Source organism: Elgaria multicarinata, chromosome 1 (assembly GCF_023053635.1).
Source record: "Elgaria multicarinata webbii isolate HBS135686 ecotype San Diego chromosome 1, rElgMul1.1.pri, whole genome shotgun sequence".
Classification (NCBI taxonomy): domain Eukaryota; kingdom Metazoa; phylum Chordata; class Lepidosauria; order Squamata; family Anguidae; genus Elgaria; species Elgaria multicarinata.
The window spans coordinates 214,417,846-214,478,793 of record NC_086171.1 but is presented as its reverse complement, the minus strand read 5'-3'; the positions used below and the strand labels follow the sequence as shown (position 1 = coordinate 214,478,793).

General features: G+C 48.0%; 1 protein-coding gene across 1 annotated transcript; it reads right to left on the bottom strand.

Moving 5' to 3' along the window:
• Window positions 1-1,103: 1,103 nt before the first annotated feature.
• FAM110A (family with sequence similarity 110 member A) lies at window positions 1,104-36,330 on the bottom strand. The gene is made up of 2 exons (XM_063147420.1): window positions 36,300-36,330; window positions 1,104-4,917 (listed from the first exon to the last, which is right to left on the bottom strand). The coding sequence occupies exon 2, from the start codon at window positions 4,696-4,698 to the stop codon at window positions 3,604-3,606; it is 1,095 nt and encodes a 364-aa protein (XP_063003490.1). The 5' UTR covers window positions 4,699-4,917; window positions 36,300-36,330; the 3' UTR covers window positions 1,104-3,603.
• Between the last annotated feature and the right edge of the window lie 24,618 nt (window positions 36,331-60,948).

Below are 60,948 nucleotides of genomic sequence, written 5' to 3'. Positions count from 1 at the left end.
ACCTTTCAAGTCTTTGAAGAGTGCTATCATGTCTCCCCTCCATCTTCTCTTCTCCAGGCTAAACATGCCCAGTTCTTTCAGTCTCTCTTCATAGGGCTTTGTTTCCAGACCCCCGATCATCCTGGTTGCCCTCCTCCTTGACTGTATTAAGGATTCATCAGATGATCTGCACTATTGTGAATGTTTGTTGCAGGTTATTTCTTGATTCAGCGGGGGGGGGGGGGGCTGCTGCTGAATATTTACCCCCTTATTTGCTGAGCGCCTGCTCTATTTACCAGGAGCTAAGAGGGAAACATTTGACATGTCTCCACTTTGACATGGTTCGTTGGTATATTCAACCTCAACCAAGTTTCTGTTAGCAAATGGAGAGGAATATAACATCAAGCGTAACTACATTTGCTTTTGTCGTGGCCTACGCAGGTCAAAATCATTCTTGTGCGTTTGATTTGTTGCAGACCACAGTTTTGTTATGGCCTATGGTTCAAACACAGAAGAGGAAGAATTCAAGTGGGAGAACAGTTACGTGGTCCTCGGTTTATATGGACACAATAAATAGCAGCCTTCCCCTACCTAGTCCCCTCCAGATGGGTTCGACCACAACTCCCAGAATGCCCCAGCCAGCTGGCTGGGGCATTCTGGGAGTTGTGGTCGAACCCATCTGGAGGGGCTCAGGAGGGGGGAAGCTGCCATATAAAGATGTGCATAGGAGATGCAACAGATGCATGAATCAAACTAAAATCATTGACAAAACTGAAGGGTTAACTCTCATACCATCAATAAGACAGCATTGGAGCCCGAATATTTGGATTTTTAATGTCCTCCACTGCAGAATTAGGATTCTCCCCAAACTCTGCCTAGTCACCCATTTTATTTACAGGCTTCGATCCCAGCTATGGGATGAAATCGCCACTCTGCCTCCTACAAAGAGAGCTTATTTTTTAAAAAAACAAGCCCATCCTTTGCGAACAAGTTACTTCCAGTATAGCCTTTCCTGTTGGGGTTACAGGCGTTCAACCGCGTTTCTATCTGATTGAGAGAGACAGAGAGAGAGAGAGAGAGAGAGAGAGAGAGAGAGAGAGAGAGAGAGAGAGAGAGGCAAAAGGCATTCTTTAAAGAACAAGACTTTAATACAAATAAGACTTTAATACAAATAAGTTGCCAGATTTTTTTTCTCCCCTTCAGCACAAAATACTATACAAACTTAGAAAGAACAAATATGAAGAAACATTATAAATAATAGGGTTAGGGCATCTTCAGTGCAACAGGCATTACAAAGTGGGTGGGGCTCAGAGTTTTGGAACACAGAGGAAGGCGGCACACTCATACACAAACACACAAACACACACACTAAACACACTATAGAAACCTGGGTGACCCCACAGAGGTAGGTGGACGCCCACATGGCTAAACACCCTACCAAAATTCTGTTGCCAGCCTATCACAGTGGTCAAAGGGATTATGGCCCCCCACTCCTTAACAAGAAATCCCATGATGGAACAAGACTTGAGCGGCCAAACCCCATCCCGCCAGGGAACAGAGAATCAGGCAGTTTTCTAGAGTGCTCTGCTCAGTTCTGCCCCCCCCCAGAAGATCAAAAAGGGTCCCCCTAGAAAGGGTCCCCCCAGAAAGTCTCCCACTCCTGTCAAAGGATCAGTTGGCTAATCAAATAAATACATCAGCCTTCCCCAACCTGGTGCCCTCCAGATCTGTTGGACTGCAACTCCCAGCATTCCCAGTCAGCATAGCATTGGCCATCCTTGGCTGAACATTATGGGAGTTGCAGTCCAATACATCTGGAGAGCAACTATATTGGGGAAGGCTAAAAAAAACGAACATCACCAGGTAGCAAAAAGATAAACAGAGAAGGTTTGGGGCAAAAAAGTGCAATTGGAAGTGGATTTGAGTACCGGAATAGAATCAAAACTCCCGTACGGAAGCCAGCTGCGTCTTCCAAGGAACAGGCATGACAGCAAGTCCCCAGCAAACATGGGGAAGATGCACTGCACTGCCTCCCCTCCCTTCCCATTTACTGCCTGTCGAGTGACTGGTGGAGAAAATCCTTCTTCCGTTCCAGCCGTTATGCAAACCAACCGCCCCAAAGCAACTTTGATTTCCCTAAACGATTCAGAGGAATTGGCGTTTCGTTTTAATTGGCCGCTGCCTTCTAAACTGCCTTCCCATGTGAGGTTTTTGTTTTTCTCCAATGAAGGTTTTTAGCCAGACGTGGATGATCAAAGCTGCATCTGAAGAAGTTTGTCCTGTCCGAGGTCCTTGTTGTCAATAGCAGCCTGTTCATCCAGATTAACCATCCCAGCGCTGACAGTGCGCTGGAAACAAAAGGATGTAGGGATGAATGATAAGATCAGAGAGAGTGGGGTGGTGGGGTTTTTTTTATGAAGGACGCACCAAAATGTGCCCAGAACCACAAGCTTTTGCAAACAAGGTGTTTTCCCTAGAGGTGGAGGGGAGAGGGCAGACTGGAGAGGAAATTGGCAGCCGGCAACACTGACTGCCAACCCTTGAAGGAAAGGCACACTTTGCAGAAAGGTTACAAACACATCTCCGACACCCTCAAAGGAGGTTCTCAGCACCCCAGCATCGTATCCGGCAGCTCAGGATCAGACTCTGTTGAGCTGCCCAGTTTTGCCACTGCTGGAAAAATCCTTTGTGCAGGATGCTACCGCAGGTGCTCGGCTATTTGCCGGGCACCAGGCCAAGGAGGTGTTTCCGGGGTGCGTACAAAGACCGCTTGCATTCCTCTGCCTAACCCACAATAGGCCTGGGTGTGTGGTTTGTTTTTTTACAGCTCTCTCAGCCATAAGACTTCCATTGTTGCCTTTGCTAAAACTCATGCCTGCTACATCTATACGCGGGTTCTCGGGGCGGAGCACGCAAACAGGTGCGGATCGATTCCTTGGGAGCAAAAACTAATGCTTTGATTGCATTTGGAATCTGCTGCCCACAAGGCAAAAATAACCCCTGTTCCTAGGGGGTTTGTCCCCCATGGTAGCTTTGGAATATCCTTATATTTTTTGGTAGCTTCTTCCTTAGCCGGCTGCATTGTGCATCCCCCACAGGATTTGTCAAGGTTCTAGCAGTCTGCTCACCCCAGAACAGCCTTTCCCAACCTGTTGGTGGTTCCTCACAGGTGTTGGACTACAACTCCCAGCACCCCCAGCCAGTAGGGTGGGCATTGTAGTGCAACGTATCTGGAGGGCACCAGGTTGGATAAGGCTGGATGTAGACCGATCACTCCTATAAAAGAAAAGTGGGATAGAAATTCTAAAGCTGCTGTTTTTTATCTTTGTCTCTCTTGGTGTCAAATGTTATGTCTACATGCTCTTCTCGGCAGGTGAATGTTCTGGCCAATGTGACGGAAACGACCACAGCAATTCAGATCAGAACGACCCCACCACCACCACCACCACACACGGACCCGACACTTCTCAAGGGGACACAAACAGAAACCATGCAACAGCTGCAAAAGTTTTCCTCCAACTGTAAATAGCAACACACACACACACACACACACACACACACACACACACAAAGAGAAAAGTTCTGTTTTTCCTTCTCCTCCTGTCGGAGCCTGCAACTGGGCTGCTATACGTTGGATACCTTTTGGGACTCCCTGGCTTGCCGTAGTCCGTACAGCCACTTGATGACCCGGGCGTTGCGCTCAATGATGGAGATGCCGTAAGGCATGCGCTCGGCCTGCCTCTCCTCCAAGGTGATTGCGCTGCGCCGGGATCGGGTCCCCTCCGAGCTGGCCGTGCTGACGCTGTGGAACTTGACAGACACAATGTCCGAGCTGGCCCGGGTGAACCGCTCCACTTCCACGTCCCCCACGTCCTCGGGGTCCAGGCCGCAGTAGTTGAAGAAGCGCTCCAAGTCGGCCGTGGCGCGGGAGTACCGGTCGCTCAGGTCCGATTTGGATCGGTGCAACAAGGTCTGGCGCTTGGCGCTCTCTGGCCGCAGCCCGCCGCAGGGGCTGGGGGAGTTTAGGGGGCTGCCAGGCAGGATCTTGGGGTGGGCCGGCAAAGGGGGGACAGGGCTCAGCTGGATCGTGGGGGTGACCCTTGCCTTCAGCACCCCGCAGGGCCGGACGTCCACCCTGCGCACAGCAACGGTGCTGGGGGGCTTGGAGGAGGCCGAGCTCTGCGAGAGCTTGCTCATGCCATCTGTGGGGCTCTTCTTCCTCGGGGTAGGCGGGAGACTCCCGGGGCTCCGGCCGTGGGCCTCGGGCATCCATTTCTTCTCCATGGGGCTCTTCTCCGCTTTGGGGAAGGAGAGGGGGCTGTCGCAGAAGTTGATCAGGTTGTTGAGGATTTCCAGGTTCAGGGAGGTTTTGGCCCCGCAGACCTCGGCCCGGCGCCCCCCTTGCGGGGTCTTGCGACTCGGGGTGAGCATCACCCTTCTCACCCCAGGCGTGAAGAGCGGCTGCTTGAAGAAAAGCGGTCTCACCGGCTCCTGCCTGGTGCTGGCCACTTGCTGGCTTTTGACATATTTCGCCTTGTCCGCCTCCAGCCTCTCCACTGCGCTGAGCTTCTTGGCGGCGCTGTTGGCCGCTGCCGGCCGGCGGAAATACTCGGGGCCCTTGTTCAGGATTCGGAAGGGCATGGCCGAAGTGAACGGTGCGGTGGCCGCCGAGACGCCTTTCATGGCTGGGTGGCTGGCCTGGAGCGTCTCCACCGGCATGGCGCTCCTGCGGACGTCCGGTGGGCGGCACTCACCTGTTCCCACGATGCTTCTACCACAGCCGTGGCCGAGGGGAGTCACATGCCACGGGGCAGCGGGCCGTGGAAACGTCACCCCGGGTCGTCGCGCTCGAGCCTTCCGATCGCTAGACGCGGAGCTGGAGGAAGACGAGGAGAAGACCGCTCCACAGGACCCTCCGGCCTTCGGCTCGGCGCTTCGCTGCAAGGAAGGGAAAACGTACAGATCAGTGCCGAAGCCCTGGCACACCCCCTCGGCTTCTCCTGTGCCCGCCCGGCCTCTTGCCGACACGGCAGGGAGCAGACAAAGGCAGGTCTCCCTCGGCAGAGGAAGGCAAGAGCCTGGCTGCCTATTTCAAGGGACTGGCCCGGCCCACTCCTTTCAGACGGGGCTGCCCAAGCAGCCAATGGGCAACGGAGAGGCACTTCAAATGGGCACCTCGGCCTATCACGAGCAGGCGGGGGAAGGGACTGGCGAATGGCAACAAACTCATTGAATGAAAATAGCCCAGAAGAAAGAAAGCAGTTCCCGTCTGGACCTCCTGCCAGCTCCAGCCCCCCCCTCCACTCCCCCGCGCCACGGCTATTATGGTGCGGTTCCCCTCCGCCCCCTCCGGCCTCCTTCCTCCAGCATCACCTGTGCTCTTCCCACATAGGATCTAACGGGCTGGAGTGGGAGGTGGGGGTAGAGAGAGCCGAGGGGGCTGCGTGAAGCGAAAAAACCACACGCCTTCTTAGCCACAGGACTCGTTGGCGTTTCGAATCACTCCCACATGGGGTTTCCTCCACCCACCCACCCATACCCAACCTGCTCAAATCACTCAGCGCGAGGATCTCCCCAAAGACCAAACGAATGGACAGATGATCAGATGCATTTCTGGAGTGGGAGGGGGCGCAAAGGGGATAAATTTAAAAAAAAATACAGAGGGGAAGGGGAGAGAGGGGAGGGGGAGACGGACCCCAATCCCCCAAAATGTAAGATTCTCTGAATTTATTTCTGTTTCTATGATGTATAAGCAAACCTGCCCCCCCAAAGGGGCATGCAAAATTTAGAACTACAATACACATTAACAACATGGTGACAACAACAAAATGTAAGAAAGTCAAAAAATTAAATACTGAAACCGGAGAACCCCATGCATCCGACCGCACCCAGTTAGATCCCAATTCAGTTATGGGCCAAAGTAAATCAATAAGTCTCTAGGGCCCGCTTGGAGGCCCATAGTGATGGGATTGGGCAGACGTTAATTGGAAAATAGCCCCACAAGCTGGGGGCCACAACAGAGAAGGTCCTGTAATTCATGCCCACCACAGGCTTGATTTCTTTGCCAGGCAGGCACTCATGCAGGATATCTATTATTATTATTATTATTATTATTATTATTATTATTATTATTATTATTATTATTATTATTTGCACCAACAATGTACTTGGTGCTGTACAGAATATACAAATAAACAGCAATACCCTGCCAAGAGTCTTACAATCTAAAATCACATTAAAGGAATAATCATAGCAATGGGAACAGTAAATCAAGCTAAATTAGGTATATTCTGCTTAGGGGAGGTTTCCTCTGCTTAGATAGCATGAATAATGGCCATTGATAATCCTACATGAACGTTTACTTATTTATTTATTTTTATTTATTTGTTTATTACATTTCTATACCGTCCAATAGCCGGAGCTCTCTGGGCGGTTCACAAAAATTAAAAACAAAGTGTAAAACAACAGTATAAAACCATCATATAAAATACAATATAAAAGCTCAACCAGATAAAAACAGCAGCAATGCAAAATTACAAATTTAAAACACCAAGTTAAAATTTATTGTTAAAATGCTAGGAGAATAAAAAGGTCTTCAGCTGGCGATGGAAGGAATACAGTGTGTAGGCGCCAGGCAAACCTCTCTGGGGAGCTCATTCCACAGCCAGGGGGCCACAGCAGAGAAGGCCCTCCTCCTGGTAGCTACCTGCCTCACTTCCTTTGGCAGGGGCTCGCGGAGAAGGACCCCTGAGGATGACCTTAGGGTCCGGGCAGGTACATATGGGAGGAGGCGTTCCTTCAGATAGCCTGGCCCCAAGCCATTTAGAGCTTTAAATGTTAATACCAGCACTTTGAGAGAATGTTTCTCTCTCTCTCTCTCTCTCTCTTTGAAGGCCATCTCTAAACTAGTTCTTCTAGCCTCATCTGGTGGCAGTGAGTTCCACAAATTTGTTGTTGTGTGAAGAAATGTTTTCCTTGGTCATTTTTTAATCTGTTGCCCATTGTCCAGCTTTTCACACAAGTGGAATCACACATGTGCGCACGTACACACACTGCCCACTATGACCTAGTTTTCACGTCAGGTTCCCACTGCAATAAACAACCCAGGGTTGTTCCGGCCCTGTCTTGTTTATTGTGATATCCGAACCTGGAACTCTGGGTTGCTGACAGTTTAATTAAACCCGGGCTCAGACTCTGGGTTGTTCATACCCCCACAACCCAGAGTTCCAGGTTCGTCTCCTGCTCGTCTTCTCAACAACTGACTTATTTGTTCACCACGGATTGTTGAAACATGCAAACTGGGTCTATGTGTCACAAGCACAGAGCAAACACAAATGGTGCCTGCATATTTTGGAGGAGGGACACATAGGCCTGGATAGACTCAGGAGAAAGCAGCTTGGGTGTGCTGCAGGAGTCCCAGAACTCAAGCAAGTGAGCCATACCACCAGGGAAGGCAAAAGCAGAAGATCACAAGGTCTGTTGCTTAGCTGGTTTGGAGGAAAATTCCTCCCCGGCCCTAAATACAACGGTCAGTCAGACTTTAAAGGCAACCTTCCCCAACCTGTATGGTGGGCACTTACACCAAAAAAAACCCCAAAAGAGGAAATACGTCCTTAAAAAGGGGGTCAAAAGGGGGCACAAATCTGCATAAAATTTAAATATGCTAGTTTATATGCAGAGATGTGCATCTACAAATAATTATTATGCTTTCAATACATTACAGAGTGGGGAAACAGTCACCAACAAGGGATCTCTGTTCCCGCCTGATGGGCAACTTCAAGGCCCCCTTTACTACGGTGACCATATGAAAAGGAGGACCGGGCTCCCATATCTTTAACAGTTGTATTGAAAAGGAAATTTCAGCAGATGTCATTTGTATATATAGGGAACCTGGTGAAATTCCCTCTTCATTACAGCAGTTAAAGCTGCAGGAGCTATACTAGAGTGACCAGATTTATCCTGCAGCTTTAACTGTGGTGATGAAGAGGGAATTCCACCAGGTTCTCCATATATACAAATGACACCTGCTGAAATTCCCTTTTCATAGAATCATAGAACAGCAGAGCTGGAAGGGGCCTACAAGGCCATGGAGTCCAACCCCCTGCTCAATGCAGGAATCCACCCTAAAGCATCCCTGACAGATGGTTGTCCAGCTGCCTCTTGAGGGCCTCTAGTGTAGGAGAGCCCACAACCTCACCAGGCAACTGATTCCATTGTCGTACTGCTCTAACAGTCAGGAAGTTTTTCCTAATGTCCAGCTGGAATCTGGCTTCCTTTAACTTGAGCCCGTTATTCCGTGTCCTGCACTCTGGGAGGATCGAGAAGAGATCCTCCCAGAAAACAACTGTTAAAGATACAGAAGCCCTGTCCTCCTTTTCATATGGTCACCCTACCTTTACGATCATTAAACTCGACTAGGACTGAACAGCAGTTGACACTAAAGATGCTTGAGGACTGTCATTTCACAGCGCTTCAAATAGAGGGCTGTCCTTTGTAAAGGAGGCGACATGGCCACCTTATCAACCCACCAGGTGCCCTCCAGATGTGTTTTAGTCAGCAACTCCCATCATTCTGGGAATGATGGGAATTGCAGTTCAATGTATCTGGAGGGCGCCAGGTTGGGGAAGCCTGCTTTAATGAGTCTCGAGAAGCACACTGGGTTGGGGGAGTGGAAGGAGGGGGGAATGAAGGGGTGGAGAAAGGGTTAAATACCAGCACCTCTTTGACTTGCAGATCACCCCATCATCAAACTGCCTTTCTGTAGAAGAAGTGTCTTTTGGGGGTTCCTGGTTGTGTTTTTATATTTTATTTATTTATTTATTTATTGCATTTTTATACCGCCCAATAGCCGAAGCTCTCTGGGCAATTCACAAAAATTATATCATGTTTTTGCTGTTGTTTTATACTTTGAATGGTTTTAATTTTTGTGAACCGGCCAGAGAGCTCCGGCTATTGGACGGTATAGGTGGAATGAGCTCCCTAAGGAGGTTCGCCTGGCACCTACACTATGTATATTCCTTTCAGATGCCAGGTGAAGACCTTTTTATTCTCCTAGTATTTTAACAGTCTATAAATGTAATTTTAACTTTGCTGTTTTAAATTTGTATTTTTGCATTGCTGCTGATTTTATCTTGGTTGTGATTTTATATTATGGTTTTATACTGTTGTTTTATACTTTGAACGGTCTTAATTTTTGTGAACTGCCCAGAGAGCTTCGGCTATTGGGCGGTAATAAATAAATAAATACATAAATAGAGAAATGCAATAAATAAATAAATAAATTCTCCGACATGCATTCCACCTGAAGCATTCTCCCTCCATTGGCTCTGCCAAGGAAAATATGTTTGACTACTGCAATGCACTCTACGTGGGGCTGCCCTTGAAGACGACTTGGAAGTTGCAGCTAGTGCAAAATGCAGCAGCTAGACTGCTGGCGGGTACATCTCACAGAGACCACATAACACCGGTCTTAAAGGAGCTGCACTGGCTGCCTACATGCTTCCGGGCGGAATTCAAGGTGTCGGTAATGACGTTTAAAGTCCTAAATGGCTTGGGACCTCGATACTTGAGGAATCGCCTCTCCCTGTATCTGCCTGCCCGAGACCAGAGAGGAGCCCTTCTCTGTGCCCCACCAATGTGAGATATACGCTACGGTGGGACGTGTGTAGAGGGCTTCCTCCATGGTGGCACCGCGGCTGTGGAATGCCCTCCCCCTGGAGACCTGACTGGCACCAGTACTGGCTTCATTTTGGCACCAGGTTAAGACATGGCTTTTTAACAAAGCCTTTGATGGCTAAATCCACCAGCCTTGCACACTGTCTTGTTTTAACTGGATTTTACTATTTTAAAATTTCATATTGGTTTTAACGTATTAATGGTTTAATTTGTTTTAGAATTGTATATTTATCGTTCTATTTTATATGTATGTTTTTTTTCCCTGTACACCGCCCTGAGATCCTTGTGACATAGGGCGGGACATGAAATGTTTTCATAAATAAATAAATAAATAAATAAATGTCAAGAAGCACATGATCAAGAGGATGATCAGGGGTCTGGAAACAAAGCCCTATGAAGAGAGACTGAAAGAACTGGGCATGTTTAGCCTGGAGAAGAGAAGATGGAGGGGAGACATGATAGCACGCTTCAAATACTTGAAAGGTTGCCACACAGAGGAGGGCCAGGATCTCTTCTTGATCCTCCCAGAGTGCAGGACACGGCATAACGGGCTCAAGTTAAAGGAAGCCAGATTCCAGCTGGACATCAGGAAAAACTTCCTGGCTGTTAGAGCAGTACGACAATGGAATCAGTTGCCTGGTGAGGTTGTGGGCTCTCCCACACTAGAGGCCTTCAAGAGGCAGCTGGACAACCATCTGTCAGGGATGCTTTAGGGTGGATTCCTGCATTGAGCAGGGGGTTGGACTCGATGGCCTTGTAGGCCCCTTCCAACTCTGCTATTCTATGATTCTATGTGCGTGGCACCCCAAAATTTTGTCTCTCGTTGTTGCAATTCCCATTGCTGCAAAACAAAAGGCTGGGAGAGAGAGAGAGAGAGAGACAGACAGACAGACAAAGAGGGGAAGGGGAAAAGAACCCAAGACCACCTATTCTCTGTGTGATGCTAGACAATCCACTTTTGACGCTCATTGACGTCTCCCCTCTACCCTGAAAATATTTTAAAAACTCCGGATTAAAAGATGTGTGTGTGTGTGTGTGTGTGTGTGTTTTAAAGGTACACACAATTCTATTGCACTTGTCTTCTATTATTTTTAGTTGAAGCATCCTGAAAGATTTCCCTATCCCAGGTTGCTTTTCCATAAGAGAGACGCGCCAGCTCTAGCGATATTGATCCGCGGCTGACATGACTGAAAGGCCTGGCTGGTTTTAGATGGTACCAAGCTGTCCTGATAGTGCCCATTTGACTGCTACAGTTAGTGATATGGTTGGTATAGTTTATTGTTTTAATTAAGATTAAGATCAATGTATTGTTCGGGTTTTGACATTTGGATTTGTGACCGTGTTTTAACTCACACTGGTAGCCACTTTATGAGGACGGTTGCCTTAAAGGTGCCCTGTCTTAAATAAGTAAATAAATCCAGTATTTTTGGGGTGGGGTGGAGTAGAAGCTTATAGAAAAAATCAATAATAATTCTTGTAGCTGCAGATGCCCCAGCCTTTAGCAGCACTATGCAATTCCTTCTTGCTACATTACTACAGTGGAAATGCACATTTTTAAAAGCTGAGATTCAGAGAAAAGCTGGAGCATGTTCAGAGGAGGGCAACCAGGATGATCAGGGGTCTGGAAACAAAGCCCTATGAAGAGAGACTGAAAGAACTGGGCATGTTTAGCCTGGAGAAGAGAAGATTGAGGGGAGACATGAGAGCACTCTTCAAATACTTGAAAGGTTGTCACGCAGAGGAGGGCTAGGATCTCTTCTCGATCCTCCCAGAGTGCAGGACACCGAATAATGGGCTCAAGTTAAAGGAAGCCAGATTCCAGCTGGATATCAGGAAAAACGTCCTGACTGTTAGAGCGGTACGACAATGGAATCAGTTACCTAGGGAGGTTGTGGGCTCTCCCACACTAGAGGCCTTCAAGAGGCAGCTGGACAACCATCTGTCAGGGATGCTTTAGGGTGGATTCCTGCATTGAGCAGGGGGTTGGACTCGATGGCCTTGTAGGCCCCTTCCAACTCTGCTATTCTATGATTCTATGAAAAGGAGGGGGATTTGAATATGGATCAGACAGAAGAAAGAGAGGCTCCAGGTGCCTGCAGGGAGGAGAGAAGCCACAAAGGCGACCCCCAATTCTCACATATGTGACAGTGCTGTGCCCCCTCCCCCCTCTCCAAGCAACACATCAACAAGAACAGGGGCCTTTAACCCAAGAATATGATCTCTACCTCCTTCCCCCCAGACACACACACCCCTCCCTAATCCTAGCAAGAGGGATATTTTACACAGTTTGAAACGGTTCCCGTACCTCATTAGCCAGGAGGATTAGCAGCAGGGGTGGCTCAAATGGTTCAGCAAAGGGGGAGCACGTGGCCAGATTTCGCAAAAACACAACCAGTCCCTCCCTGGACGAGGAAGTGAAATTCTGCTCCTGGCGAGAACAGGAATCCAACCATAAATGGAAATTAAAGAGGGAGCTTTAATAAACCCTACAAAGGCCAGAGAGAGACCACAAATTCATCACAGGAGACATTAGGAGGCCACCTCCTCTGAAAACCCCGGAGGACTTGTCTTTTGTTTCGTTCCTAACCCGCAAGGTGCTTGTCCTCACGGTTCCATGGTATGGATGCAAGAATGCAGTCTTGAATTTAGCGTCAATCCGTAAAATGCTTTCTCCAGTTCTGTGCTCACCATCACTACTAAGGTTACAGTTCTCGTTCCAAATCAATAGCCCGGACGACCAAACAACGTCCTGCAGCACATGCCAGGGGGCATTTTGAATATTCAACCCACAGACGAGGCTTGTTGAATTGTCTGAACTTGGGAGACCATGGGTTATGTGAGGGTTAAACAACCCTCGTATAACCCATGGCTTGCTGCTGGGTTTTTTAACCCTTGCATAACCCACAGTCCCCAAGTTCAGATGATATGACAAGATGCAGCTTGAATATTAAAAAAAAAAAATCTACCCGGCCCATGAAAACCGTTTGACAAGGGGAAGGGAAAAGAACCTGCCATTGATTCGCCCTAACACACAGCCTTCCCCAACCTGATGCCCTCCATACTGGCAGTGAATGAATTAATGGTTTATTTGTTTGTAGCACAAAGACCATTACAAAATACAGAATTGCTCACATATAGCAACACACATTATTTAAAATATTCAAAATATTCGAGGTACAATCCTTTCTCAACCAAGGAGTTGAAAATGGAGAATGTAAAGAGAGGACAAAATTTGAGGAATTAATTGAACAAAAAGAAATAGATAAGGGACAAAACATAGGGATAAAGGGGTTAGTGAGTCAAATATATAATATATTAGTTGAGAAAGGAGGGCTGGATAGTGCTGGGAAAATGGTTTGGGAGACTGATTTGAAGATACAAATAGGACAACAGAGGTGGGATGGACTATGGAGACAGAGAGTGTTGAGAAATATGTCAGTAAGAATAAAGGAGAATTACTATAAACTTGTATGGAGGTGGTACTTAACTCCGGTTAGATTAAATAAGATTAATAAACAGCTTTCAGCAGATTGTTGGAGGGGTTGTGGAGAAAAGGGAACGTATTTACATATGTGGTGGGATTGTATACATGTGCAAAAGTTATGGAAGATGGTGTTTTATGAGATTGAACAGATTGTGGGATTTAAAGTAGAAGTTACACCAAGGATTGCATTACTCTCACTGCATGATGATCCTAAATGTAATAAAGAAATGAAAGAATTGATAACGAACCTACTGACAGCTGCGAGGTTGATAGTAACTAGGAATTGGAAAATTACAGGAGATTATTGTATTGAAGAATGGTATAAAGAAGTGTGGGACATTGCTATAAACGATAAATTGACATGTAATATAAAAATGCAAAGAGGCATAGTAAAAACGAATGATTTTGAGAGTATATGGAAAAAGTTCCTGGAGTTTGTATTTTCTAAAGGAAGGGGGGTTCCACCAACAGATGAAACTATGAGTTTTTGGAAACAAGAATGAGATCCCGAGGTGGGGGGAGCACTGTTATGTTTATTATATTATGTTTAATAGGTTAATATTGAATATATGATAGTAAGGTATGATAATATCTTGTATTAAGTGATTTTGATTTGTGTTTGTTGTTTCAATAATAAAAATATTCAAAAAAAAAAACAAAAAAAACAAGGCGTCAGTCAGTGGGTCACTCTAGGGGTGCTCCATTTATCTGCAGCGTCCACCCTTTGCTATCTCGATGGGGACATACATGCCAAAGTCACAAGGATGATTTCAGTGATTACATTATAACCTAAAATGCTAGCATCCAATATCTGGCACTGTCAGATAGGCGGGATCTCTGATGATAGTTTATACAAAACTATTAAATCAAATGGTCCCCCTTACAATCTACGCAGACTTTGTTTAGAAAGTTATTTCTGATTTTTTTGGGCTGCAGCCGCAAACTTTGCTACCTTAATTGTGATTACTTTACTATGATCCGCATACTGGCAGTGGCTGATGGGAGTTGTAGTCCAAAGCACCTGAAAGGCCCTAGGTTGAGGAAGGCAGCAGAACACTCCTTCCAGACTAGTTCAAGAGCCCATCAGGTCCAACAGCTTATTTCTCCCAGTAGTCAACATGACGCCAACCAGAAGACCACAGCCAGGGCGGAAAACAGAACAAGATTTCCATGTTTTTGGTACCCTGGCAACTGAAATCCAGAGGTAGCCTGTGTACAGAATCCAGAAGGTCCATTTAGCTACTGTTTATGCACCACATGGAGTCCTCCAATCAGTTCAAGACATCATCCCCACTCACCCACTTTTATCTTCACAAGAACCCTGGGAGGTAGGCAGCAACTGGCCCAAGGGCACCCAGTGAGCTTCATGGCATAGTAGAGATATGAACCCTCTTACCCAGGCTTCCCCAATCAGGTACTCTCCAGATGTTTTGGACTTCAACTCCCAACAGCACCACCCAGCAGGGTCAATGGGCAGGAATGCTGCAAATTGTAGTCCAAGACATCTGGAGGGTACCCAGATGGTGGACCATCTAGACCAGCCTTCCTCAACCTGGGGCGCTCCAGATGTGTTGGACTGCATCTCCTAGAATGCCCCAGCCAGCTGGCTGGGGCATTCTGGGAGATGCAGTCCAACACATCTGGAGCGCCCCAGGTTGAGGAAGGCTGGTCTAGAAGATGGACCATCGCTCCGACCCAGCAACTCACTCCTGACAGTCTCATGCTTTAAACAGAGCACCTCCTTCCCTCCCTCCCCCACTCTTATCACCCCTCTCGTATCTGATGTCCTGGAAAGGATCTAAACCTCATCATGCACGAGTAACACTTTTGACTGCACCCGGGCAGGGAGAAAACCCCGTTTTGTGTTTCCAAAGAAGAAAAGCAGGAAAGAATCCCAGGGTTCACCGTCATCATCTCGGCTTTTTGTTTAAAAATCCTCACGTATCCAAACATCGAACAAGAGAGAAGGCAGAAGGGCTAAGGACTTTTGCCAGAGTATCAGAGGCAGTAAGCCTATGGACATCAGTTGCTGGGGAACATGGGTGGGAGGGTGCTGTAGCACCATGTCCTGCTTTGTGGGTCCCTGGCCGACAGCTGGTTGGCCCCTGTGTGAACAGAGTGCTGGACTGGATGGACCCTTGGTCTGAACCAGCATCAAGGCTCCTCTGATGTTCTTATCTCAGTAGCAGTAAAAAGAATCCATGAGGCTGTGATTGCTAAAGATATCAGAGAATGGGGGGGAGGGGTTTCTAAAAAAAGGAGCCAGCTAGTTCTAGAAATATTTTCGATAAATTCAATTCAGTTATCTATCCAGATGATACACACACACACACTAATGCTATACTTGTGCTTGGCCTAATATAGTACCAGCAGTGCAACACCCCTCGCCCATGTCATCCAAGCGTACAGGGTGATAACTTTGCGATGGGGACAGGTCCCCGTTTAAGTCTAACCTCCGCCATAGCAAGTAATAAGCAAGCCTCTCTCTTTCAGTTCCCTACCTGTGGTATGGAGGTATAACATTAGCCTACCCTACTGGACTGTTGTAAGGATGCCTGAGATAATTATTATTATTATTATTATTATTTATTTATTTATTTATTTATTTATTTATTTATATAGCACCATCAGTGTACATGGTGCTGTACAGAGTAAAACAGTAAATAGCAAGACCCTGCCGCATAGGCTTACAATCTAATAAAATCAAAGTAAAACAATAAGGAGGGGAAGAGAATGCAAACAGGTACAGGGTAGGGTAAGCAGGCACAGGGTAGGGTAAAACTAACAGTAGAAAGTAACAGTAGAAGTCTGCACAACATCAAGTTTTAAAAGCTTTAGGAAAAAGAAAAGTTTTTAGTTGAGCTTTAAAAGCTGCGGTTGAACTTGTAGTTCTCAAATGTTCTGGAAGAGCGTTCCAGGCGTAAGGGGCAGCAGACGAAAATGGACGAAGCCGAGCAAGGGAAGTAGAGACCCTTGGACAGGTGAGAAACATGGCGTCAGAGGAGCGAAGAGCACGAGCGGGGCAATAGTGTGAGATGAGAGAGGAGAGATAGGAAGGAGCTAGACCGTGAAAAGCTTTGAAGGTCAGCAGGAGAAGTTTATATTGGATTCTGAAGTGAATTGGAAGCCAATGAAGAGATTTCAGAAGCGGAGTAACATGGTCGGAGCGGCGAGCCAAGAAGATGATCTTTGCGGCAGAGTGGTGAACAGAAACCAACGGACTGATGTGAGAAGAAGGAAGGCCAGAGAGAAGAAGGTTGCAGTAGTCCAACCGTGAAATAACCAGCGTGTGTGTGTGTGCTTTGAAAGGTTGAGATGTGCCGTATGAGGAAGAAGGAACTTTGGGGGATTTTGAAGAAAAGGCTGAGCTGAGAGATAATCAAGAGCAGCCTTCCGCAGCCTGGCGCCCTCCAACTGTGTTGGAAGACAAGTCCCGTCATCCCCCATGCTGGCCGGGAATGCTAGGAGTTGTAGGACTTCTTCCTGTGTAAATATGCATTGGATTTCAGGAAGAAGATCCCTGCAGAATCAGGCCCAGGGTCCATCCAGTTCAGCACCCTGGGACCTAACCGACCTTTCTGGTAAGACCCTAAGCCAGGTGTGATGCGAATCATAGAATCATAGAATAGCAGAGTTGGAAGGGGCCTACAAGGCCATCGAGTCCAACCCCCTGCTCAATGCAGGAATCCACATTAAAACATCCCTGACAGATGGCTGTCCAGCTCCCTCTTGAAGGCCTCTAGTGTGGGAGAGCCCACAACCTCCCTAGGTAACTGATTCCATTGTCGTACTGCTCTAACAATCAGGAGGTTTTTCCTGATGTCCAGCTGGAATCTAGCTTCCTTTAACTTGAATGGTTCCTTGTCAGTACTTATCCCCACTCCCCCCACATCTGATACTTGGAGGTACACTGCCCCTCTTCATGGAAGTTCCCTTTAGCTGTCACAGCTAATAGCCATGAAATTGCCTAATCCCCCTTTTGCAGAAGAGCTAGGGAAGAAAACCTGTTGGAAAACAAAAGAAGTGGAGGAAAAAGCTGAAGAGGAAGGAAGAAACAGGAAAGGCAAGGTGGAGAGAGCCTAGAAACAGAGGCAATATAGCTTGAGGGCTGTCCAAAAGTCACCTTCGCCCCACAGTGGCCTGCGAATCGGCGCTGCGTTGGTTATACGACACAGCCACCGATTCGGAACCACTCTGGGGCAACGAGCCGAAGACGTGCAGCAGAAAAGTCCTGGACTTACCCCAACTTTTTACGCTGGAGCGAGATGACCACGGCTCTTCTGCTGTCTGACCTCGCTCTGGTGTCGAGGCTGGGGTGTTCCCAGGCGGAAGGCTACCTTGGATTGGTCACCAGAAGCCAGGCAAAGGCATCCTAACTCAGGATTACCTGCCGCCACCCCACCACAAGTTATCAGGTAACTCAGGCAGGCCTTTTGCACATAAGTTGACCTGTGCTGAAGGGAGTTTTAATTGGTTGGCACTGTTTATTTCTTTTATTGTTGCGTTTCCCATTTATTTGTTTTTATGTTCTGTTTTAATTAAGATTTGGGGTTTTTTTACCTGGATTTTATTGTTCGTCACCTTGAATGCCATGTTTTGGGTAGAAAGGAAAGGAAAGGAACCTCTAGTGCAGCCTTCCTCAACCTGGGGCGCTCCAGATGTGTTGGACTGCATCTCCCAGAATGCCTCAGCCAGCTGGCTGGGGCATTCTGGGAGTTGTAGTCCAACACATCTGGACTACTCTGCTCTAGTGCAAGCACTGAGTCATTACTGACTCTTGGAGGGACACCAGCTTTCACTGACATTTTCTTGGCAGGCCTTATAGCGGGGTGGTTTGCCGTTGCCTTCCCCAGCCGTTATTACCTGTCCCCCAGCTAACTGGGTATTCCTTTTACCGACCTCGGGAGGATGGAAGGCTGAGTCAACCCGAGCCGGCTGCCTGAACTCAGCTTCCACTGGGATCGAACTCAGGCCATGGGGAGAGTTTCAGCTGCAGAAACTGCTGCTTTACCGCTCTGCGCCACACGAGGCTCATTTGGGTAGAAAGGTGGGATATCAATTCAATAAATACATAAATATCATTTTTAAAAGGCAACGTGGATGGGCTACCATGGAGGTGGGGGCGGATCAGCTGCTCCTGTCGAGAGCCAGAGAATCTCATCTGGAAAAGATTTCAGAGAGTCACGTAATAGGCGGCTTGAAGAGTAGAAGAAACGTGTAAACAGTAAGTGTTTGTTTTGTTATATAGTTATCCCTCTTTTCTCGAAATGGACTCACAGCAATGGAAATGCAAGATGAATGACAATTAAAGCACAATGCAAAAGGCCTGGAGAGGAAGGAACAGCTGATAGAAAGCTGCCTGGCATTATATAGGCCTCAGCGGTTGGATCCAGGCACGCTCTCAAGGCAAAGTGCCATTCTAGAGGCTAGAATGTGGGCCTTGGATAATGGACTGGTGGCTCCGAAGCCAGCGGGGCGGTGAATCCACTCTGGGTTTCAGTCAGAACCAGTCAGAACACTAAATACTACAAACGAGAAGGATCTTGGAATTGTTGTGAATCACAAGCTGAATATGAGCCAACAGTGCAATATGGCTGCAAGAAAGGCCAATGCTATTTTGGGCTGCATTAATAGAAATATAGCTCCCAAATCGCATGAGATACTGGTTCCTCTCTATTCAGCCCTGGGTAGGCCTCATCTAGAGTATTGTGTCCAGTTCTGGGCTCCACAATTCAAGCAGGACGCAGACAAACTGGAGCGTGTTCAGAGGAGGGCAACCAGGATGATCAGGGGTCTGGAAATAAAGCCCTATGAAGAGAGACTGAAGGAACTGGGCATGTTTAGCCTGGAGAAGAGAAGATTGAGGGGGAGACATGAGAGCACTCTTCAAATACTTAAAAGGTTGTCACACAGAGGAGGGCCAGGATCTCTTCTCGATCCTCCCAGAATGCAGGACACGGAATAACGGGCTCAAGTTAAGCCAGATTCCAGCTGGACATCAGGAAAAACTTCCTGACTGTTAGAGCAGTACGACAATGGAACCAGTGACCTAGGGAGGTTGTGGGCTCTCCCACACTGGAGGCCTTCAAGAGGCAGCTGGAAAACCATCTGTCAGGGATGCTTTAGGGTGGATTCCTGCATTGAGCAGGAGGTTGGACTTGATGGCCTTGTAGGCCCCTTCCAACTCTGCTATTCTATGATTCTAAAGAAGCTACCACCCCTTGGAGAGCTCCTTTAGAGTTCTGACTGGTTCTCACTAAAACCCGGAGCGGATTCACCACCCCATGATATCAGAGCCACCAGCCTTCACTGGTCTTATATTGTAGAGATCTGTGTTCCAGTCTCCCTCTCAGCCATAAAAGATCACTGGGGCCACAGCCAGACCTAAAGTTTATCCTGGGATCATCCAGGGTTCGCCCCTGCCTGAGCACTGGATCCCCTGTGTGTCACCTAGATGGACAAGTTTGACCCCTGGACGATCCAGGGATAAACCTTAGGTCTAGCTACGGCCTGGGTGACCTTGGGCCAATCACATTCCCTCTGCCCAAGCTACCTCACAGGGCTGTTGTGAATATTTTTTTTAAAAAAGGGTGGTGGCGTATGTGCTAGCCTGAATGCTTTGTAAGAGAGGGGGTATTAAAAATTGGATTATATAAAAATTGCTTAATAAAGTGACTATATTCCTTAGGCGTAGGTAATAATAGTATGAGTGGATTTGTTATGTTTTGTTTGTTTTCTTAATAAGTAATCTCGGAGGTGGTGGAAACACTGATTCCCCGTACTGCTCTTTGCATGCTTGATGAATGAGCGCACAGGCATCAGACAAGTCGCAAGGGAGGGGCAGTGGAAAAGATCCCTCCGAATCCAAAAGAAAGGATATATCCCCTCTATCTACTACACCAGCCTGCCCCAACCTGGTGCCCTGCAGTTGTGCTGAATTGCAATCCCCATCCAGCATGGCCAATGGCTGGGGAAGATGGGAGTTGCAGTCCAACACATCTGCGGGGCACCAGGTTAGAAGAGACTGTACTACGACTCATACTAAAACGCGTCAGCTCCTGCCAAGGAAGAGGTTAAATCCACGTCTCCTTTCAGCCTCGGATGGAGTCAGAAGATTGCAACAGGAAAAGAATGCAGAAGTGTCATCAATGGGGTGTTTGCAGCACCGGGAGGGTGGAACCCGCCTGCCCTTGGGGCTCTGGAAGAAACACGTAGGCGGGTCAGGATCTTCCAAGCCCCAACAGTAAAGTTGCCTATGGAAGCAATCCCAAGGTCACGCTACTGGAATCCAGTTTCGACCATTCTCACAACCCTTGATTGGAATCAGCCTGTCTCCCTCTGGTTTCTGACAACTCACAACATTTGAAAGCATTGTCAATATATGCTTTCAAACTTACAGGCAGGGCCGGTGCTACCATAGAGGCCACTCAGGTGGTCGCCTAGAGCGCCAAGCTAAGAGGGGCGCCGCGCAGAACAGCACTCACACGCTTTGTTGGCTGTGAGCCGGCCCAGCCCGGCCCGAGGATTCAGCTGGGCTTGGGCGGGCGAGATGGCGCCCTGCGCCCACCCAGCCGAAGTGAAGCCAGGGACGCTGGGGTGGGGGGGCAGCTCCACGTTTGGATTTCCGCCTGGAAGCCGCCCTCCCAGAGCCCCTCTAGCCACCCGGAAGCCACCCTCCCAGAGCCGGGAGGCCGCTGCCAGAAGAAGAAAAAGCACGTGGCGAGCTCGAACCTGGCCCAAGCCAGCCTCTGCCTTACTCCCGAGGAAAGGGCACCAGGTCGCCTCTCCTCTCTCCTCAAACAGGCCGCGATGTCCAGGCAGGCGGGCAAGCCGGACTCCCTCTCCCTTCCCCCAGGAAAGCTAGGGACTTGTGGATTCCTCACAAGGCAAACTCTCCTGCTTCTCGATCCTGCGCGCCTGGATCAACGGGACTTGCATCCGAGAAAGCGTTGCACCGGGAGGCACCAGTGCGGCCCGATCCGCCTATGCCTACTTACTCGGAAGCCTTATTCGCCCGAGTAAACGTGCAGAGGGGAACGGGACGCCAGGCTGCATAGCGGGTCGCGTTGACACGGAAGTAAGTCCCGGTGAATTCCAGACGGCTCGGTCCCAAATCGAAGTGAGCCAGTCCCAGCTCTCCGCTCGGCACACACGTTCAGACTTCTGCGCAATTTGGGGGTGTGTGCAAGTAGCTCGCCTTGCCTGGGGCGCAAAATAGTCTGGCACTGGCCCTGCTTACATGTAGGTTGCTCTTCCCAGAAAGCTGAAACACGCATTTCTACAGAAACATGGGAGCTTACACAGCTTTTGTTATCATTTGCCCATTGGTAGAAGAATGTCCCGGTGGCGCTTGAGAGCAGCATTATAGCATGGGCACCCTATGGTGTATAGGGATGCCCAATGCTTCTTCTTTTACAAAAGACAGTTCTCTATCTGAAGAGATAGTCCACTATTTTGAGGCATCCTCGGTTTAAAAGTCTGGTTCAGTTTAAAGATAAAGAACCGTAAGAACTGTGACCCACCCACCCCCATCAACAGTTATCACCTGGACCCAAGGCACACAGGACTCCTGGTCACAGCATTCCACACTACGTCGAGATAGACTAAATTTGGCTAAATTTGCATTATTCATATAAATTAGCCTAGACATATTTTATGCAAATGTAAGAACGTAAGAGCCCTGCTGGGTCAGACCAAGGGTCCATCTAATGCAGTTCACGCAGTGGCCAACCACTTGCCAACCAGGGACCTACAAGCAGGACACATGGGCAACAGCACCCTCCCACCCATGTTCCCCAGCAACTGGTACATATAGACTTACTGCCTCTGATACTGGAAGTAGCACACAACCATCACAACCAGTAGCCCTTGATAGCCTTCTCCTCCAGGAGTTTATCCAACCGCTTTTTAAAGCCATCCAAATTGGTGGCCATCACTACATCTTGTGGCAGCGAGTTCCATAGTTTAACTCCACGTTTTGTGAACGAGTCCATCCTTTTATCTGTCCTGAAACTCCCAACAATCATGACCCCACTGGGTTGTAGTATTTTGAGAGAGGGAGAAAAATGTCTCCCTATCCACATTTTCCACACCATGCATAATTTTACACACCTCTACACGTGTGTTCTCTTTCTTGTTTTTGCCAATTTGTAAGTGGCCACCCTGAATTTCAATCCTACAGGATTGGACGGTACCACTTCAGATTTGTCTGGTTTTATGTAGTCCTCTGACCGTCACAAAATGAACATTTAACAAAAAATACTAGGCGTCAGTATAAAACTAACATATTTACATAAATAAAATTAACTCAAAGCCAAATCATACGAAATAAAATTCTGTACATCCAGTTTAAAATAAGTAAAAATGTACACAAACCTGCATAACATTATATAAAATCACTCATGAACTCGTTCTGAATCTCCTTGACAAGGCCCAACGTTCTCTTTTTAATAATTTCCCCCTAACATCAGTTACTGAAGATCAAAAACACCCAGTCTTTGTAGTTAAGCTTTCTCTCTTGCCCGCAAAGCAGATACAGTTTCATGGACAGACCTCCCTGCAAATATATCGCTAAAATCTGACCTAAATATTGTTCCCCCCCCCCCAGCACATTATATTAATGACCATAGTGTATAATATGTACAAGATGTTCCACCTATTTTCATCCACAAGAAACAGGTTTGCACAGATTATGGCCTATTCCTAAAAGAGGACATAGACTTGCCTCAAATCTGGATAGGCTAATTAATACATATAGCTACAAATTTAGAAATAACGACTATAATTTACACTGCATCTCACCCGTCTGCTTCCGGGCACAATTCAAAGTGCTGGTTATCACCTATGAAGCCCTCGATGGCACTGGCTCAGGTCCAGGTTATCTCCCATATCTCATATTTCCCCATATGAGCCTGCCCGTGCTCTGAGATCTTCTGGGGAGGCCTTTCTCTCAGACCCACCAACATCCCAGCAACGCCTGATGGGTACACGGGGAAGGGCCTTCTTGGTGGCTGCTCCAAGGCTCTGGAACTCCCTTCCCAGGGAGGCTAGGCTGGCTCCCTCTGTGCTACAGTTTCGGAGGCAGGCAAAAACTTTTTTGTTTCAGCAGGCCTTTGAAACTATACTGGACCTGTCTTAATGCATTGGGTCCCCACCGCCTTTTTAACCTGTTACAGTTTTTTTTAAAAAAAAAATTAACATGTTTTTAATGTTACTGTAGGTTTAATTCTATTTTAACTTTTGTAATTTATATTTATATGTTTTAATTGTACATGTTTTAATCTTGTAAACCGCCTTGAGTCCCAGTACAGGGAAAAGAGCAGAATAATAATAATAATAATAATAATAATAATAATAATAATAATAATAATAGAGGGGGAAGATGGACTTGTGGGCCTGCTTCAAGGCCTAGCTCTTCTCTGTCATCACGGCTCTTTAACTTTAATTTGGACTGGGACAACCCTTCAAACAGAGAATGCTTGTCAATAAAGGCCTGTCCTTTGACGGCCCTGCAGATCATAGAATCATAGAATAGTAGACTTCGAAGGGGCCTACAAGGCCATCGAGTCCAACCTCCTGCTCAATGCAGGAATCCACCCTAAAGCATCCCTGACAGATGGTTGTCCAGCTGCCTCTTAAAGGCCTCTAGTGTGGGAGAGCCCACAACCTCCCTAGGTCACTGGTTCCATTGTCGTACTGCTCTAACAGTCAGGAAGTTTTTCCTGATGTCCAGCTGGAATCTGGCTTCCTTTAACTTGAGCCCGTTATTCCGTGTCCTGCACTCTGGGAGGATCGAGAAGAGATCGTGGCCCTCCTCTGTGTGACAACCTTTTAAGTATTTGAAGAGTGCTATCATGTCTCCCCTCAATCTTCTCTTTTCCAGGCTAAACATGCCCATTTCCTTCAGTCTCTCTTCATAGGTACAGGGCTGCCCTCTTTAAATTAGAACTCATGAGCCTTCCCTGCTCTCCGCCCGCCAGGTAGAACATAGAGGATACTGGAACAAACAGGTGTCATGGCCCAAATCTCAACAGAGACACGTTCTACGTTCCAAACACACTTTCATTTTGATAGAAGGGAATTTTTACGTTGCAACGGAGAGTCCACCTTAGCCAAAGTGCAAACTCTGCCTCTTGCTGGGCGTGCCAGCTTTCTATCCATTCAGTTGTTACGCAGGCATAAAGCAACTCGAGCATGCGCAAAGTGCTTTGTTGATTCAACAGGAAATTTAGTCTGGCTCGACACCGCAGGCTTTCTGCAGAGTGTGGGTTGTTATATATATTTTTATGACACGCAGCTATGAGACGCTATCTGACTTTTCTGTTCAGCCTGATCAAAGACGGCTTCTCTTATGTCAAGATACGCCATGGCTACCACACAGGGAAATGAAGGCGGAACTACACCTTATGCCAGCCATAAAAACACGGGACTCCAAACAATTGTCTTTCAGTTCACCCGGAAGTTCAAAAGGTGGCATTTGCAGGGGAGAATGTGGGGGGATTCTTGCATCGGCGAACCCACGGCGCTCCCTCTGCCTCCCAAGCAAATGCAGCCTGTCACTTGGATATGGGAGTCGCCCTTTGGGAATATATCGTATGGGTGTTGCAATTATTTATTAATGTAGCACCAGCCACACAGGTGGTACTTTAAAGAGTTTCGTATAGGGAAATAGACAGGTCCCCGCCCACAAGGTGCTCCCTGTCTAAATTAGCCACGGGGAAAGACAGTAGGAGGAAGGAACGGAGAGACAAGCGGAGTGTGGAATAGACAGTGAAAGTGAAGCCACACATGCTGGAGTTTGGTCACAGCTGTGGAGGAGGGGAAATGGAGGCGTATTGCACTTTTCCTTAAGCGCCCAAAGCATTTTCACCTACATCCTGCTGTTACAACGCCCCCCCCACCCCCGCAAGACAAGACAATATTATTCCCATCTCCATACAGAAGATGAGGAGTGGGAAAAGCTGCGGCTAAAACCACAGGGTCTTGCTCAAAGTCCCCTGAGAGTCCATACTTGAGATCACAGAATCATAGAATGGTAGAGTTGGAAGGGGCCTACAAGGCCATGGAGTCCAACCCCCTGCTCAATGCAGGAATCCACCTTGAAGCGTCCCTGACAGAGGGTTGTCCAGCTGCCTCTCAAAGGCCTCTAGTGTGGGAGAGCCCACAACCTCCCTAGGTAACTGGTTCCATTGTCGTACTGCTCTAACAGTCAGGAAGTTTTTCCTGATGTCCAGCTCGAATCTGGCTTCCTGTAACTTGAGCCCGTTATTCCGTGTCCTGCACTCTGGGAGGATCGAGAAGAGATCGTGGCCATCCTCTCTGTGACAACCTTTTAAGTATTTGAAGAGTGCTATCATGTCTCCCCTCCATCTTCTCTTCTCCAGGCTAAACATGCCCAGTTCTTTCAGTCTCTCTTCATAGGGCTTTGTTTCCAGACCCCTGATCATCCTCGTTGCCCTCCTCTGAACACGTTCCAGCTTGTCTGCATCCTTCTTGAAGTGTGGTGCCCAGAACTGGACAATACTCTAGATGAGGCCTAACCAGATCTGACCCAGGGGCATCCCACATCATGGATCCTGTCCTTAGCCTTAGCACAGAACAGCCAGATGCACGTTCAGCTCAGAATGGAACCAGACGTTTCACTATTAACACTATTTCTTCTTAAAGGTAAGTCTTCAGAAAGAGTTTTCAACCATCTTTGGATGGCATAAGAACATAAGAAGAACCATGCTGGATCAGACTAAGGGCCTATCCAGTCCAGCATTCTGTTCACACAGTGGCCAACCAGCTGCCCACAGGAAACCCATAATAGGTGCAATACCACCCTCCTGCCCATGTTTGCCAGCAACTGGTCTGTATAGGCTTATTGACTCTGATACTGGAGGTAGCATAAAGCCATCAGGACTAAGCCATTGATAGCCTTCTCCTCCAAGAATTTGTTTGACCCCCTTTTAGAGCCATCCAAATCAGCGGCCATCACTACATCTTGTGGTAGTGAGTTCCATAGTTTAACTCTATGCCGCGTGAAGAAGCCCTTCCTTTTATTAGTCCTGGATCTCCCACCAGTCAGCTTTATGGGATGACCCCTTTGGGTTCTAGTATTTTGCGAGGGGGAGAAAAATGTCTCCCTATCCATCCACTTTCTCTACACCAGCCATAATTTTGTGCACCTCTATCACATCTGTCCTTACCCTCCTTTTCTCCTACACAATCCCAGCTGTTGTAGCCTTCCCTCATAGGGGAGATGTTCCAGCCCCTTGATCATTTTAGTTGCCCTTTTCTGCACTTTTTCCAGCTCTGCAATATCTTTTTTCTTTTCTTTTTTAGTGTGGGTGTCCCTTTTGGGGCAAAGATGGGTGTCTGTCCCTCCCTCCCTCCCTCCCTCCCTCTCTCCCTCCCCCATCTCTCTCTCTCTCTCTCTCTCTCTCACACACACACACACACCACACACACACACACACACACACCCCAGTGCAGGTTTTCTGCACCAAAGCCACCCCAGAAGCAGCCAAGCCTGACTGATGGTCACCTCTTGTCTGCCAGTCTCTGGGTTTTCCTGTAAGAAAGCACAAGTTTGCACCAAGTCCAAGCCTATACATCTCCAGTTAAAAGGACAGGAAGTTGGGGGAACCCCTTTTGGAGAAATTGTGCAAGCCAAAATGGACAATATCAAGCCATATGGACCACTTAAGTGTCAATGCTGGCATCCTTTCAACCATCTATCTTTTTGAGGGGCGCTTCTTGGCACCCCAGTTTTTCTGACTAAAGTGGGCTGACCAATCTGTACCGGGGGAAATGCCATTGGTGTGTGTTTCTGGATGAGTTAACACAGCATGTATGGACATGATTGTGGAATAAAAACATTTGGCAGAAAGCCTGAGATTCCCCTCTTTAACAATGAGAACTAGTAACTTAATTCTGGGTTCTGAACCAACCTCTGTTTGTGTGGTCATGCCTTTTCTAAACCCCAGGTCTGTATTTAAATGGTATGTTGTTTTAATCATCCCATAACGTCAGGATTTATTTTAGCAGCTCGGCTCACCCGATCCGAAGACACAGTGCTTGCACACAAAAAGGTGGGGGGAGGAGGAGGAGGAGGAGGAAATTGGCCACACCCAAAGCAACCGAACGTGCAGAAAGTTTAGAGGTGTCTTGGAGTGGATAATTACCAACTCTCCTCCTGTGCCTCAGTAGATTAGATCTTTACACCCAGTTCCTGTCCCTCTGGTCTCAGCCTCTGCAAACATACCATGCGAGGCATTCCTGAAGGCAAGGAGGAGACAGGAAGAAAAAGCGGGGAACGCTCCTAAGAGAGCTATGTAGATGGCCTTCCTGGAGGGCAGGTCTGGGAGGAGAATGTCTGATGAGCATCGAGAGCAAGGCAACTTGAGAAGCAGGCCTAAACATTTATTTATATTCATAGGCCACCCTAACCCAAAGGCTCAAGGTGAACACCAAAACATCAATTATAAAAAGAAACCCCCTACGGTTAGGAAGCTACCATTGGGACCTGCAACAAAATACTGCAGTGTGAAGTGCGTCTGTTGTGTGCCAGCCAGCCAGCCAGGCCCTTTTTCACAATACTCTATTCCATTGCCCTTTCCCACTGATTTCCCACATCCCCAAACAGTAAGTCAGCATCCCATAGCCCCTGAGCATGTTCAGTCCTCATTCAGGTGTGTACAGGGGCGGTAGGGGGGATGAATGGCCATATACTGTATAGTATATTTCTTCTGCAAATCTAGAAATTTCCTTAAACCTGCAGTGATCTCTGTCGTGATGGAGACAATTGTCCACATAAAGAAAAGTTCAGTGTTAGTATAACTTGTGCCCATCCAGATGTTTTGGCCTACAGCTCCCATGATCCCTCACTGTCATAGAATAGCAGAGTTGGAAGGGGCCTACAAGGCCATCGAGTCCAACCCCCTGCTCAATGCAGGAATCCACCCTAAAGCATCCCTGACAGATGCTTGTCCAGCTGACTCTTGAAGACCTCTAGTGTGGGAGAGCCCACAACCTCCCTAGGTAACTGATTCGATTGTCGTACTGCTCTAACAGTCAGGAAGTTTTTCCTGATGTCCAGCTGGAATCTGGCTTCCTTTAACTTGAGCCCGTTATTCCGTGTCTTGCACTCTGGGAGGATCGAGAAGAGATCGTGGCCCTCCTCTGTGTGACAACCTTTTAAGTATTTGAAGAGTGCTCTCATGTCTCCCCTCCATCTTCTCTTCTCCAGGCTAAACATGCCCAGTTCTTTCAGTCTCTCTTCATAGGGCTTTGTTTCCAGACCCCTGATCATCCTGGTTGCCCTCTTCTGAACACGCTCCAGCTTGTCTGCGTCCTTCTTGAATTGTGGAGCCCAGAACTGGACGCAATACTCTAGATGAGGCCTAACCAGGGCTGAATAGAGAGGAACCAGTACCTCGCGCGATTTGGAAGCTATACTTCTATTAATGCAGCCCAAAATAGCATTTGTCTTTCTTGCAGCCACATCGCACTGCTGGCTCATATTCAGCCTATGATCTACAACAATTCCAAGATCCCTCTTGTTCGTAGCATTGCTGAGCCAAGTATCCCTCATCTTGTAACTGTGCATTTGGTTTCTATTTCCTAAATGTAGAACTTGGCATTTATCCCTATTAAATTTCATTCTGTTGTTTTCAGTCCATCAGTCTATCAAGTCTATCAAAGTCTATCAAGATCACTTTGAAGTTTGTTTCTGTCTTCCAGGGTATTAGCTATCCCACCCAATTTTGTGTCATCTGCAAATTTGATCAGCGTTCCCTGCACCTCCTCGTCCAAATCATTAATAAAAATGTTGGCTGTCCACTATGTTGGTTGGGGCTCATGGGACCTGTAGGCCAAAACATCTGGAGGGCCTCAACATGCCCATCCCAGGTATGCAGAATATGTGTCGAACCAGCATCACCTCCGCACGCAGCTACAGCCACGGAGAATAACTGGGCCTTTTCATATCTGCATCGAGATCCAGGGGCAACTGGCCATGATTCACAGCTGATAGCAGAGGAGGACAATGAATCCCACTTCCTTTCACAATCGATGTGTGATTAACTCACACACACAATGGCATTCCCACAAGCTTAAAAGCACAGAGGGCTGATCTCTGGAGAGTCCCTTCCCCCCCCCCCCTTCAGCATGATTCATTGTGGGTGTTCCAGTCCCACAAAGCCCCTATTGTGAGTCCAACCTGATTGAGAGTACGTAAGAGCATCAGAAGAGCTGGATCAGACAAAGGGTCCTTCTAGACCAGCACTCTGCTCACACAGTGTCCAACCAGCTGCCCACAAGCAAGAAATCTAGAGTATTGTGTCCAGTTCTGGGCTCCACAATTCAAGAAGGATGCAGACAAGCTGGAGCGTGTTCAGAGGAGGGCAACCAGGATGATCAGGGGTCTGGAAACAAAGCCCTATGAAGAGAGACTGAAAGAACTGGGCCTGTTTAGCCTGGAGAAGAGAAGATGGAGGGGAGACATGAGAGCCCTCTTCAAATACTTAAAAGATTGTCACACAGAGGAGGGCCAGGATCTCTTCTCGATCCTCCCAGAGTGCAGGACACGGAATAGAACAGGCTCAAGTTAAAGGAAGCCAGATTCCAGCTGGACATCAGGAAAAACTTCCTGGCTGTTAGAGCAGTACGACAATGAAATTAGTTACCTTGGGAGGTTGTGGGCTCTCCCACACTGGAGGCCTTCAAGAGGCAGCTGGACAACCCTCTGTCAGGGATGCTTTAGGGTGGATTCCTGCATTGAGCAGGGGGTTGGACTCAATGGCCTTGTAGGCCCCTTCCAACTCTGCTATTCTAAGATTCTGTGATTCTATGAAATGGTGCAACAGCACCCATGTTCCCCAGCAACTGGTGTAATAGGCAGTAAGCCAAGCTAAGGATATGTAACTTGCCATAGGGACGACCATGACGCCCCCAGCCATGATAAGCTCAGCTTCCTTGACGTCAGGAGCAAGTCGGACACAGGGCTCTCTCTGCTGTTGGCTGAACTGCTCTGATCCCAGGGAAAAGGCAGAAGGTCTCGAAAGGGAAGTTAGTAGAAGAATCCTGGGCCTCAGAAAGTGGGACAGTCGATCCAGGGAAGGAGATGGGCGGGCTGAGGGAAGGAGGGAATACTCCAAAGGAATGGGAAGGCCAGAAGCAGGAAACTGGGGCAGGAAAGCAGTTTAGAGGGGAGATTTGGGTGTTGCAGAAATGAAGGGACACAGGTAAGCCCCAGTGATGCAAAAGCTTTTGAAGACATGCCTTGTCGTTTTGCTTTTTTATGGATATTTTAATATTTGTTCCACCCTTATAATTATACTGCACATTTGGATTAACAGGATTATATTATATAAGATGTTCATTGTTCTGTGTGAAGTGCCCCTAAAGAAGCGGATTTCAAAACGCATTGGGCCAATAAAATCTTTTATTTTTGTGCACCCTTGAGAGTTCATCGCCCCACGCCCTTCCACCAACCGCCACTGTTATTTCTTTCCTGCCGTTGGTGCTTTCTAGGGCTGTGCTCCGCTCCGTTTCGGATCCCCGAATCCGAAGTGGAGCGGGCTGATCCGGACCTCTGAAGCCCGGTTCCGAAGCGGATCGGGGGAGGTCCGGATCAGCACGAAGCGGTTCGGAACGGTCCGAACCAATTCGGACCATTCCGAAGCTCCGGCCGTGGCCTGTTTCCGCCTTGAGGCCTGGGCCTTAGTTGAAGCTGCCGCCTGGGCCACAATGGACACAGGTAAGTTGGGGGGAGGGGGGCTTACCTGGCTCCACCACCACAATCCGTGCGGCGACAGAGCCAGGTAAAGGGGGAAGGGGCCTACCTGGCACCAGCGCACGCCGCTGCCGCGGTCCATGCGGCAGCGGACGGCGAAGCCAGGTAAGGGAGGAGGGGGACCTATTCAGCCCCCATTTTGTCCCCCGTTCCCCACTTACCTACCTCCGCCACCCGCCGCCCGGATCCGGTTCTGGAGTGGATCGGGGGAGGGTTGGATCGACCCAAACCGGTTCAGGCCTGATCCGGAAGGTCCGGATCGGGCCCCAAACCGGTTCAGGGTGGTGGTGCACAGCCCTACTGCTTCCCCTTCTGTTCATTTCTCAAAGTCTCACTCAGCCATGAAGTTTACGGACTGACTTTGGGCCAGTTACCCTCTCTCAGCTGTGTCCACCTCACAGGGTTGTTGTGAGGAAAGATCAGGGGATGGGAAGTGAGGGGGAGAGAACAGCGTACCGTGCCCAGAGTTCATTGAAACAAGTGTGGGATCAAAAGGTAATAAATAAATATTGATTACTCAGGTAAAACTTCTGGCTTCTTAATCCCAGCCACAAATCCCTGGCTGAACACTGAATTGGAAATAAATCTGTGTGGTGCAAACCTGGTAATATGATTAAAGGGCAGTATAATCATACTTATGAATAAATAGGTGGTTTTGAACCTCGACTGGCGTGTTCTGTTCGAAACCCTGCTCAGCCGTGAAATCCCTCGGCCCCGTTTCTCAGCCAGGCCCTACCTTACAAGGTTGTTGTGAAAATAAACTGGGACAGGGACATTTAACTCAGAAGCTGGTCGAGGGTCCTGAATTAAGAAGACAGAATGATAGAAAAGGTTCCATGAAAGAAAAAATACGTTTTGCCCATTCTGACAATTTTGGAAGGAGGGGCATTTCGGATGATCATAGAATCATAGAATAGCAGAGTTGGAAGGGGCCTACAAGGCCATCGAGTCCAACCCCCTGCTCAATGCAGAAATCCACCCTAAAGCATCCCTGACAGATGGTTGTCCAGCTGCCTCTTGAAGGCCTCTAGTGTGGGAGAGCCCACAACCTCCCTAGGTCACTGGTTCCACCGTCACACTGCTCTAACAGTCAGGAAGTTTTTCCTGATGTCCAGCCGGAATCTGGCTTCCTGTAACTTGAGCCCGTTATTCCGTGTCCTGCACTCTGGGAGGATCAAGAAGAGATCCTGGCCCTCCTTTGTGTGACAACCTTTTAAGTATTTGAAGAGTGCTCTCATGTCTCCCCTCAATCTCCTCTTCTCCAGGCTGATGAAATCAGCGTATGGGGAAAAGATTCACAAACACACCTGAGCCTCACTCGACAGCTCTTTTTACTCTTTAAAGGATAATCTTGTCCAGTTCTGCCCTTAAATTATGGTATTACAACTCTGGGTGCCAATTAAAAAAGAAAAAAAATCAATTCAATTCCTGCCTCTAAATGGTCACAAGAATCTTTCTCAGAGCTGTGAGGATGAAGGCAAAGCATTTTGCCAGTCAAGGACCCTAATAATAATAATGATTAAGGTCCTTCAGCTAGTAGCTATAAAGCATCACCCATATCCTGCCAGCAAAGCCCTCAAATTGTCCTATATCCTGTTTATTGTTATGCATTATGGGGTTTTTTTCCCTTTTCAATATTTGTATTGTACTTTATATATATATTTTAAACTGCATTTTAAAATGGCATTTTAATTTATTTATTTTAACTGGCTGTAAGTGGTGTTGGAGGAAAATTCTGAGAGTGTCGTGGACTGCAAGAAGATCAAACCAGTCCATACGCCAGGGAATGAAGCCAGACTGCTCACTTGAGGGAATGGTATTAAAGGCAAAACTGAAGTACTTTGGCCACATAATGAGAAGACAGGACACCCTGGAGAAGATGATGATGCTAGGGAAAGTGGAAGGCAATAGGAAGAGGGGCCGACCAAGGGCAAGATGGAGGGATGATATTCTGGAGGTGACAGACTTGACCTTGGGGGAGCTGGGGGTGGTGACGGCCGACAGAAAGCTCTGGCGTGGGCTGGTCCATGAAGTCACGAAGAGTCGGAAGCGACTGAACGAGTAAACAACAAAAATCTGCCCAGAGAAGATTAGCTATTGGGCAGATTACAAAGATACTAAATAAATAATTTTAAAAAACCACCCTTCAAATCTTCACCACTAAAGCCCTTCTGACTACACCCCATGCATCCCAACCCACCTTTTCCAAGGTGTCTGCAATTGTGGGAGATAACTATGAAAGTATCCCCAGGAGGTGAATTTGCCCAGAAAAAAAAAGAGAACAAAATCCCACCACATTTGACTGGCAAAAATGAGTTCTTTGGCCTTCAGTGCCGTTGAACACTTCCTAAATTGCCTGCCACCAGTGTCCTCCTATTCCTGCTCTGCTTGTGCAAACAGAGAGAAGTCGTTTGAATCTTGTGCCAGGAAATTGTCGGCCTTCAAAACAAAGCTTGTTAATCAGTAACACGTGCTGCTTTCTGCATCCAGAGAGCTTCGGCTATTGGGCGGTATTAAAAAAATGTAATAAATAAAATCCATCTGCTTGGTTCTAAGTGCTCCCTTCTGATCCTGATGGCGTGTGTGTGTGTGTGTGTGTGTGTGTGTGTATTTTTGCAGTTTGGAATGTCATGTGTGTAGGGGGTAAGAGTGTGGTTCTGAAAAGAGGAGATCCGAGCAAATTAACTGCCCCAAAGGGATTGTAGCTTAGATGATTTTTCAAAGGGATTAGAGAAATTCAGTGAGGACGTGTTCAGGGGGGATATCAAAGGATGTTAGTCATGATGGAGCATCCATATCCAGAAGCTGTCTACCTCTACAGACAAGATGCTGGAGGCAAACAAATGTGGGCGGCCGTGTTTTCATGGCGTGCTTGTGAGCCTGCCAGAGGCATCTAAATGTATGGGGGTGAGTTGACCCCCATACATTGTAGGGCAGGGAGGAAGGCACTCCCACTCCCGTCTTTGATATCAGAATGATGCCATTCAAAAGGAAGGTTGTCATCAAACCAAGGTGCAAAACACCCCGGATAGCTTCGTTAGAGACGTAAACCCGGACAGGATTCACCACTCCACTGACTTCAGAGCCACCAGCATCCACTGAATCCTGTGGTCCTACAGAGAGTATCCCAGGGACCACGAGATACGGCAGAGTTTGAAGCCATAGACACTGCTACAACTTCGGGAGGGGACACTTGAATACAGCTCTTCCCTTCCATCAGGGCACTCTTGGCTTCAGGGAATATCTGATCATGTTTGACTACAGCCAAAGAACAGCTACCCCCCAACCCGGTGCTCTCCAGATGAGTTGGCCAACACAGCGCAGGCAGCTGGCTGGGGATTATGGGAGTTGCAGTCCAACACATACAGAGGGCATCGGGTTGGGAAAGGCTGAAATAGGTGGGGGAAAGATGACAATATTTGATGTTTCAGCCCTAAAGAAGACCAAAAATATTGGCCCTGCCTGTTACCGGTTTCCGCTTAGCCTACGCCTCTGGGTTTGTAGGGGAAGGAGTAAAATCTCAGGGGAAGGGGGCAGGTTCAAAGTGGCGGGGAGGCTATTTTCTGCGTGGCTCTTTTGCCGTTTGCTCTGCCCCCTTAGCCTCCATCCTAAGGCTCCAGACACAAGCAAGCTCTCCTCTTGACCCCCGCCCCCGGTGAATCCTCTGCCATCTAGGTCCCATCAAACTCCATCCTCTGGTCTGCTAGGCTCCCCCCCCTTAAGCTCCCCGTCTTCACCCACTGCATCTCAGGAGACCCGGCAGTCCCGATCACGTCCACATCAGGGACTTTTGTGAGTGTGTGTGAGACAGATGCATGTATTGCGAAACACAACCCTGCGCGTTTATTTATGCAAAAGCAAGGGAGACAACATTCCAAATGCAATTCTTTCGAGGTGCATCTATAAACATCGTCCGGGATTTGCCTGTCTGCGCCAGCTGTTTGCACATGCTCTGCTCTCCCCTTCTCTTCTCAGGGCCGGTGCTACCATAGAGGCCACTCAGGCGGCCGCCTAGAGCGCCAAGCTAAGAGGGGCGCTGGGCACTTTAAAATAAATTTAGCCATTTCAAGTTTTGTGCTTCTTATTTTTTCCAGGAAACATATGTTCTTTAAAATCAAAGTTGGCATTTTGCGGGGCGGGGGGTGAAAGTAGCTCACCTTGCCTAGGGCGCAAAATAGCCTGGCACCGTGTCCGGCTGGTCTCGCCCTCTTCGAGAAAACTGCATGCGTAAACCCTCCATTTGGCTGCCCCATCTCCGTAAGCAATTCACAATGCAACCCCACACCTCCTGACCGAGAAGCAAGGCCCACGGCGTCCATTGAGGCTTCCTTGCTAAAAGTTTAGGATTACAGCCTTCGCGCTCCACAGAGTTCAGATAACAACAGGGTTATTTAGCAAATTTAAAAGAAAACACTTGTATAAATCATCCCCCCTCCCCCAGCCCGGCAACTTCTAAAGAGTGAGCCAATTTACAGGGTGAAAAAGAAGCAGCAATTCCGCCCTCTCTCAGAAAGTATCTGCTCCACCTCCCATTTTTCAGAAGCATACAAGATCTATGTTGGAAAAAGCCAACAAAAGTCAACAGGGTCCAGGCAAAAGGCAAAGAACTGCACACACCCCAGTATCTCTCAGGCAATGATTTGAACCCCGGATTTACTGAGGGAAGGAACAGTTTTGGGAGGTCCAGGCTAAGGAATTCTGCAACTTTTGTCACGACAAAGTATAATTCCTCACCATTTAGAAAACTCACTTCATACTTTTAAATACCACCACGCCTTACATGTCAAAGCATGTCACTAGTCCTCAATAACACCGTCTCCAGTGCTTCCAAAGTCAGCCAAGTTGGGTTTTTTGAGATCCGCCCACTGGGCTCCCTGCTGTGACAAGCTGAAAGTGACGAAAAAGAAGGACAGACATGGGCTTATATCAAGCCTGAATATTAGTCCAACCAGCTCAGTCGCCTTTTCCGACTGGCAACTCCTCTCCAGGGTCTCAAGCCAAGATCTTTCCACATCCCAGGGCTATCACCTAAGATCTCTTTTAACTGGAGATCAAAACTGGGACTGACCTGCAAAGCATACTCTCTACTACCCCTGAGCAACTCTGCTAAAACCCCTTGAGCCTCGAGGGGTAGGTGCTCGACCTGTTGAATGTCTGCCTGCAACACCACAGCTGAAGCTGTACTGGGCGCTGCGGGTTGGAAAGTAACAGCCTTGTGCTACTAAGATCTGTAAAAAAAAAAAAAAGAAGAAGAAGTACAGCTGGAAAGGACGCCTTGCTCTTGTGGTCTTCCGCTCCCCAGATTATCGCTTCTAAGAGAAATCTATAAACCGTCTGATCAGAGAGAAAGGGAGAAAGAGAGAAACTGCTGGCATTTTTTACCTGTTCCCAATAAATTTCGGAGAGCAGCAGGCAGGAGCGTTCCTCTCCCCAGTAATAGCCTGCTGGTTTCTGTGCAGGCGTGTGTTAAACTTACCAGCTGACCTGAGAGCTCAGGTAACCTGATTGCACAACTTCCTGTTTACACTCACCTGGGGAATTTCCCTTCCTGTCCTTTTGCCCCGGCAGCAGGGAGATCAGAGGGCAGGGAAAGAGCGAAGCACATGTGCCTTCAGTGCACCTGGGAACCAATTACAGGGAGGTGGGGAGGGGGCTGCCAAGAAATTCAGCAGGGAAGGGGCAACCCTAGATTTCGCAGCCAAGCATGATGCGCTCAGGCTTCGTGGAAAACCCACTTGCCCATGCTGCTCGTCCACAGCTCTTGCGTGGCTTGCCCCCACCCCCCAGGGATGGTCCTTTGTGTCTAGTGCCGGACTTGGGGGAGCCCCAGGGGGGAGGTGTTGCCAGCTGATCTGCCACATCGCACGCTTTTCAGCTCGTTCTCCGGCTGATGCGTTCAGACACACTGAACATTCAAAGACAGACAGCTGCCCCTCCTACGGTTCCTCTGTGCCCTTGGCGGATTGCGAAGCGTGACCTAGAAAGAGTAGAAAATGAGTGCAGGAGGAGAGAGGGGGGAGGAAGAGGGGGAGGGTTCGGTAGGGGGGCCTTCAGTGGCCGTGCATGGGGTAAGGTGCGCCCTCTGCGGATCACAGCCACTGGAAGGAATGGCCTTTGACATGTCCCCGCGGGGGACCGTAGAGAGACACAGACGATAAGGGATGGCTAATCGGAGCAAGAAACGCAGGCAGCAGGACGCCACATTTCATGCGCACCCAGCTTCGCTCTGCAACCTGTTCTTTGTGCCAAGGGTAGGCCCAGGAACATGTGCGCTGGGTGATGGTGTGCTGTGTGTGTGTGTGTGTGATCACCCGAGGAAGGGGCCACAGCTCAGTGGTGCTCCTTTGAGTGCAGAACCTTCCTGAGACCACTGGCTGTCAGAAGAGAGCAGTCTTCCCCAACCTGGTGACCTCCAAGGTGATGGACTACAAGCTCATGAACAATTGCAGTCCAGGACATCTGGTGGGCACCAGGATGGCGAAGGCTGGCCTAGACAAGGCTGGGCTAAACGGCCCAATGGTCTGAAGTAGGCAGCTTCGTAGGCTCATACGACTCCCAGGGTGTTAACGAGTCGCAGCAAAACCATCAAAGCAGCTCCCAAAAGATGAAGGGTGCAATCCTACGCACATTTAGGAATAGTGGCAGTTGTACGGCCTTTCTCCGTTTAGCATGCGTAGAATTGCATTCTAACTGGTTTATTATGGCTCAAGCATTCACGGGCGAGCATCCATTTCTGCAGACGCATAAAGTGTTACGCTCCACTTTGCAGGTATGCCCATATACATGGGTGTTGCGGGGAGGGGATGGAAAACACGAGGGTTCACACGGTAATTCATTACGTGCAAGAAGGACAGTCTGTGATCCATTTCAGTTCAATAGGTTCCTAATGGAAAGGGCTCGCTTCAAATCTTGCTCCTGCCAGGAATATGGCAGGGAAACTGAGGCCAGCTGCTTTTCTCACACATGCATGTCCACCCTCAGGGCCGGTGCTACCATAGAGGCCACTCAGTTGGCTGCCTAGAGTGCCAAGCTAAGAGGGGCGCAGCACAGCACTCATGCGCATTGTTGGCTGTGAGCTGGCCCAGCCCGGCCCGAGGATTCAGCTGGGCCTGGGTGGGCAAGATGGCGCCCCGCGCCCGCCCAGCTGAAGTGAAGCCAGGGACACTGGGGGGGGGGCGCTCCACGTTCGGACTTCCTCCTGGAAGCCCCGCTCTAGCCGCCCGGAAGCCACCCTCCCAGAGCCGGGAGGCCGCCGCCAGAAGAAGAAAAAGCACGTGGCGAGCTCGAACCTGGCTCAAGCCAGCCTCTGCCTTATTCCCGAGGAAAGGGCACCGGGTCGCCTCGCCTCTCTCCTCAAACAGGCCGCAATGTCCAGGCAGGCGGGCAAGCAGGACTCCCTCTCCCTTCCCCCAGGAAAGCTAGGGACTTGTGGACTCCTCGCAAGGCAAACTCTCCTGTAGGGGTGTGCACAGACCCCCCAATCCGCTTCGTGGCCCGATCCGGAAAATCCTCTTCGCGCCGCTCTGCCCGTCTCCCGCTCCGCGGAGCGAGATCCGGCTTCGCCGCCGTAACTATATGGACGGCGGCAGCGGCAGCAGCGCAAGATAAGCCAGCCAGCCACCCCGCCCCCTTACCTTCCTCCATCACGGGCTTCAATTGAGGCCCCGGTTGAAGCCGGAAGAGGCCTCGGCCTTCACTTCCGCCTTCAACCAGGGCCTCAATTGAAGCCCGCGATGGAGGAAGGTAAGCGTCCCTCCTCCCTGCTCCCTTACCTGGCGCTGCCACCGCATGGATGGCGGCGCCGGCAGCGACAAATTAGTCCCCCTCCCCCCCACTTACCTGCAGGCGAAGCTCCGGATTGAGGCAATCCTCTTCACCTCGATCCGCAGCCCCCCTGACTCTCTTCGCCTCCGCCTTTTCCAGAGGCGAGTTAGGCCGCCTCGCTCCTGCTTCTCTGAACCGAAGAGAAGCGGAGCACATCCCTACTCTCCTGCTTCCCGATCCTGCGCGCATGGATCAACGGGATTTGCCTCCGAGAAAGCATTGCACTGGGAGGCACCAGTGCGGCCCGATCCACCTATGCCTCCTTACTCGGAAGCCTTATTCCCCTGAGGAAATATGCGAAGGGGATCCGGACGCCAGGCTGCATAGCAGGTTGCGTTCGCACGGAAGTAAGTCCCGGTGAATTCCAGACAGCTCGGTCCCAAATCGAAATGAGCCAGTCCCAGCTCTCCACTCGGCGCACACGTTCGGACTTCTGCACAATTTGGATGTGTGTGTGTGTGTGTGTGTGTGTACAAGTAGCTCGCCTTGCCTGGGGCGCAAAATAGCCTGGCACCAGCCCTGTCCACCCTGTGCTGCAAGATGGTGGTCATAAAATGGGATAATAAGACGGGTTGTTGAAAAGATCACTTGGATATTCCCTGTGCAAGGTTTTGAGTTAATAGATCATGCAAACACAAAAAGCACTGTTGAGCAGCGTTATGGGGCCGGGGGCTGGCCACCAGGCAGTGGAGGCTGGTGCCTCTCATGGCAGTGGGGCAGTGAATCCAATCCTGGTTTCAGTCAGAAGAACCAGTCAGTACGCTAAAGAGACAATCCACAGTGTTTCACATTCACACTCTTTCACACCTGAGATCGCTCCTTTAGAGCAGGGGTCCCCAACCCCTGCTCAAAAGGAACCGGGCCACGCAGGTGAGCTGCTTTCTCCCACCCACCCCCACCCCCACCCCAGTGTACCTGGGTGTGGGGCGCCATCTCGCCTGCCTAGCCGAAGTGAAGCCAGGACGACTTCCGGGCACGCCGTTCCAAAGCCGCCCGCCCACCCCAGCCGAAGCGAAGCCAGGATGCTGGGGTGGGGGTGGGGGCTTCCCAAAACAATCCCCTCAACCCCCCACCCCCCCGGTCCCTGGAAAAATTGTCTTCCACCAAACCAGTCCATGGTGCCAAAAAGGTTGGGGACCACTGCTTTAGAGTTCTCACTAATTCTGACTAGAGATCTCCAGAAATATTGAAGCCATGAAGGGGGTGGGAAAACAGGTGCCCCCCCCCCATTTTCCTTTGGAAGTTTCACACTTTGCAGGACTGCCTGGTCCAGTACACCTCTATCATGACTCAAAATTATGGCTGGTATGGAGGATGTGGATAGGGAGACATTTTTCTCCATCTCTCCCATAATACTAGAACCCAAAAGGGTCATCATCCCATGAAGCCGATTAGTGAGAGATTCAGGACAAATAAAAGGACGGACGTTTTCGCACAGCACAGAGTTAACCTCTGGAATTCGCTACCACAAGATGGATAGCTTTATAAAGCAGTTGGATAGATTCCAGGAGAAGAAGTCCATCGTTGGTTACTAGTCCTGATGGCTATGTGCTACCTTCAGAGGCAGTAAGCTTGTGTGCACCAGTTGATGGGGAACATGGGTGGGAGGGTGCTGTTGCACCAGGTCCTGCTTGTTCATCCCTGGCCGATGGCTGGTTGGCCACTGTGTGAACAGAGTGTTAGCCTAAATGGACCCTTGGTCTGATCCAGCTGGGCTCTTCTAGTGTCCTTATTTTCTTTTGTTCTTAAGAATGCCCATGAAAATTATGGGGGAAATGTCTGTTTTGTGATGCTGAAATGGTAGAGTTTTTCTGTCACTTACTTCGTCAGCTGCTCCCCTTGCCAAATCTTTATGGTAATCTCCCTTCCTTCACTCCATTAATAAAAGGAGACCACATGGCTCCCAATTCACTCCAGAATCCAATATAAACTTCTCCTGTCGACCTTCAAAGCTTTTCACGGTCTAGCTCCTGCCTATCTCTCCTCTCTCATCTCACACTATTGCCCCGCTCGTGCTCTTCGCTCCTCTGATGCCATGTTTCTCACCTGCCCAAGGGCCTCTACTTCCCTTGCTCGGCTTCGTCCATTTTCCTCTGCTGCCCCTCATGCCTGGAACGCTCTTCCAGAACACTTGAGAACCACCAACTCAATCACAGCTTTTAAAACACAGCTAAAAACTTTTCTTTTCCCTATAGCTTTTAAACTTTGAGTTTGTTCTGACTCTATACTGTTAGCTTCACCCTACCCGGTGCCTGTTCACACTTCCCTGTGCCTGTTTGCATTCTCTCTCCCTCCTTATTGCTTACTACTACTTTATTAGATTGTAAGCCTATGCGGCAGGGTCTTGCTATTTACTGTGTTATCTGTACAGAACCATGTACATCGATGGTGCTATATAAATAAATAAATAATAATAATAATAATAAAGTTCTTTCAGAATATTTGTACGTATACAATGCACGTACAGTGTAGCTTCAAAAAGAGTTTGTTCAGTCTGTTGTCATAGAATCATAGAACAGCAGAGTTGGAAGGGGCCTACAAGGCCATCGAGTCCAGCCCGCTGCTCAATGCAGGAATCCACCCTAAAGCATCCCTGACAGAGGGTTGTCCAGCTGCCTCTTGAAGGCCTCTAGTGTGGGAGAGCCCACAACCTCCCTAGGGAACTGATTCCATTGTCGCACTGCTCTAACAGTCAGGAAGTTTTTCCTCATGTCCAGCTGGAATCTGGCTTCCTTTAACTTGAGCCCGTTATTCCGTGTCCTGCACTCTGGGAGGATCGAGAAGAGATCCTGGCCCTCCTCTGTGTGACAACCTTTTAAGTATTTGAAGAGTGCTATCATGTCTCCCCTCCATCTTCTCTTCTCCAGGCTAAACATGCCCAGTTCTTTCCGTCTCTCTTCATAGGGCTTTGTTTCCAGACCCCTGATCATCCTGGTTGCCCTCCTCTGAACACGCTCCTGCTTGTCTGCGTCCTTCTTGAATTGTGGAGCCCAGAACTGGACACAATACTAGATGAGGCCTAACCAGGGCCAAATAGAGAGGAACCAGTACCTCACACGATTTGGAAGCTATACTTTGTGTTCCATTACACTGTCAGGAGCAAGGGAGAAAACCCATGTTCTTCCAGCAATGGTGGAAATCAGAGAGAGAGAGAGAGAGAGAGAGAGAGAGAGAGAAAGAGAAAGAGAGAGGGGGGCTGGGGGAAGGAAAGGGAGGAACAAAAAGAAGACATCACGGGAAACCACACTGTAGGCAATAAAGATCCTAAGGCTAGTTGTATTTAAAATTACCATGCATGTAGTTGGAAGAAAACCACTGCCAACCTTCCCAGCACATGTGCATGGGGTGGAAAATATATGACTACTTCCTTCATGGAAGTGCGTTTAGAGATTGCAGAACCTATGAAGCGTCCTTGACTTTCATTTCATTCTGATGTTCTTTACAATTTATTATTTATTTATTGCATTTATACCCCAGCCATTTTTCCTCCAAGGAACCCAAGGCTGCGTACATAATCCTCCTCCTCGTTTTAGCCTCACAACAACAACCCTGTGAGGTAGGCTGGGCTGAGAGTCTGTGACTGGCCCAAAGTCACCCAGTGGGTTTCCATGGCTGAATGGGGACTAGTTCTCCTGACTCACAGTCCAACACTTTAGCCATTACACCACACTGGCTCTTTAGAAGTACTAATACAAAAATAAAATAACCCTCCCCTCCCTGCTAATCAATTATGGTCCCTCCAAAGTTGGAAAACATGGATTTCACCCTTGGTCATAGAAAGAGCCCAGTGGCCCAGCTTGCTGTCAGCTGTTTCTTAGAGTGGTCTGCTGGGTGCCTCTAGGAAACCTATAAGCAGCCCATGAAGGCACGAATCATCCTCCGTTGTTTGTCCCCCATCTCCTGGTATTTAGAGGTATACTACCCCTGAACATGGAGGTTCTAGTCACGTGTCACAGCTGTTGATAGACTAATATCAGATCTAGGTGATCAAAATCATAATAGTTAATGCATATAAGACAGCTCTTGATCACTCAAAACACTTTTGCAGACATCATTTCAGTGCTCCTTACAACAACCCTGTATGGTAGGCCAATATTATTATCACCATATTGCCAAGGAGAAGGACTGAGGCTTGCCCAAGAACACCCAGTGAGTTCATGGCTAGCTGTGTGTGTCCTCATCCATGGCTCACACTCTTCAGCACAACGCTGTGCCTTCTCTGTGAAATATGCAGATCTGGTGGTAGATTGGAACTACGGTTCAGCTATTAGTGAGGAGTCAGAAATACAAGGGAGTTTAAGAGACCGAGTGAAACAAATCAAGCAGAGAATGTTGAACTTCCTGCTGTAGCTCTTTGGCATGCAATGAATGGTGCTTTTCAAGAGGGGAATCCCACCCGGTCTTGCTAGTGTGTGTGTGCGTAGGGTTAGTTTCATTAAAACGACCCTCTCTTTCTTTTAAGTGCTCAGTAATCCATCCATGCAGGGATCCCAGGCACACGCATTCCTGCAGCTGGCAAGAATCCAGCCCTGGCACCAACTGCTGAACACACGTCTTGTTGCTTGGGCCGACAAAGCGTTGTACAAATAAGCCCTTTGTGCAGGGACACCAAGAGGACGTGACCGTTAACGCACCAGATACCGATGGGGGAACAAGGAGTGCCTCCAGGCAGGGAAGGACAATGTTCCATATCCCTCAAGACAAGCAGCCCTCACACTAATAATAATAATAATGTGTTTCTGTCTGTCTGTCCGCACCATAGCGTGAAGACTGCGAAACAGAAGACCTCTTAAACTTTGAATGCATGCTAACAGCTTCCTATGGGTGCGCACCTCAGAGTTGTTTTGTTTTTAAAATGCATTGCTTAATTTTAATTCATTTAAATGTGTCCATGTGGTTGAAGCCTGCAGTGACAGCCACTAGAGACAGACATCTCTAACTAGCACATGACTTTAGAATTGTGTCTAACTCCAACAACTGTGTAAGTTTGCTTGAAGGTTTCGTTGAATCAAACCAGGGGCTATTTTTAACCCTTGTGAAGCCATTTGTTTGTTTGTTTGTTTGTTTATTTATTTATTACATTTTTATACCGCCCAATAGCCGAAGCTCTCTGGGCGGTTCACAAAAATTAAAACCGCGAAGAACGTAGAAACAACCAACAATTTAAAAACACGAATACAAAATACAATATAAAAAGCACAACCAGGATTAAAACCTCACAGCGAAAATTGATACAGGTTAAAATATGGAATTAAAACAGCAAAGTTTAAATTTAAGAAAATAAAAAGGTCTTCAGCTGGCGACGAAAGGAGTACAGTGTAGGCGCCAGTCGGACCTCTCTGGGGAGCTCATTCCACAACCGGGGTGCCACAGCGGAGAAGGCCCTCCTCCTAGTAGCCACCTGCCTCACTTCCTTTGGCAGGGGCTCACGGAGAAGGGCCCCTGTCATAATAATGAAGTAGGCCACTCCAGTTGTGTTCACGTTAATGACAAAAAATAATGTTTGGGATTTCGATAGGGTTCTTCAGGAGGGCAGAAGTACATCCCCCACTTATTTCTTCACAAGGGGAAAGTCACACATTTTATCCATTGCTCTTCTTCCTGAAGAAGGGCCTGCTTCTTCTGGTGGACCTGGGATTCCATGACTGGAAACTCCGACATAATTTCCTTCTGGCAAAAGCAGTAGTGTGCAGTACTCAGGCTTGGCTCACCGCTGTGATCCGCCGCTCACATCTACGCACTTTTTTACTGTTTTAAATGTTTTATTATTCTCTAAAACACAAACAAAACAAACAAATTAACATCACAAAAAAACAAAATCAAGCATCTTCAGAGAGACTGAAGGAACTGGGCAGGTTTAGCCTGGAGAAGAGAAGATGGAGGGGAGACATGATAGCACTCTTCAAAGACTTAAAAGGTTGTCACACAGAGGAGGACCAGGATCTCTTCTCGATCCTCCCAGAGTGCAGGACACGGAATAACGGGCTCAAGTTACAGGAAGCCAGATTCCAGCTGGACATCAGGAAAAACTTCCTGACTGTTAGAGCAGTACAACAATGGAACCAGTGACCTAGGGAGGTTGTGGGCTCTCCCACACTAGAGGGCTTCAAGAGGCAGCTGGACAACCATCTGTCAGGGATGCTTTAGGGTGGATTCCTGCATTGAGCAGGGGGTTGGACTCGATGGCCTTGTAGGCCCCTTCCAACTCTGCTATTCTATGATTCTATGATCAACATAAAAACATACACAATTAAGATGGACGTCTGATTCCCCCCACAGCAAAAAAATATGTAATAATATTTTCTCTCACTCTATAATTAAAAAAAGAGTTTCCCTCTTTCTTTCATTTTAACATTTTCTTCTCATTCATTGAATCCAGATAAACACATTATTTTTTCTAGTCCCTGCAAAAAGTCTATGAAAGGTTTCCATTCAGTTATAAACCTAGATGTTGACTTTTCTCTGAATATTGATGTAAGTTTTGCCGTCTATGCCATCATCAACACCTTCAACAGCCATTCATCCATAGTAGGTAATATTGAGCCTTTCCAATTTTTTGCATATAGTAGTCTCACTGCCGTAGTCATATACAAAAACAAGATCCCAAAGTTCTTTTTCATCTGGTTATCCATTAAAGCAGCCTTCCTCAACCTGGGGCGCTCCAGATGTGTTGGACTGCATCTCCCAGAATGCCCCAGCCAGCTGGCTGGGGCATTCTGGGAGTTGTAGTCCAACACATCTGGAGCGCCCCAGGTTGAGGGAGGCTGCATTAAAGAATGCATCCAAAAAGTTTTGGCTTTTTTTACAAGTCCACCACATATGATAAAATGTTCCTTCTTGCTCTTCACATTTCCAACAGGTTCCCAATACAATTTTATACATTTTGGACAATTTCGAAGAGGGGATATATATATATATATATATATATATATATATATATATATATATACGCACTTTTTCTGGGAAACCCATTTCACATCGAGACTTTTGGCCTTCCGGTTCAAATCCATCATACGATCTGAAAATGCCAGTAGAGTTCTCAACACGCAGCATAAACAGTTCACTGTAATGGATGTTGGGGCTTGAATGCGGGCCATTCCTGCGCCGTTCTTTGCCTTTGCACACAACATCTCCTGTCCAACGCGGACTCTCCCCGGAGATCTCAGGTCACTGACTCAAATAATCTTTCCCAATCAAACAAACATCAATGTCAGTCGCTTTTAGGAGCGCTGAAATTTCAAAGCTGAAACCGGTCATTAGGTGAACGATAACAATTGAGCAATAGCGAAGAACTCCAACATATTTTTTTTGGTTTTTTTCCCCCTGGGGCAGGGTTGTCCACCTGTATTCTACCTAGGCCAGTTATCAACAAGGGCGGATTCCTCTGTTGTATACTTTTCAGTTCATCTGTTCTTTATAAGCATCATAAACTGTAGAACAGTTGCTATTTCAGACCCGCAATGGCACAGTATGCATTCAAAGTACACAGCGTGTATTCTACAACTCCACTGTGTTCTGGGATAGTTGCAGAACCCATAATCTGGAGCAGAATTCTGCTTTCCTTATATTATAGTGGACTGGCAAGTTTCTGGACCACATGACTGCCATGCGCAGGAATGTCAAGGTTCTTCTGGCCATTTCAACTGGCTATTACGGGGTGGTTTAACCCCAGCCATGTACGCGAGGAACTTCTGTTTATTCCAATGAAGGGTGCGCAGGAGATTATCCTGAGGAATTGGGTCTCATGTCAATTGGTAGCAATTTCAGCCAGGCTGATATGACTCCTCTATTTTGTGGCTGATGATCACATGGTAGAAACGCACGAACTCACACATGGTGCCGCTTCACTCCACAGAGAGAGCTGAAGAGCAGATGCCCCCAGAGCCGTAGTGATGCCGGCCCCATTGACAGCTGATGAGGACACCTTCCCTGGTTTTGCAAGAGATGGCAGTCAAGGCAACCCGGGAAGGAAGCAGAGGGCAGGGCGAGATCTAATGGGATCTAGGATACATTAGGAGAAACCTCTTGGTGGTACCATGAGTTCAACAATGGAACCAATTACCTATGTGGGTAGCTGGCTTCCCCTCACTTAAGGATGGTTGTCGCAGGGAAATCCAGGTTTTCTTAGGCTTGCTGGATTTCCCCAGAACAACTCCCCCGCCGGCTCAGCTTGCCCTTGTGAGCTGAGCCCCCCACCCAAAATCCGCAGGGAGAGGGGGTATTCGTTCCTAAATCGACATTTTAATTTGCACAATTTCCAACTGCAATAAGCTTACTTTGTGCAAATTGCACCTGCAGTTTCTGCCAATTAGGATGAAATTTGAATAAATTACACAAATTGTGTCCAACGTTTGTGCAATTTGCATAAATGTCATTTTTATAAACGGAACCCGAAAACTGGACTAACTTGATCGGCATTGAGTCATGCCAGCTCGCAGGCTGAAGTCGGTGGGGGTGGGGGGAGCTGATGAAGGCTTGGTGAACCTCACCCCTCCCTAGATGGTCTCCTCGTACGTCCCTCCCCTCATTGGAGGTTGTCTACCGGAGGGCTTGTCTAGTTCAGCTATTGAACCAGATGTCCTCCAGCTCTAGGGTTCGACCTGAAGAAACAGGCGGAGTTTATAGCTTTGATCCAGCCCATTCACAAGCTGCAAGCCAATCACCTTGGAGAGCTCCTTTGGAGTTCTAACTGGAACCCGGAGCGGATTGACTACGCCACTGGCCTTGGAGCCACCAGCCTCCACTATCCATAGCCCCTCTTCCCCTGGCCTCAGCCCCTTCCCCACCCCCACCCTCCAATGGTTTGGTGGCCAAGGCGTAGTTGCTGGCAATAAGCTTTAAGCTGAAAATTGCTCTCATTTGGGGATCCACCCACCCATGGAATGCAGCCCTAGAGAACTGCTCTGCAATGGCATTTGGCTCTCAGGAAGACAGAGGTTCGACACCCCTGCTTTAGAGGAATCTCTGAAACAGAGAAATTTGCAGTGAAACAGGGAACGGTCACATCCTGCTTGTGGGTTTCCTGCGGGCAGCTCGTTGGCCACTGGGTGAACAGAGTGCTGAACGTGATGGACCCTTGGTCTGATGCAGCATCAGGGCTTTTCTTATGTTTTTATGTACTGGGCCGAACTAAACATGAAATTAAAAGAATCTTTGCATGTGGAATTATTTTATGGAACGGAGGCCTGGACACGTAAAAAGAAATTTTTTTGGAAAATTAAATCTTTTGGTGTGAGGACATACAGACACATGCTGAAGATATCATGGACTTACTGAGTAACAAATAATAATAATAATAATAATAATAATAATAATAATAATAATTTTATTTCTTGCCCGCCTCTCCATTTTGATCGAGGCGGGGAACAACAATGGAGAAGAGAAGATTGAGGGGAGACATGAGAGCACTCTTCAAATACTTAAAAGGTTGTCACACAGAGGAGGGCCAGGATCTCCTCTCGATCCTCCCAGAGTGCAGGACACGGAATAACGGGCTCAAGTGACAGGATTCCAGCTGGACATCAGGAAAAGCTTCCTGACTGTTAGAGCAGTACAACGATGGAATCAGTTACCTAGGGAGGTGGTGGGCTCTCCCACACTAGAGGCCTTCAAGAGGCAGCTGGACAACCATCTGTCAGGGATGCTTTAGGGTGGATTCCTGCATTGAGCAGGGGGTTGGACTCGATGGCCTTGTAGGCCCCTTCCAACTCTGCTATTCTATGATTCTATTATTCGATGAAACGATAAAATACATAATACTCAATTAAAACATAATATACATTGTTAAAAACATCCCAAAAAACATCCTAAAAACATTTTAAAAACATCTTAAAATTCCACTGGATAGGCCCTTTATAGCTTTCTTGAATGCTAGCAGAATGTTAAGTTGATGAGTCTCCTCTGACAAACCGTTCCACAGTCTGGGAGCAGCAGAAGAGAAGGTCCGCTGGGTAACAGTTGTTAATCGAGTTTTTGCTAGTTGCAGTAGATTTTTCCCAGAGGACCTGAGTGTGCGGGGCGGATTGTACGGGAGAAGGCGATCCCGCAGGTAGCCTGGACCCAACCCATGTAGGGCTTTAAAGGTGATAACCAGCACTTTATACTTCGCCCGGAAACTAATTGGCAGCCAGTGAAGAGATTTCAAAACTGGTGTTTTAAAACCAGATGAGGACGTACTACATAGGGTAGTAAGCAAGCAAACGGAATTAATATCATCAAAAGAAGAAAATTACAATACCTTGGACATATTATCCAAGGAGAAAAATACACCATTCTCCAACTTATTATACGAGGGACAATTGAAGGGGAGGGGAAATCATAGAATCATAGAATATCAGAGTTGGAAGGGGCCTACAAGGCCATCGAGTCCAAGAAGACGAACAGCACAGTTATAGAACTTTTGGGAATGGTATAGCTGTACTTCTATATACAATTATTCCGAACCGCAGAGTCAAAAACAGAAATAGCTGGAATGATAGCTAACCTCTGACAGGAGAAGGCACCTTAAAAAGAAGCATGTGGAATGCAGGTTTTTTAAAAAATGCAAATTGCAGCTGATGACGGTCAGAATTACCAACAGGGGATTTCCCTGAGAAACAAATACCAGCTGCAAAACCGGGATTTTCCTCAGCATTGCAGCAGCAGAGAAGAAAAAGCTTACATTTCCAGCTGTGGTCCTGACAATTATTTCACTCACTCACCCACACACACACACACACACACACACACGACTCAGCTGATGTTTTTGCATATGTACAAATCTGCACTCTAAATGCAAAGATGCATGTGGAATTTGGCCCACGGCGCTGTGCGTCCCAAGAAAGAATGTTTCAAAACATGCTTGAGCACTAGTGTTTTGAAAAATTCCTCCTTGGGACACACAGCGCCGTGGGCCAAATTGCATATGCATCTTTGCATTTAGAGTGCAGATTTATACATATGCAAAAAGCATCAACTTGTAATGTCAACAGCCGCTTGACAGGCAAAAGTTGATCAAGTGTATCTTTTCCCAACACAGAGGTGCAGGAATGCCAGGTAGCTGCACCCAGTGGATTTCTGCCTGTCATTGCAAAAAACACAGGAATCGCGTTTTTCGAAACAGCCAGGACATCAGGGGCAGTCCTCTGATGAACTCCTCTCCTGCAACAAAACAAAAACAGGGAAAACACACCCTGGTGTTGTATATACTCATCCTTGACAAGGCTTAAGGCCAAATGGAAAACAGAGACTCCAATAGGCGTGCACAGCTCTTGATCCACATGACGTGAGCTACGAAAGCCAAGTTTAGTTGGCTAAAAGCGTGCCTGGATCTGTCGTTCCAAAATAGCTGGGCCTGCTCTTAATCCTGGGCACATTTCCACCTGTCTCTAAGCTGGCTGGCGGAAGACACAGCTGTCCTCGCAGTGGGCCGCCCCGGCTGGGGCTCCGGCTTGTCGGCCGCCCACTTCCTCCGAGGCCTGCCATGACATGCTCTGGGAACGCACTGGTTCTGAGTTGCCCTTTTTGAGCCAGAAGCTGTGTGGTCGGGAGCTAGAAGGCCTCACCCAGGCTGGGAATAACCCTGGGATGATTTAGAGGTGGATAGAACCCAGCCCTTCCTGTCAGATTCACAGGAACACACCCAGACAACAGGCCAATGACAATATTGGTAGCAGGGCAGGAACCACACACACACACACACACACACACACACACACACACACACATCCTGAAATCTTAGAACTGCTCCCTGCTTAGGGAAAAACAGGAATGCTGGAGCGTGTTCAGAGGAGGGCAACGAGGATGATCAGGGGTCTGGAAACAAAGCCCTATGTTTTAAATTTGTATTTTTGCATTGCTGCTGTTTTTATCTTGGTTGTGCTTTTATATTGTATTTTATATTATGGCTTTATACTGTTGTTTTATACTTTGAATTGTCTTAATTCTGTAAACTGCCCAGAGAGCTTCAGCTATTGGGTGGTATAGAAATGCAATCAATCAATCAATCAATCAATCAATCAATCAATCAGAGAGACTGAAACAACTGGGCATGTTTAGCCTGGAGAAGAGAAGATTGAGGGGAGACGTGAGAGCACTCTTCAAGTCCTTGAAAGGTTGTCACACAGAGGACAGCCAGGATCTCTTCTTGATCCTCCCAGAGTGCAGGACACGGAATAACGGGCTCAAGTTAAAGGAAGCCAGATTCTGGAAAATCTTCCTGACTGTTAGAGCAGTACGACAATGGAACCAGTGGGAGGTTGTTGGCTCTCCCACCCTAGAGGCCTTCAAGAGGCAGCTGGACAACCACCTGTCAGGGATGCTGTAGGGTGGATTCCTGCACTGAGCAGGGGGTTGGACTCGATGGCCTTATAGGCTCCTTCCAACTCTACTATTCAATGCTTCTATGATTTAACGTAGGTGGCATTAAATGCATCTTTGCATAGGTGTGACTGAGAATTGATGGGATCAGAGCAGGCATGGAGGGGATTGAACGCTTTCCTCCAGTCCCTTAAGCACAGCACAATCCTACTGAAAAGCAAGGGCCCACTAAGTTCAAAGGGCTTGTTTCCAGGATCTTGGATACAAGATTATAGCCCAAAGCTGGTATTTCCTTTGGTGGGAAGGCTTCTCTCCACCAACACCACCCCACTTGCACCCGTGTGGTTTTTTTTGCTCCCTACTAGCAAATACTACCTTCAGAGCAGAGATTTCCCTCAGGACTTCAGCAGGGGAAGACCGGGTTTAATTCCTCCTCAAACCCTGCTTTGATCCCATTAATTCTTCTCTCCACCCTTCGCTCTCTCACACAAATAGAGTTAATGCAATGTGCTTTTCTTTTCTTTTTTAAATGCAGGTTAGATGCAAAGACATATTTAAAATCTCTCCTCCAGTTTGGCCCTTAGCGGGGCTAGGGTTACCAACTGACCAGAAGAAATCATCCCAGTCTGCTTCTATGCAGCTAATAACACTTTGCTCTACAGACATCAGCAGGTGAAGCTCTTCACAATATGGAGATTATATCCGCTGAACTGCCGGCTGCTGGTAAAAGCTTAGGAGCAGGAGCTGATGAGAGGAACCATCTTATAGAAGGCGGACCTCTCTTTGAACAGCTGTCAGAGAACAGTCCTTTGAAGGGCCACCCATTCCAAGTCAGTGAGGGTCTCTCCCCACCACTATGGGGTGAAGGCATATTCTATTTAAATTATAGCAATCCTTTCTGAATGTGAAACTGGACATACAAATTAGCTCATGCTAATTTGGGGGCGATGCCTAGGGTGACCCTATGGAAAGGAGGACTGGGCTCCTGTATCTTTAACAGGGGAATTTCAGCAGGGATCATTTGTAGGCATGCAGCACCTGGTGTAATCCCCACTTCATCACAACAGTGAAAGCTGCAGGAGTCCTGCCCTCTTTTGTATCTGGTCACTCTAGCTAAAGAGGACAGGGCTCCTGCAGCTTTCACTGTTGTGAGGAAGAGGGAATTTCACCTGGAGCTTCATGTATACAAACGGAGCCTGCTGAATTTCCCTTTTCAATGCAGCTGTTAAAGATGCAGGAGCCCTGTCCTCCTTTCCATAGGGTCACCTAGATAGCCACCCTTAGGGAGACCCTATGAAAAGGAGGACAGGGCTCCTGAATCTTTAACAGTTGCATAGAAAAGGGAATTTCACAAGGTGTCATTTGTATATATGGGGAACCTGGTGAAATTCCCTCTTCCTCACAACAGTGAAAGCTGCAGGAGCTATACTAGAGTGACCAGATTTAAAAGAGGGCAGGGCTCCTGCAGCTTTCACAAATGATACCTGCTGAAATCCCCTTTTCTATGCAACTGTTAAAGCTACAGGAGCCCTGTCCTCCTCTTCATAGGGTCACCCTAAAAATTTAGACGTATGTTGTCTTTCTGTATAGTGTTTGTTGTGTGTTTTTATGTTTTGGGGTTGGTCTAGAGATGATGACAACGACATCAAAAAACCGATACAGAACTGGCATCACATCAAAAAATTATCCAGAAAACCTCCAGAAACTGGGCCTACGAAAATACATCTACACCAACATCCAGAAAGCAGTCATAATTAAAACAAAACATGCTCAATTGTCAGGAAATTCCTGAATCTGTAAAAGACAGCATGACTTGGCAATGCCCGTCATGTTCATCTAGAAAAACCTCCACAAGTGATAAAGAGAAATAATAATAATAATAATAATAATAATAATAATAATAATAATGTGGGAGGAGGCAAATCAGCTGGAGAGCAGGGAGGGGCTGTGAGCCATACGTGGCCACTGAGTTGCCCATATGATATGTGCCGTACATGATCAGAGGTGCTCCCCTTTCTCTCATGGCCAGCCGCACTCCTCAGGCAGCCTGAATTGGAGTGAGAGTCAAAATCTAGATCCGGTGAGTCAAGATGACTCAAATTCGCGGAGGGAGAGAATAGGAGTGATGTATTGTTGAGAGAGAGAGACAGGGTGAGGTTCATTTCGACTAACTCAGCACCCAGTTGTTGGACTACAACTCCCATGTCGTGCTGGATGGGGATGATGGGAGTTGTAGTCCCGCATGTCTGGAGGGCACCTGGTTGGGGAAGGCTGAGAAAGACCGTTGGCTCTGGAGCCACTGAAGGTGGGTGGTGCCAACTGACGGACTAGCTCCGTGGTGAGCAGCGACTTGCAGTTCTGGGCCTAGTTTCAGGGAGAAGCAAGTCCTTCACACAGTGGGCAATTTGTGGTCCTCCAGATGTTTTGGCCTACAGCTTCCGTGATCACTTAACCTTGGCTAAGCAGGCTAGGGCTAATGGGAGTTATAGGCCCAAACATTTGGAGAGTTTCTAGTGGTCTGCTCCTGCCTTAACAGCACAGAAGACCCTTGAAAACAGCATTTTCTGGCCCACCAGATGGAGCTGGATTTCTCTTAGGTAGATTATGGAAAAGAGGTGGCAGCTGCCAGGGAGTGGGGATTTCCTCAAGTGACTTTAGGGTGACCCTATGGAAAGGAGGACAGGGCTTCTGTCACTTTAACAGTTGTAGAGAAAAGGGAATTTCATTTGTATGCATGTAGTACCTGGTGAAATGCCCTCTTCATCACAATAGTTAAAGCTGCGGGAGCCCTGCCCTCTTTTGTCTCTGGTCACTCTAGTATAGCTCCTGCAGCTTGAACTGTTGTGATGAAGAGGGGATTTCACCAGGTGCTGCATGCACGACACCGGCTCAAATTCCCTTTTCTCTGCAACTGTTAAAGTGACAGGAGCCCTGTCCTCCTTTCCATAGGTATGCCGATGTAGGGTCACCCATAGGGCCACCCTACTCCAGGAGCCCTGTCCTCCTTTCCATAGGGCCACCCTATTCCAGGAGCCATGAGTCACCATTGCCATCCCATTACCCCTAGGCGAGCCTCACATTTTGGGCTTGGTAGGGACACGGGGCTCTCCTTGGACCCGAGTCTGTGATTGGGTAAGAGCTAAACCCTTTGTATTTTCTTGGATTCTTGAGACGTTCTGTTTGCTGACTTTATCCCCTTTGGCCCTTTGAAGGTCTCCCTCCCACCCAACCCAGCTCCGGTTTTAAAACCCGGCTTCTTTTTCTTCTCAGAACTGTGGCCATAAAAGAGGGTTGCTCAGAATTATCAGCAGGGGCTATAGAAACTACCAATTGTGGTGTGTTTTAAAATGGTTCGCAAGGGAGAGAGTTGGGGGTGGGGTGGGGATTTATGGCCCTATTTGAGGCCGGCTTGAACCAGTGTCACCTTGGCAGGCTGAACTTCACCGTTGCCCCCTTCCATTCATCTTATCTGGGTGTTAATACCTGACACCTAATTGCAGATAGGGCAGTTTCTATGGGCAGCACCAGATGGTTAACCCTTTCCCTGTATTTCTATTATACAATATTGCAGCCAGAGGAGGGTGCCGGTTCCCACGTCAGTGGAGCAGTGAATCCGCTCCGGGTTTCCATCAGAACCAATCAGAACTCTAAAAGAGCTGTCCAAGGAGCTTCTCATTCATACTGCTTCGCACCTTGGATGGTTCTGACTGAAACCTGGAGCGGAATCACCATCCCACTGACATTAGAGCCACCAGCCTCCACTGACTGCAGCCTTTCTCATCCTGGGGCCTTCCAGATGTTGCTCACTTCAACTCCCATCAGTTCCAGCCAGTATGGCCAGCAGTCAGGAAACCTGAGAATGTAGTGCAAAACATCTGGAGGGCACTAGGCTGGGGAAGGCTGAGCAGCACTTGGGCAAGCAAGTTTTTCCCGATGAGATGAATATACATACAGCATATTTACTAGGGCTGTGCATGGACCCCCCGATCCTCTTCGTGGCCTGATCCGGAAGTTGCGGATCTGCCGATCCGCCCCGCCACGATTCGCCTGTGGCCCGGTCCGCTTCATTACGGAGCCCCAGATCCGAATCGGAGCTCCGTTTCCCCACCCACCCATAGACTTACCTGGCTGTGCCACCGTTGCCACACAAACTGCGGCAGCGGTGGCAGGGCCAGGTAAGCCCCCCCCCCTGCGCACATGACTTACCTGCTCCGTCGCAGCCCGTCGCTGGCTTCACTTGAGCCTGTGGCTCAACCCGGAACTGTAGGCCCCGCTTGGGGCCTACACTTCCAGGTTGAGCTGCGAGCTCAAGTGAAGCCAGCAATGGGCTGCGACGGAGCAGATAAGACTCCCCCTGCCCCCTTACCTGGCTCTGCCGCCATCGCCACACGGGCGGCGGTGGCGACAGGGGCAGGTAACACCCCCCCCCCGCACACCACTTACCTGGTCCGTCGCAGCCCGTCACCAGCTTCACTTGAGTCCGCGGCTCAACCCAGAACTGTAGGCCCTGAGCCGCGAGCTCAAGTGAAGCTGGCAATGGGCTGTGACGGACCAGGTAAGACCCACCCTCCCCCCTGCTCCTTTACCTGGCTCAGCCACCGTCGCTGCATGGACGGCGGCAGCACTAGGTAAGGTCCCCTTACCTTTTCTTCGGAGCTCCGGATCGAGACGAAGGATCCGCCTTCATCTCCATCTGCTCCATGACCCTCCTCTGCCCCCCCGATCCTCTTCACCTCCGCCTTAAGTGGAGGCGAAGCACCCCGATCCGCTACTGCTTCTCCGACCCGAAGAGAAGCGGAGCACAGCCCTAATATTTACATAATAAGCGAAGCACAAGTGGTTACATAAACCCTAAAAGTTGCAAAAGAGCAAGCAAGTTTCACCCAAGCCTTCTACTAGCTCCCTCTAGTTCTTATAGCCATGTGTCTATAAGAGAGTGATCCAGTAGACATTGTTTACTTTGACTTCCAAAAGGCTATTGACAAAGTCCGTGACCACAGACTCCTGCATAAACTTAGCAGTCATGGAATAAGGGGAGAGGTCCTCTTATGGATCAGTAACTGGTTAAAGAACAGAAAGCAGAAAGTAGGAATAAATGGTCAATTCTCCCGATGGAGGGAAGTAAATAGTGGGGTCCCACAGGCATCGGTATTGGGACCATTCTTTTCAAATTATTCATAAATGTTCTGGAATTAGGAGTGAGCAGTGAAGTGGCCCAGTTTTCTGATGACACCAACAATTAGGGTGGCTAAAAGAAAAGGGGATTGTTAGGAGCTCCAAAAGGATCTCTCCAAACTGAGAGAGTGGGCATCTAAATGACAGAAGTGATTCAACATAAACAAGTGTAAAGTGATGGGGGGAAGAAAAAAAAAACCAAACCCAACTTCAAAGCCTCCCATGAAGCTGATTGGTGGGGGATTCAGGACAGATAAAAGGAAGGCCTTCTTCACACAGTGCATAGCTAAACTATGGAACTCACTACTAGGGGTGTGCACGGACCCCCCGCTCCACTTCACTTGCAGATCCGCCATTTTCCGGATCGGGCTGCTCCGCCCCGCCCCCACTCCGCCCACTTCCGCTCCGCTCGGAGCTCCGGATCCGGAGCTCCGTTTCCCCCCCCCCATAGGCTTGCATTGAAAGCTAAAAAATTATACAACTTTTTTTCTGTTCAAGTTAGAAACCTCACGTTTGGCACCATGACACCTCATGGGGGTATACACACGCACGCCAAGTTTCAAAGCAATCCCATCATCCCCTGATTTTTGGGGAATTTTTGAAAATCGGGCACCCCATTCACACCCCTTTCCATAGCTCCGTCAATTTGCACGTTAGAAACCTCAAACTCGCCACCATGAAAGCTTATCCAGGGATACATATGCACGCCGAGACTCAAGGCAGTCCCATCATCCCCTGATTTTTGGGGAATTTATGAAAATCCAACACCCCTTTCCATAGCTCCGTCAATTTTGCACGTTAAAAAAAACCCTCAAACTCACCACCATGACAGCTTATATCCAGGGATACATACGCCGCACGCCGAGACTCAAGGCAGTCCCATCATCCCCTGTTTTTTGGCGGGGCTTAAACCTGCAAAATTTGGAACTTCCAAAACTCCAAGTGAGCGCAGGAAGGACTTCTCCCCTGAGTCAAAGCCACACACACACAACATCCCTGCGAGGTGGGCAGGGGAGGAGGGAGGGAAGGCAGGCAGGCATGCAGCTGGCATTTCTGGGGGCATAAGGAAGTGAGCCAAGGATAAGCCAGTAATGCATATAAAATGGAATAAATCAATAAATAAACAAAGGAGGGGTGGAATTAAAAGCAACAGTGTTGCTCAATAAACAGCAAGAAGAATTTTTTTTAAAAGGCTATATCTGTCTTTTACCAGCAATAGGGGGACGTGCCCGGGGGAGGGGGAAGCAGCTGCCAGTTCAACTCAAGACAGCCACCAACAGCTCTGAGATTAAGAAGTAAACGCTCACTTCAACTCATAACAGGCATCGCTCCACCACTAAAAAGTGAACATTCACTTCAACTCATGATAGGCATTGCTCCACCGTTTTACTCTCTTTGGAAGGCTCTAATGGCCTTCCAGTGCAGGAGAGAGTGGGGGCACGTCCACGATGAGATGCCCTAGGGAAGCTCATCCCCTTGCACCACATCTTTTCAGTTGTTCCCCAAAGTTAGGGTGGGGAGCAGTGCTGTGTTTCTATCTCTTATTCTTGGCTTAGTATATGATTTCAGGTTGTGTTTGTGCATTTGGTGGGGCTACTGTGTTAAAAAACACGGGGAAAAGCCCGTTCAGATGAAGAAAGAGAAGTTTCCCAGAATCCCAAGTTACCTGCTTTGCCTATGCCCTCCTCTAACTTTGGGATCATCATGACCGGGAGCTGACTCTGACCCTCAGCCCTTTGAAAAAGGTATTTTTCCCGCCGATTTTTTAAAAACTTCTAGCGCGCGACCCGTACGACGCAGAAAGTTGAGAGTAGTCTCAAAATGACCCCCATCCACGACTCTCTGTGCACAAGAATTTTCAGAACGATAGCTTAAAACCCCCCCAGTTATCCCCGATTCTTTCCCTCAATGCAATCCTATGGAAAGCCGAAAACGCCGTTTGAGCCGCGCGGTTGACCCGATTTTCAAACAAATATAGCACGCGACCCACACGACGCAGAGAGGTGAGAGTGGTCTCAAAATGACCCCCATCCACGACTCTCTGAGCACAAGAATTTCCAGAACGATAGCTTCAAAAACAACCTAGTTATGCGTGATTATTTGCTGCAATGCAATCCTATGGCGAAATGTTTTCAAGATGGCGACCGGAGCGCTCCGGCTGAACTAGGAGCTCCGAAAAATGGTCGCTTCTCTTCGCCTTGCTTCTAGGGGTCCGCGGTCCGCTCCTACTCCGCCTCTGGGTAAGGCAGAGCAGGCCAATCCGCTACTGCTTCTACGCTCCTAATCGGAGCGGATCACACCCCTACTCACTACCACAAGATGTAGTGATGGCCACCAATTTGGATGGTTTGAAAAGGGGTTAGACAAATTCCTGGAGGAAAGGCTATCAATGGCTAATAGTTCTGATGCCTCTATGCTACCTCCTGTATCAGAGGAAGTATGCCTACGTACACCAGCTGCTGGGGAACATGGGTGGGAGGGTACTGTTGCACATGTGGCCTGCTTGTGGGTTTATGGTCAACAGCTGGTGGACCACTGTGTGAACAGAATACTGGGCATAATGGACCCTTGGTCTGATCCAGCATGGCACTTTTTATGTCTTATGTGTAGCAGAAGAAAAATAAACAATAAAGAGAAATGTCTTTAAACCGGTGGGGTGAAAAGAGTGTTGGGGACAGAGGGTTTGATGAAGACCACTTGCCTGCACTATGTGACATCCTTAAGATTGTGACTCAGTCAGGACACTCTTTGCAAACCAAGAAGATTGGTCTGGGTGCTAAGTGAAAATAATAGTGTCAAATAAAAATGTCCCCCCATTTCACTGCCCCGTTTGAGGGCTGCAAAGTGGTGGAGACACCCCCCCCCATTCGGACCCTACCTACCCATCCACCGTCCATGCACAAGTCTCTAGAGTCTAGAACAGAGCTTTCCAAACTTTTCATGTTGGTGACACACTTTTTAGACATGCATCATTTCGCGACACAGTAATTCAGTTTTACTAGCAAACCGGAAGTTAAACTAACCCCTTATAAGAGATACGGACACATACATAAATTGTAATAACAAAATGTATGGGGACACAACATATCTCATGAAAACCTTTCATTTCTATTTTTAAAAATATATGATTTGTAAGGTAATAACATACATTTCCAAGATTGTTGTCATTTATGAGTAACAATATGTAAATAAGTGCAAGAATTAAAAAAAAATGAATAACACCAATAACTACTTACCATTTTAATGAGACGTCTGAGGTTGATGTGATGAACACAGCTTTTGAATGTTGGGTGGAATTTTAGATGAAGACACTCACATTTTGTCATCAAGCATTTTTAAGCTTCTACGTTTCAGTGTCTTTAAGTTTGTCATCATTGAAAAGGATACTTCACAAATGTATGTAGTAGAAAACTGCAGAAGAATTTTTAATGCTTTTTTACCCATGTTTGGATGCATTTTTGAAACGCGAATCCAAAAGCTGTCTAAGGGCCTTGCTAGACCTACCTTAAAATCTGGGCGTGTGGAGGGGCAAAGAGCTCGGGCTGTCGCTCCTATCCACACGTCGACACAACGGGGTAAAGGAAAGCCCCGTGGCGTCAGCCATTTTGTTTTATATCGTAAAGGGGCCATGTGCGCAGGAGCGCACCAACGATCAAGGTAGTGCGCCATACTAATCGGCACCTTTGCTGCGTAAAAATGCGTGCAAGTTGGAATTGCTTATTTCACATAGACTCAGAGGTTTCTCGTTACGTTCGCGCGACACACCTACACACTGCAGCCGGCACACTAATGTGTCACAACACACAGTTTGGAAAGCTCTGGTCTAGAACATCCTTCAACAACCCCATGAGAATGATAGGAATGGTGATCCAATACATTTGTAGGGTACCAGGTTGGGAAAGGCTGCTATAGATTATATGTCTGGGTACCAGACAGATCATCTCTACTCTCAATGCACGTGATGCTGCTGGACAGGTGTCATGCAGTGCACATGCGCACGCAGACAAGCATTGTGCTCACTGCAGCTGCTGGAGGTGTGTTTTGAATTGCTGCTGATAGCCTATTCTTAGGACAATTTTGTTTATTTCCTGCTCTGCCTCTAACCAAAAGAGGGGGGGGACACCCTCCTGGCTTTTAAACTGCAGGTAGCTTGGTCCCAAGGAGGAGTACAGCTTAGAAAAGGTGGAGCAGGGCCTCTGGCAATGTCACAGCGTGATTGTAGGGAGCAAAGGCGCGCAGCATGACACAAGCCTGCCCTTGTTTTGGGTTTGTCTTTAAATTAATTTGAACTTGCTGTTTTAAATTTGTATTTTAAATTTGTATTTTTGCATTGCTGCTGTTTTTATCTTGGTTGTGCTTTTATATTGTATTTTATATGCTGGTTTTATACTGTTGTTTTATACTTGAATTGTCTTAATTTTGTGAACCGCCCAGAGAGCTTCGGCTATTGGGCGGTGTAGAAATGCAATAAATAAATAAAATAAATAAAATCCTTTTACCAGTGGCAGCCATGCTGGGCTTTTGACAGCTTTTTAACAGGCAGATGTTCAACAGGTGCAACTCAGAGATGCCATAATAGGAAAAGAGAAGCCTCTGTCGAAAGTATGTCTGCTGCTTGTCACTAGCGTTCCCTTTGCTGCCCCCTTTTACATACTTCTACCTTTTAATTTCATTCATGCTTTTAAATTAGGGTGACCATATGAAAAGGAGGACAGGGCTCCTGTATCTTTAACAG

What these genes read in the sequence shown, in the direction of transcription:
- FAM110A (XM_063147420.1), bottom strand. Translation starts at nt 4,698, where the DNA reads ATGCCGGTGGAGACGCTCCAGGCCAGCCACCCAGCCATGAAAGGCGTC.